A 56,562-nucleotide genomic window follows, 5' to 3' on the forward strand; every position below is an offset into this window, starting at 1 on the left:
CCCAAAGCCCAAACCCCAAACATTTGGTTTTTACATGAAATACATGGTTTATTATACTAGAGATATCTATTATACTATAAAATCTTTTTGGGTTTTTGTATTTTTGAAAACATATAAAATGCAGAAAATCTAACATGCATGCATGAATATTATTACACTAACAAGTGAAGAAATAAAAAGTGCGAAATGTAAAGTATGTAAACAACTGTCTATACATACACATGAATTGTGTGTGTGTGGTGTTTTTTTAAGAATAATTGTTTTTCTTAATCTAAAGGTATCTCTAACCATATATAGGTTTCGACAAGAAGATAAAATTATACGTGGATCCGGTATCATTTTAGTTACTCCGGGGCATATAATTTTCATTTTTATATCCTCTAGTTTTGAAAACTATGTAGAGATGTTTTAAGAAACTTGTACTCAAAATGCCGTGATTCTTAATGCTAAATTTTTAAAGCAAACCATAACAAGTAATCTAAGGTAAATTTCATGTCGACTCTTTATTGAACCAAATCCAGTTAGATTGTGGCTTCAGTTATGTGTGTTGGAGGTTTACTATGCAAGACATAATGGAAGGGTTTAGCTGATTGGACACTAGTGTGTGGTGGTACTAAGTCTCTTTGGTGGATTTTGGTAGTTATGGTTAAAATGGGATGGAAACCAATGCTCTATTCTGATTGTTGTAGGTACTTTGTCCTTGTTTGAATGTATTTGATGGTTGACATGATGATATGTTGGTGAGCAAGGGACAATTGGTATCTATATGGTTTAAGCTGAGACAGAAAGTGCATGGTGATATGGGCAACCCTTAGTAATATATAACTTATCTTCAAACCGCCTTTAGAAGAATGGAGATTGCGTACTTCTAAGGGTTGGTATATGTGGAATCCATTGCCCGTGTTTTTGGTTTTAGAAAAATCACATAACTCTTGGTGGTTCGAGAACCTTGCATTATGAGAACGGAGAAAAACAACTATTTTGAAAAAGAACTGTAAAATAAAGAAATGAAAAATTGTATACTCGCTCAATAGGATCACACTTACTCAAACGATGAGTAAAAAGTGTTTTACAAAGAAAATACGTGGACTAAGGTTCCAGCACTTACAACCACACACTCCAAGTGGAGTGGTCCGATTACCTTAATGATACACTCCCATGGAATACATCAAGAACATATAACATGAATCTTTTATAGTCAAGACTATATGTGGGGTCGTTTTAAGTCAGATTCCCCAAGACTATATGCATAAGATGGATGATATGTTATTAGCTATATACTAATAATCTAACTAGTTGGGGATCTTTATAGAAAAACATGTAAAAGCATACACCCCCAAACAAAATAAAATGATGCATTTGGAGTGTAAGATGCAGAATGATAAGAGGAAGTTTATGCAACCCATCATGGAACTTATGCAATAAACCGTTATAGTTGAATTGTCTAAAAGAGTGAGAGGTTGGTGGGAGATGTCTTTCATGAAGCTCAGATGGTGGGGAATAGGACATACCAGGTTTCTCAACTACTGAAATGATGGACTCTTGTGTTTGTATATTGGGCAAAGTCTCTTTACTGGGAAGGTTTAGATAATTATTAATGTTCTCAAAGGCAATTTGGCTTAAGTGTGAATTTGAGGTTTCTTTGAAATGGTTTAATGGTGTAGTCCTAAGAAATGGGTGGATTTTCTTATGAATGGAGGTTGGATTTCAAGAGGTGTTAAATTGGGATGGTGATGGTTGGGTGGTGGTTCTTCACATGATCTCGAGGACTCAGAGAATTCTTCATTTAGTTTTGGCATTTCCACAAGATTGTGGTTCATATCTGCAATAGTAAGGATGCACAAATTTGTTATATCGATAAATTTTTAACAACCAAACTAAATTGTAATCCACTTTCCACCATAGATTGTATTCCATATTTTCCAAGCACTTCATTTTCTTTGTCCTCTCTACCTAGATTTCATAAAATTTCTCAATGCCATTTTCCAAGTCTGTCGAGTCCAATACATGCTCTTGAGTTTCTTCTGCCGGAGTTTTCTCATTTATGGGTAATGATGCATTAAGACATGTGAAAAAAACTGTGACTTTAGGCAAATAGTCATCATCATAAGATCTTGAATTCACACAATAGTCAGGTGGATGGTGATGGGATTTTAATTGGTCATTAATATCAGGATGGGCTTTAGCAATGGGCGTTGTTATGGTAACACCTTGTTTCTCTTGTTGGATGGGTTATGGACTGGGTGGAAGAATATTAGTCTCAAATGTGGACTCTTTTGAACTAGATTGGAGAAAACATAAGGTAGTTGTTATTTGTTGAGTTAGTATTGTTTGTTTGGCCATTTCTAGTAGAGTTGGTTTGTGATGGATGGCTGTAGTGGAATATGAATTTAATATGGATGGTGATGTGAATGGTAATGGGTTTTGGGTGAAACCATACTCTGACGGACCATATGGATATTGCAATGGTGGTTGACTATTTGTGGTGGAACTCCATGAATTGTCAGCATGATTAGAAGACTCTTGAGTGTATGGGGTTACTAGGGAAGTTTGAAAATTGAAGTTCGTATTCGTAAGGATTTCCCGTAGTAGACTCGAATTCGGTATATGATGGACAATGGGATAACTAGTGATAAGGACTACTGCAAAAAGAACAAGGTTCTAGGTTTGCATTGTATGTAATTCCATGATGGTTGTGATGCATCTTGATAAGACATGAATGTTTAATCAATGATGATGCACAAACAGTAGAAATTCATTTTTTTGGATTTTTTTGAAAATATTTAGTTTGGTCTATAATTTACTATGCCCTGTTCAGAGGAACAGTTGGGCGCAAGACTAGAATGGCTCTACTACACATCTTAGAAAAGTAGGCAGTCACTTCACCAAGTGGTGTGGTACCAAGAATCTCACTCACGATGAATCTGGGGGAGGGGAGTGAGGAAAGTAGTTGGTCCATCAGAATCTGATAACTGATTACTCTAAATTCTCGTGGCTATATTTTTGTCATTTTTTGGAGGAGCATGACTACTTGGGCTCTAGTTGATTGATTTTAATTAATTTTTTTTGTCTAGGGATTTCAAGAATCAAGCAACGTCCAATTTACTTACATTGGGCAATGACTTCCCAATGGTTGTTATGGCTCGGGTTCAGCCTTATGTGCAAATGTAAATTACAGTGTGGAAGGTAAATTTCAAACAATCACATAAGCATGCTTGAACACACAAGTATCCTCTTACTTGGGCTACGAGGAGGTTTAGAATTTACCTCTCAAGTTGTGCTTTCACGCTGCTTGAGGAGTAGACGATGTCGGTTGGCGCTTGATCTGAGAATCAGACCCAACCTTTCGAGCTTTATCCTGTTTTAAGTTACAATAAAGACCCACTTAAAAAGCCCACAAGTTGAGTTTTTGACAATTTATATAACTTTGCCTTCAAGGGCTCAAACTTAGAACTAAATGAAGATTATACTAATCTAGTTACCTAGTTTTAGATTAATCACCTAGATTAACTAGAGTCAAATGGACTTAGAGTGTTGATTACCAAGTTGATCCATAGTGTGTGAGCTATGATCCACAACTTGCCTTACACACTTGAACTTCCCAAGGCAATTAAAACTCTAATCCCTTTGGTAAGTATTAAACTTAAACCAAGTTTAACTCCTGTTCATCATAAGAAATCAATCAAAAACCAAGTTTTCCTTCTTCTTTTTTTCGTTTTAATTTTTATCACTAACTATTACAAACAAGTTCCACTATTTTCTTCTACTCTATTACAAAATCTGGGCTCGGAGTACAACTACTCCTCACAAATGAACTGAACTACAAAAAAATCACACGCACTTCTGTTGAGGTGGCTGGGTGGTCACCCTTGCCCCGCCTGCACGGTCGCCCGCCGGCACCGATAAATGGTGGTCATCTTTTGCCTGTTTGATCAGCTCCTCTCCACCTTTGTTGTCCCGTAACCTGATTTGTAAAATAGTATTTCAGTACAGAGAAACAATACAAATAAAATGATGAAAATTTGAAAAAAAAATAGAAATAGAGAGATGAGAATGATGCTCCCTTCTTAGATTCTCAACCAATCACTTTCACTCCTTCAATCCCTGATGGTGGTGACATTTGAAGCTTTAATATTGTAGTGAGTATACTTCAAAAGTGTTTAGATTAAGAGTTGAGGTTCATCCTAAATTGTTTAGAGTTTGAGTGAGGGAGATATGAAGAAGAAAGGTAGACTCTTGAATATTAGAATGGTTATAAGTTAATAAACTTGAAAGCTTTGATTGTTTGATTGAAATGACTTGAAAACATAAAAGAAAGATTGATTAAAACATTGAAATGAAAACAACAAACAAGATTGAATATTAAAACAAAGAACAAATAACAAGTTTGATTGAAATAAAGAAAAAGAAATAACAAGTTGATTGAAATAAAATAAAACAACAAGAAATTAAAGACATGAATTGAAAAACAAGATAAGAAAATAAACAAACCAAATGGTTTGGATCCTAAGATAATGGATGAGTTCTCTCTCCCTTGTTTTTTGTTTATATACCCCTACTTTTGCCATTTACATATTTGCCCTCATTCATTATAAACTAGACACCTCACCCCTTTCACTTTTGCTTTTGCTTTTGCTTTTTGGTGCCTTCTTGACCAAGATAGGTTTAGGGATAAGTTTTCATAATTTGAAATAAGGGCCTCCATTTTTGGTCTTCTGAATTGAGGACTTTGACTATTTGACTGTTGACTTTGACCGGTTGACTTTGACTTTTTCATCACTTTTCCATAGCAGCTACTGATCTTCATAATAAGCGTGATTAATACTCCTTTTGGTGTTAAGATGTAGCTTTTATGATAAATGGTCTGAAATACTCCTTAACCTGAAAAATACAATAAAAGTTATGAGTTGTCTTTTCGTTAAGCGTAAGAGGAACTGTAATGCAGCAATATACGGGTAATAAATCACACATTTAGGAGCTGATCAGTTGCCAGTATGTTTGAGGTTAAACAAGATCCTGAACTTAGAACTTTAATTGAATCCCTCACTCAAAAGGTTGATGCCCTCTCTGTGCATAAACAAGAAGTGATACCAACTCCTGTCATGAACATTAACTCTACCCCATGTAATGTCTATTTTAATCCTAACCATACCAATTACTTTAGTTCCTTACTCTACGGTTCACCGCCACCACAACCCATAGATAATTACTTTTTCACCAACCCTAACATACAATGGAGGCAAAACACTAATTATAATCAACAATAACAACCTACACCTCCAGGTATTAATTATCAAAATGTTAGGCCCACTACAAACTTCCACCAATTTAACCAACATCTAGGACAAAGAGATTTAGGTGACCAGAATAGAAGTTTAGTGCCCGTGACCCAAAACGATCAACCTCCAAGCATGAACGCTCAACACGCCTTAATTCCAGTCAATCCTCCTATGACTACTCCACCAGTCAAACTATTTACAAACAAAGTAGTAGTGACCTTGCTAGAAAAACAAAATCAAATTATGCAACAAAACTCTAACTTAATGAAAGATCAGCATGATCAAAACTCTAACATGCTACAACAAACTATGCAAACGATGTAGTCTTTGTGCTAAAAGGTCATTGACATGTCTCCTAACCACAATAATAACCAACAAGGCATGTTTCCAGGTCAAACAGTGCCTAATCCTAAGTCAACAAACACTGCCTTCAAAGTAAATAGTATTCAGTGTAATGGTAATATAAACCAAGGGGACCTACAGGCAGCCACCACCTTTGTTCAGGGAGAGTAATTGATAACAAAGTGTTATGCCTGAAGATTGCCTGCAAACAGAAGCTGAAAAAGAAACCAAACCTAATACTTGCATTGAAACTTAATACCCTACAACTGTAGAAGTTCTAGTCCAACCACAACCTAAAGGTAAAACCTTACAAGACCCAATAATAGAAATTGATGATCTTACACCTGTAGAGGTTCCAATATGGAAACCTAGTTGGAAAACAACAAAAGATAAAAACAAGGTTAATACTATTGTTGACTCTTTATGCTAAGTATAGAGAAAACTCACCATTTCCCCAGAGACTAGTTGTGTCTAAAAAAGATAAGAATTTTGATGAGATTAGAGAAGTGTTTAAAAATCTGACTATAAACCTACCTTTTCTAGATGCTATAAAAATTCTACCTAGACACGCTAAATTTCTAAAAGAGTTGTGCACCACGAAGAGGAAAACTAACATACCCAACAAAACCTTCTTAACTGAACAATATCCTTCCTTATCTGAACATAACGGAATTGTTAAGTACAAGGACCCTGGTCATCCTACTATATAATGCACCTTAGGTGATAACTTCATAACAATTACACTATTAGACCTCGGGGCGAGTGTTAACTTACTCCCTTTTTATTTATATAAACAGATAGGTCTACACGAACTTAAACAGGTCAAAATGACTTTGTAGTTAACTGATCGTTCTATTAAGTATCCCAAGGGTGTAGTTCAAAATATTCTAGTTAAAGTTCAGGATTTTTACTATCCAGCCGACTTCGTTATTCTTGACACAAAAGTTGCTCATGATTCTATTCCTATCATCTTAGGGCGTCCTTTCTTAGCAACCGCCAATGCCCAAGTTAATTGTCAGGATGGCTCAATGATTCTTTTCTTTGGGAATCTTTCTGTGGAAGTTAACATATTTAGACTCAAGCAGGGATGACTAGGTTTGCCTGTAGAAGGTGAAGTAAAGTACATTGAGAGTTTTGTATCTCGCTTTAATCCCCACACTAATAGATACCCCTTTTAGGAAGAAGACAAAGATTATAATTTTGACTCCCTGAACATAATTGAAATAGAGGAGGAATTTTCCACCCTACCTTTCGACCCTATAGGAGATGGAGTCAATATCATAATGGACAAGATAGATGAATTTCTCAAAGATGTAGATGAATACCACAATTATATGGATGTGAACAACCTAGATGAGGAATTCAATGAGTTTCTAAGAGCCTGTAATGATCCACGTTCTCAAGAACTACCTAGAGTACCACCCGACCACCATCTACCTGAGTTAATCCCTAATAAATACCAATCATTTACCACCACCTCAATTCCCCTCCCTCCACCTTTTCAAAGGCACCTTCAGTTTGCACTAAACCTTCTTGTTTCTCCTGTGCTTCATGACTTTCTAAACCCATCTGGTGAAGAAGTAATATCCAAGGACAAGCCACCTGACACTTTCTCATTTTTTGCACCCCTTCCTTTTAACACTTATCCATATTCCAGGTATCTTCCACATTTATCCATTTTCTCATGATCATTCACTAAGACACCCTTTCGTTGGAGGAAAAATAAGAAATTACATACTCGATTAGGTTCTAGGTTCATCAAACTTTGCTCTCATTCATTGGAAATCTTCATGCTTAATTCTATTTAGGGGTGCATTCCGTGTTAATTATTTATGGAAAAACCCACAACTTTTTTGGTTGTTGATATATGGTAAATTGTATGTTAATATATATTAGATAAAGTCTCGAGTATTTGACTATAAAAGACTCATTTTATTATATGTACTCTATTCCAATCTTATATTATGGGAGTGCACCATTAAGGTAACCGGACCCTCTTTTTGGAGTGAGTGGTTGCAAGTGCCAGATCCTAGTCCACATTTCATATGACTCATGCATTCATCTCTTGCATTTTTTCTCGTTATTTGAGTAGTGTTTCTCTATGGAGTGAGTTTCATTTTTATTTCTTCCTCGTAATTTTGTTTTTCCAAAAATCAAACATATAAAAAAAAAAAAATAATAAAAGCATAAACATATATTCGTAAGTCTAGGGAATTTGACTTTAAAACACCCAAGTTTTTTTGTACAATACCACCTTAATGAAGTATAGGCCAAACAAAAAATTTTCAAACTCAAAAAGTGTTTTCAAATTTTGTTTGGGGGTGACATATTTTGGTCTTTCATTTCAAAACTTTTTGCCACCCTTTGCCTGTCATGTTTACTCCAGTAGAGTCTAGGTTAGTTAGTTACGTAATTTAATTGTGCCATTGAATTATTTCATGAAGAACCCCATTCTCCCAAATTGTTTGGGGGTGGTATATTTAATTTTAGCACATTGTACGTTCACATATTAAAAAATGCATGTATAAATATCGAAATATAGAACCCATGGGCCTTGTTGATTTAATAATGTAATTAGGTACCTTAATTTCATAAAATTTCACTATTTCACGGAATTTCGAAAGCTAATCCTATAGGAGCCACGATATGCGCATGCTTGAATTGTGAACATATGATATTATTTTATTTATGTTAGAGTCTGCTTATGTTCCAAGTGCTAATTATTTTATGTTATTCCCATAATGGGAGGAACTCATATAGGAGTTGTGTATGTTTTTATTTCTTTATATTAGTATATATTAACCTTCTTTTTCAGGTGCTCCCATTTACAAGCACGTTTCTATGGTACTCTCTATCCTTTATTTTCATTCCATACTTTGGGGACAAAGCATAATTCTATTTGGGGGTGGTATAGAAACATGTTATAAATATTTAAGCACATATTAGGTTGTATATTACACACTTTTTTTATAAAAAATGTTAAAATCATAAATATAGTTTATACTATGCACTTAGTGATAATGGTATTGTTCCCTTCTCCATGATGATATTTGTTTAAAAATCTCACGTAGTACTTGAATTAGGATTTAATTTTTGAAATTTAGATTAATATGTAGGTAATAGTCATTGCATCTTTTCATGAACATCTTGCATGAGCATCTATGATTGTACTTGGCAGTATTTTTCTGAGACCTAGGTTAGAATACTTAATACATATCTTGTGAGCATTTAGCCTAAAAGCCTCATAATAGTGAAATATCTGAGTGATGACATAAGGGAGAAGTAAATTCCAAGTAGAGAAATCACACATCCACTTGCTTGATCACCATACCATATCCTAAGCGAGAATTTAGGCTCTCTTTGGATCAATATAGCCAGAAATTATGACCTAAGTATATTTTCCACTAGTCGCCCCACTGAGCCTTTTCATTAGCCTTTTCACAAACCACAAATCCTTTACCCAATAAAGCAAAATAAAAAATAAAATCAGCCTACCTATCTAGATAAATTTGAGAAATTGGGTGAGTGCAGAAAAGAGAAGAGAAAAACCTGTGTAAACAAAAAATTAGTTAGTTGCTTCATAAGAAAAATAAAAGAAAGTTTCCATCCAAAGAAATGAAAAAAAAAAAAAAAGTTAGAACTTCAAAAATAGAATCGAAGGAGTCAAAAGACAAAACAAAAGGGCTAAGGATGGAAACAAAGTATAGAAGCAAAGTAAGAACAAGATTTTCTCTAGTTACATATTTTGAAGACCTTATTAGCTCAGACTTGTTTATTTGAATATCCATTTCCTTTCTTCTTTAACCAACACCTACGCCCCGTAGCACCTAATAAAGACCTCTAGCTCAATTAGGAATATGTTAGTGTGATAGTAAGTGGTAGATGTGTTTGATCACCTCGACTTCTTTGGATTGTCATTGAGATTGGGAGGAAATGTGTGCCCACTGCACACTGGAGTTAGCAAACTTGAGTGGAAAAATCAGAGTGTTATGTGTCTTGACACATTTCTTGTGAGAACCTACTTATACACGCTACCCAAAAGTTTTAGAAAAAGACATGTCATTGCATTTCATAGCATAGTTCATTGTATAGTTGTTTATCTTAAGATGATTTGATTATTATGCATGTATTAATTTAGGAGTTAGATTGATGATCCTTGTTTAAATGCTAGTGAGATGTATGGATTCTGAGATAAAATTAGAGGACAATTACTTTTATTATTTAGTCATTGTAGTATAAATGAAGTTTGTGACTATCTTCTCGGGAAAACTCTAACGAACGAGGCTATAACTCGTCCACTAGGGAATTTCTAGTAGTTTAGAGCCTTATTGCATATGGTCAATGCAATCGTACTCTGCGAAACGAGATTAGTTAGGACCACATTTTTGGCCACTTATCTGTTTTTATTTCTCAACATTGCTTGAGGACAAACAAAATGTTGTTTGGGAGTGGTGTGGTAAGCACCCAAAAGTGTAGTTTAAACCCCTTAATAATATTACATTTAGGCCAATTATGTTTATAATAAATAAGAGTTAGTACTGTTTACGTATTTTTGTGTATTTCAAGTCTTGAAGCTGATTATGTGCTTAAAGATGCCATTTTGTGTGGAAAATGAGTCAAGATGATTTCTAGAAGAGTTCTATGTTTAAAGCCCAAGAATCTAGAAGAAAAACCCTTTTCAAGCCCAGTCAAAGTCAATTCGGTTAGAAAAAGAACAAAAAAGTCAACAAAACTTCAAATGGGCGTATATTTGAACTCGGCCTCAGAATTGGGACTACGTTATGTCAAAATGACCGGATCGGAATAGGAATTCTAATGGATCAGATCTTGCTCCAATCAGAGCTATAAAAGTGGACAAATAGAGTATTAAAGTAATTTCCAGCAGCTGTGGCCTCTTTAGACTTAACCTAATGGACTTTGGGCTCACATTATAGGCCCAAAGTCACCCTTTATGGCCCATGCATGAAAATATAACCTTAACCTTCTCCTATATAAAGAAGGTTAAGGTTAAACAAAACTTGATTACTCCCTCATTAGTTTAGTTGTAATTAGGGTTCTCTCTCTCTCTCTCTCTTTAGTTTAGTTAGTTAATTATTTTGTAGTGTAGCCTCCATTAAACCCTATTCAATAAAAACCTTTAGTTAATTTCAATTATTGTCTTTACTTTATTATGTCTTATTATTATTATTTAGTTAGTATGATTCCGATGACACAAGACTAAACCTCCATTAGAGTGGGTTTATGAAGCCACGTGAGGATGATTAGTAATTAGTTGTTATTGTTTTTGCAATAGAGTTTCAAGTCCTTTGTAGTGAGTTTCTAGAGATAAAACTCATAACAAAGGGCTAGAGATTAGAAACCCCATCAAAGAGATTTGTGGAGGTGCTAATCTCTCATGCTAGTTTAACAATGACTATATATAGAGATATAGGTTGTTAACTAGGGATCAAGAAAATCGATTTGATGACTAAACTAATAGCCAATCGAATCATGTAGAGGATTAACCTTCTCTAACATCTTTATCATTCATTAAATCACTGTTTTCACATCTTTAGTTTACTATTTTCATAGCCTAAGAATACTCTTATTAATGAATAGTTTGTTTAGTCTAGATTCATTTTAAGTACGTGCAAGCAAGAATGGATTGAAAATGACTACTTCTCCAATATAACAACTATTTTAGATAGTATATTATAAATTGATTAACAGGTTTTAGTATTGTAGAAACCATATTTTTACTCTATTAAAACCTAGTTATCAGAAACATTGGACAAGAGTGGATTTTTCTAGTTTATGGTGATTACATGAATGAAGTAGGTTAGAGAATCTATCCCATGTTTCAGAGAATGTCTCACTCGAACTTTGTTTGAAGAATTGTATCTTCTTATCTCTTCTGTTTTCTTCAGTAGAAAATACTTTTTCTTGAAGGAAAACACAATCTTTTCCCATGTATCGAAAGAATCGGGCTTCTGAGATAGAAGCCATGTGTGACTATTACCATCTAGAGTGAAAGGAAATACTCATAGCTTCACTTGCTCAGCGGTGACGCTCGAATGGTGGAAAATATTGTATACTTCATGTATCTAGTGTAGATGTTCGTATGGTAACGCGTGTTCAAACCCCGTGGAATATGGGTAAGAGATTGAACACGTTCAGTGGATTGCGAAAATCACTCGTGAGCGGTGAAGTTGTAGTTGTAGGAGTCTTCAAAAGATATTGAATGAGGTTAACCATAAATTGCTTAGAGCTTGAATACATGGGAGTATTAGAAGGAAGGAAGGTAGATTCTTTTAGTTTAGCATTTGAATAGTTTAAATCTATTATATTGAAGAAGTTTGAAGAGACTAAGTTGTTTAAATGATTGGAAACATAACTTGAAAGAAACGAATGATTGATTGAAAGAAGAACAACAAAGAAAATAAATGATTGATTGATTGAAGAACAAAAAGTAAATGACTTGAATAAAAATAAAGAACAAAAAGTAAATGACTTGAATGAAAATAACTAGCTAGAAAATAAATCCTACATGACACTAGAATAAGTTTAGGTGCATTCTTTCTCCCTAACTTTTAGTTATTATACCCCTACTTTATGGAAATGACTAATTTGCCCTTCTCCATTATATTTGAGACACCTCACTCTTTGCTTTTTGCTTTTGCTTTTCGATTTCTCCTTGATCAATATAGGTTTTACAGAAAACCTTCTTTTGTGTTAAGGACATCTATCTCTGGTCTTTTGAGTTGAGGACTTGACTTTCAACTATTTGGTTCTGAGTCCTTAACCTCTGACCTTTGACTTTGACTTTTTTAGCACTTTTCATAGCAGCTTCGAGTCTTCATAATAAGTGTAATTAAGGCTCTTTTTTATGCTAAGACGCAGTTTTTATAATAAGTGGTCTGAATTTCTCTGTAACCTGAAAAAGATAATAAAAGCTATGAGTTGTCTTTTCATTATGCGTAAGAAAGGTTGTAATGCAGTAATGTAAGGGTAATAAAATACACATTTATGAGCTAATCACCACCCCCAAATAGCATCTTGCTTGTCCTCAAGCAAGGATGAGAGAAAAACTACGATGACAAATGAGTGATTTATTATAAGTTATACTAATCTCGTTTCGCAGAGTGCGATTGCATTGACCATATGCAACAAGGCCTTAAACCACTTGGAATTCTATAGTGGACGAGCTTTAAGCCTCGTGAGAGTTTTCAGTGAAGGTACTCAAAAATTTCTTCTTTCTACTACAAAAGGTTTTGTTTTCTTATTTATTCTCAGAAGTCTATACATCTTATTAGTGGGGAATAATAACAAGCTCCTTTGAACTTAGAATAATATATGTACAATAATTTAATCACCTAAAGATAAATGCGCAAAACATGAGCAATGAAATACAAAAGCAGAGTCATTTCTGAGACTTTTGGAGAGCGTCCTTAAGGTGGGTTCTTACAGGGGCGTGTTGCAATCACAACTCTCTGATAGATTCACTCAAGTTTCCTTATCTCCAGTGCAGTGGGCACTTATATTCCTCATATACTCAAATGACGTCCAAAGAAACCGAGGTTGATTGATCACGCTTGCCACTTACTATCACACCATCTTATTCCTAATTGAGCTAGAGGTCTTTTATTAGAAGTTATGGAGCTAGGGTTATGGTTTAGAAAGAAAAAGGAAGGGAAAAACAAAAATATGATAAGTTGAGAAACTAGGCTTCCAAGATACTTGTAACCAGAGAAGAACCTCATTTTATTCTTTGCTTCCAAATTGTGATTCATTCTTTTAGTCTCCTTTTGATTCTAAACTTTTGGGAGATTCAATTTTTGACTCCTTTGATTTTTTTTGGAGTTTTGGTTTTTGATGGGTCTTTCTTTTCTTTCCTTTATTTTCTTTTCGAAGCAACTAACTGATATGTTTTTGTACAAGGTCTTCTCTTCTCTTTTTCTGATATCTATCCAATGCTCAACTTATCAGTTGGGTAAGCTTTTTATTGTGTGTTGTAACGGTTCAGAAATTTATGGCTAAGAATAAAAAGGCTTTTAGAAAATAGTGAAGGCTCAAGAGGGGTAACTAGAGGAAAACTATCTTTTTTGGGTTTTAATGTTTATTTGGCTATATCGATCCAAAAATGGCCTAAATTATCTCCTAGGATATGGTGTGGTGATCAAGCAAGTGGACGTGTGGTTTTTCTATCCGGACATCCTCTGTGTCATCACTCAATAATCATTCAGATGAGGCTTTTGGGGAGATTCTCACAGAATATGAAACTTAATTGTTCTAACCTTGGTCTCGGAAACAAATGCTGATGCATGCCATTTATGAAAATATGCATAAACTATTATATGTATATTAGTCTAAGTTTGAAAAACAAATCTTTATTCTATTGCTATAATAAGACTTCTAAACTTTTTATTCATCCTAGAAAAAGGAAACAAAACTTTTAATACTAAACAGAAAAATATTTTTGGTGTTTTTCAAATATATATATATTTTTTAGAAATAAAGAAATATACTATTATATCTACTTAGAAAATGCCTAGTTTTTGCAAAATATTACTATACCACCCCTAAATAGAAATATGCTTTGTCCTCAAAGTATGAAGAGATAAGGAAATAGATTACCATAGAAACATGATTAAAAACGACGATATACCTGTATTCTGTTCTTCATGATGAAAATACGCCACCCCCAAATAAGTTTGGGGCGTGGGTTGTTTGATAGAGAATGAGAAATACATGGTTTATTGTACTAGGTTAATTATTCTACTATGATTTTTTTTTTTTTTTTTTTTATTTTTGAAAACATATGAAATGCATAAAAGAAAAAAAGGAAAATTTTGGCATGATGTATTTGTATTACCTTATACTCATATACCAAATTCCACAAGAAAACAAATAAAACAAGCAGACAATATTAAAATTACACTACTCACTACTAAAAAAAAAGGGTTAATGTGTCGGTTTCAAAAAATAGGCTGTGTTGGGTATATAGAAAACCGACACAACAAATTTTTTTATGTCGGTCTGTATTTGGAATGGATTTCTTGTGTCAGTTCACTGAAAAGCGACGCTTTTGGTTTTTCAATTGTGTCAGTTTTATTAAAACTGACCATAGTACAAAATATCCCGATATATCGCGATATTTGGGGATATCTATCTAGATTTCATAAAAAGATATATAAATATCACGATATGTTAAGAGATATATACGACTGCAAATATCGGTGATATTTTGACGATATTTGCAATATTTGTGATATTTTGCGATATTTAACGATATTTTGTGTATATAACAATTTTATTTAATATTTACCATTATATTTTAAATAAATATAAATAATGTATATATATCAAGAAATATCCACAATATCCACGATATTTGTCGATATTTTGGATATATCAACGATATTTGTATGTGAAACAATGTCAAATATCCCCAAAGAGAAGGATATATCCACGATACATATCCAGAAATTGTGTATCGATAAATACCCATAACTTGATATTTTGTACTATGAAACTGACAATACAAATCAGGTTGTTGTGTCGCTTCTCAGAAAAATTAAAGTTGTGTTTGTACTGCTTCACAAGATCAACTCATCAAGTTTTGCAGTGAAATATTTCTAGTATATCCGCTCCAAAAACCCTAACTTCCAGAATATAGAGATTCAGATAGAAATATTTCAAAGTCTTAATCTATTTCGTCTCTTCGCTAAAAAAAGAAGAAGAAAGGGAATAGCTTTTTCGCACTATTCCAAATTCAAACCTTTCTCCTCTGTTCTTTCCATCTCCCTAACTCTTCTCACTGCGGCCATCTTCCTCCACCGACGGTTTCTTTATTCTTTCGCAAAAGAAAATGGTAAGCCCAAATTGTGTTATAATTTGGTAATGATTTGTTGTACATTGCCCTTTGCAACAAGGGTTTCCTTTGTTGTTTGCTCTCCAATTCATGATATTTTGATTGTTAAATTGATTGAAATTCTTTGAAACTTACCAATGATGATTTGTTGATTGATCATTATAACATTGTGAATATTTTGATCCTTATCACATGAGAAAAGACTACAAGACAAAACAACCAACCTTTACTCTTTCTTCTTATCATCACCAGTAGCTATGCTAATCCAAGAAACATCAAGTTTCTTTGCTTTATCACCAATTTATCTAAGAAGAGTTCAACCAATTAAAGGGTGAGTTGGAATTCATTTTAATTAGAGGATAATCTATTGACTTTGTGTATGAAGCTTTTTGGAGTTGGGCAGAAAATATCCACCAACAATTTTGGGGAATCTACCATAAATTGGCGAGTAATTTAGAGATCTCTCAACTTAAGTTGTTATTTGCATTGATAAACACCCAATAAACACTTAAAGTCCTTATAGTTTTTTGCTTAGTTTTGATCAAATAAGTAGGAACATTTGAACTTCCCACCGAAAGAATTTTCTGACATGTTGAGATGGGTTTAATGAATTTATCCCAATCTGCCGCTGGTTAGAATTGAAGTAAATTGTAGTAGAACAAGCCTTCTACTCCTTTATTTTAGTGAATGGTTGTTTTAGTAGTTTGTATATGATGGTAGGCCAATATTGCGGCTATTCTATATGGTTCAGCAAGTGTTTGGGTGCTATTTGATTTTGTCAGGCCATGTAGAAACTAATTAGTTACGGTACAATCACTAAGTAATTAAAGAAATGTTTCAAAGAGAACCATGATGTTTGCTACTTGGTTGGTTTGAAGTTAGTGCCATAAAATCATGAAGAAAAGAATTTTATATGATTGCTTGATATGTCAAACCGATAGTGGCCTGGGGCGGCCTGGGGATAGCCTATAACAGCCTAGGATTTAAATTTTGTTAAATTTGAGAGAAGAACACTAATTAGAATAGTGATAGCACAAAAAAATTGACATTCGATAATCGAATACTAGCACTCCACATACCCTATACCATGGAATGTAATATAAATTTCTTTTAGACTATCTCTCGATATAGGAGTTCACCTAGACTTACATTTATTATATTTATACGAGTTCACCTAGACTTGCATGTTTTAAATGGTTTTGCTATAAGTAGGCTATTGATTCGCTATGTACGTTTTTACTGGGCATCGTTGTTTGCTCATTCCTATATTAACACCTTTCATATGAACCTGTTATGGAGGAGATAATCACTACTAGTGATGATGATTATGAGTGAAGAAGTCAGCACTTGACATCATTTTTAAGAGTTTATAGGTTAGATTTAATGTAGTAAGTACCATGGTGTTGAAGTAAGGCCTTGAGATACGTCCATGTCCTCGAGATATGAGTTGGATATTGGAGGCGTTATAGTGACCTGTTATATAGGTGTGTGCCACAAAGTTGAATGACATGTTAAGGCATGTTTTAGTATATGGATATTTGATATAGTAGTTGCATTGCATTTTTTCCATGATTATAATTTTTTTTCTTTTGTTCTTCTCATAACTTCTTACTTACCATTGCATATATACTCTATTTGTGGTTCCATGTAGGTTGCCTCACACTAATATAGTGGTTGAACATAGTTGTTCTAATAGTATATGGTGAAGAATGGAAGTGCATAGGCCATAGAGTGTGGATGAGGCACTAGTAGCTCTACATGAGGTATGAAATTGTGTATCTAACTTTAGCTTATATTCTTTATTTAAGATTGAGATGGATTAGTTGCGTCCATTTGTTGCATCCTATTTGTCGACCCATTAGTATTGCCCTTGTTCCATCCTATTTATGGTGGCATGCAGGTTGCCTAATTGGGTTGTTGCTTGTGTTAGGCCACTTAAACAACTATCAACGAGGTATGAGTTTCGGTTTTTGGTTTAGTGATTTGATTTTTTTAAATATTGTTTAGTTTGCATTTGATTTATTATATATTTTTTTAATTGTACACTTGACTTAATCAATTTTCAAAAGCCCCTTATTCAGAGAAGTATTGATCTTCTCTGTTGAGCAGGTTTTAGTATTGGTTTCACCAAAACCAAAGGAAGCTCATATGATAACCGACAAATTAGTACTTACCTCTTAGGATATGTCTGGCTATGTCTAATGAACTTATGGCGATCAGGTAAGATACTTAAATGGCATCCCATTTAGTAATAGGTAACTGTGTTATTGCTCTAATATGAGTGGTTTTGCCACAATTTAATTGTGCCAAGGAACCTTGACGTGTTAGATGTCACAAAGTATTATTATATCTATTTTGGCTTGTATGGAATTAGTTAAGACTTGAGACTAAGCTTACAAAAATTGCATTAGGAAGATATTCACAAGGTCGCTCTTAAAATATTATTTTGATCAATCATATATGTGCTATGGATGTTTCTAATCATAAATTTGTGTTTCTTGTTACATCTATTAAATTTTGTGGTTTTAGTATGCTAACTACATATTTTTTGTTGTTATTTTAAAGTTGGACCTAAACGTGGTTGCGATGATAGATTAGAAAAGTAGCTGGCAACCTATTTGTCAAATTCAACGAGGCTCAAGATGATTGGTATTCGCATAGGTCTGTTATGTACGTTGAGCTTTTGTTTAAATTGAAGTTGTCTTAGGGGAAATCAAAATTGTAACAAGTCTAGTTAATCATTTTGTGGATAAAGTGAGGCTGTTTTGGTAATCCAAATCTGACACAAGAAAGTCACTTGATGTGTCGGTTTTTGTTAAACCTATTGTGTCAGTGGTACTTGTGTCGGTTTCAAATTTATTCCAAAACTAACACAATTGACTTGTTGTGTCACTTTTAAAATGACACAACAAACCTTTTTTTTAGTAGTGAGTAGTTATAATACTACATAAGTGCGGAAAGAAAATAAACATCAGATTAAAGAATAAACATAAACTATAAACTTTAGAATTTTGAACAAAGTATGAAAATGGGGACCTTTGTTGGGCGACAGGGGGTTACTTAGCATATCCTAATTCCTGTATCTAGTGCTCCAAAGATTACTGCTTATAGAAAACTTTAGTTAGGTGAGAATTCTTATCGCGATCTTCTCTCCACTTTTTCCGAAACAGGTAAGAAACTCATCTATTTGTTTCTCTCTTATCCGAACAAAGCTCAAGTATCCAATATCACCAGTTTAGTTAAATCTTTAGTAGCGTCCCTCTCCTGTCCGAACAAAGCAAAAGTTTTCTCTGGTAAAATCGCACTTCTCTTATCCAAAACGTTCTTCTCTTTCTCTTCTTTCTACTTAAGGTAAAATCCTCCGCTGTGTACAGCGAGAGTTCTTGGGTGAAAGTAATATCTTGCCGTTATTAGTATCTTGACGGAGTAAGAGGTTTGTCTATTTAGCTCGAAGAGAAAAAAAAAAAACAAAAACAAAAACAACCTTTCCTACAAATGGCGTCTGGTAGTAGCTCTGTGGAACAACAAGCTTCTCAAAACAATCAGGAGGGTTTTCAGGATGGATCGTGGAGCTCTCTCTTTGGGCGCTCAGGCGTTCAGGAAGGAGCTGTAGCGTTTACTCCTTTCGCACCCATTATAGTGGATGGGGTAGCACAAGTTCCCGACCATCTGGTGGAACAAGGGATTAAACAGTGGGACGAGTATTTGGTGGGCTATTTCTTCGACACTCGACTGCCTTTTCCCACAGTAAAGTCTTTCCTTGAGAGGAAATGGAAGTTGAAAGGAGCTTTTGATATCACAACAGACAAGGATGTGTTTTATATGAGCTTCATATGTCCAAAGGATCGAGAGATGGTACTTGATGAAGGTCTAGTGTTTATCGCTGGAAGAGTTTTTGTTATCAAGCCATGGTCAGTACAGGTGGCGAACTTCAGAAACAAGGAGACAACAGTCCCACTCTGGGTAAAACTGCTAGACGTCCCAAAAGAGATGTGGACTCTAGATGGGTTGTCGTACTTAGCAAGTTTAGTTGGTGGAAACCCAAAGTTCATGGATGAAGCTACATCAAAGTGAAAAAGGCTATCTTTTGCTCGATTCTGTATTGAATTTCCAGTAAATTTTGAGTATAAAGAAACCATCAAAATTAAAGTGGGTGAAAGAGAGATGGTTATCCCTCTTGAATATCCTTGGAAACCACTTTCTTGTGAGAAGTGTAAGAGATTTGGGCATAGTACGCAGCAGTGTGGGGTAAGGATGAACAGAGTATGGACTCGCAGAAATGAAAGAGCCAATGGTGGGGAAACAATCATAGTAGAACAAAGCCAGAGGGGCACAACGACACAAAACCAGAGAGGATCAGAGAGCAACACAGGTGTGCAACGCAGCAACACAGTTGAGCAACAAAGCATGGGAAACCAAAATGACAATACGGTCCTAGAGAACGCTTTGACACTAGCAATAGTCACTCCAAACCAGGGGGGTGTCAGAGAAGAAAATTCTGGTCCAATTAGTGGTCAGATGGAGTTGAACATAAATGGAAGAGAAGAAATACAAAGAAGTGTTGAAGGCCAAGTCCATGAGGAAGGGACCCATCCAGTGAGTTCTCGAAGAATTATAGTGTCTCCTGGAAGAGTTGAATGCTCATATTCAGAACAGGAACAGATAATGGATGAACAAGCAATGGTGGTCTATGAATCTGGCCAACTGGAGAGACCTGAGCACCCAGAAGCAGGCCTGTTTAGGGCGGATAGAAATGTATTTGAGGAATTAGTAGAACTAGAGGAGGATGATTTGTCAGATGCTAAACCAGAATTGTTTGGGGATGCTTGTGCTACCCCTCTTACTCCGATTCCTCAATCAGTGAATATGGTGAACTCTCCAGTCCAAACGAGAGCTCAAAAGAATAACAATATAGAAAACCAAAATGCATCGGCGAAGAGAGGGAGGGGCAGACCCAAAGGGCAGGGTAGGAGGAGAGGACACTGATTGCTTAAATGTCAATGTTAAAAATATGTAGTTGGAATATAAGGGGATTAAATGACCCCATGAAGGCTAGAAGTATGCAGAGGTTTGTGGCTGAGAATAAGATCAGTTGTATGAGTTTTTTAGAAACAAAGATTAGAATGGATAAGTTTAGTAGTACTACAGGCATGACATGCCCTTCATGGGGGGCAATTCACAACTACTCAAGTGATGAGTATGGTAGGGTCTGGATCACATGGGATACAGGTATTTTGGACATACAGAAGGAAGTGGAAGGAGCTCAATTTATCCACTGCAAGGTCAATAGTTTGCAGCATGACTTCTCCTTCCATTTATCTGTTGTGTATGCTAGTAATAAGAGCCATGAGAGGCTTACTCTGTGGGATGAGTTAAAGGCTATAAATGTAGGAGTCCACGGAGCATGGTGTGTCATGGGTGATTTTAATAACGTATTGTACTCACATGAAAGGGTTGGGGATAGAGATGTACACCCTAGAGAAACAATTCTGTTTGCTAGTTGCTTAAACGTAGCAGGGATGTTTGATCATACAACCACTGGGTGTTTCTATACATGGAATAGCGGAGGAGACAATATCAGGAAGTGGTCTAAAATTGATAGGTGTCTCGTAAATGCTACCTGGTCCTCAATGAACTTCACAACAAGGGTTGAATTCCTAAACCAGGGGTTGTCTGATCATAACCCTGTTGTTTTGATCTTCATGAACTCAGTCAGAAAGCACCCTCCCTTCAAATTCTGTAATAGCTGGGTGTTGAATCAAGATTTTGTTCCCTCTCTTCGCGAGTGTTGGGATATTGCAGATCATGGGAGTCCGCCTTACATGTTTACTAGTAAACTTAAAACCCTAAAAGGGGTGTTGAAAGGATGGGCAAGACACTTCTGCAATGATATCCAGAGAATTGTTGAGGCCGCAAAACTTGAACTGCAGGACATTCAAGAGAAGCTCTAGAGAGATCCATTGGACCAGTCACTAAGTGCACATGAGTATGTAACAAGGGGGAAACTCTGTAAGTTACTTAAGCTAGAGGAAGCAAAGTTATATCACAAGACTGACATAGACTGGATGTGCTTTGGTGATAAATGCAGTAAGTATTTCTTCAATTCTTTAAAGGAGAAGAAGACTAGAAACCAAGTGTGGAGTATAATAGATGCACAAGGGGTAGTGAGAGAAAGACAAGAACAAGTAGCTGCTGCTTTCCTAAATTACTACTCTGAGATCATAAGAGTGGAATCAAATGCTAGATGTGAACCCGAGTTCCTTAATGGTCTTCAGGTAATAGAGCTAACCCTACAAGCTAGTCAGTTAATAGTAGCGCCTATCAGTGACATGGAGATTAAAGAAGCATTGTTCGCTATGGATGATAATAAGGCACCAGGACCTGATGGGTTTAATGCCTTTTTCTATAAGTCTAGCTGGGATATTATTGGAGTTGATCTCATAAAAGTCATCAAGTACATCTTTAACCATAAGCAGATCCCAGGAGGTATTAACTCTACATTTCTTTGTCTTATTCCTAAGATGAAAAATGCTTCTCATGTTGCCTCTTTTAGACCTATATTATGTTGCAATATTCTGTATAAGTGTGTATCCAAAGTTCTAACAAACAGGATGAAAACTTGCATCTCATCACTGATATCGGGTGCTCAATCTGCTTTTGTACTTGGGAGGGCAATTCAAGACAACCTTCTGCTGGCCCATGAACTCCTCAGGGGGTACTCTAGAAAGACAGGTCAAAAAAGATGTGCCATCAAACTTGATATCCAGAAGGCATATGATTCTGTTTCATGGCAAGCTCTGGAAGCCATACTCCACAAGTTCAAATTCCCTATTCTATTCATTGATTGGTTAAAGATGTGTTATTCTTCTCCTCACTTCTCTGTGATGATAAATGGGACAACTGAAGGCTATTTCAAAGGGAAACGAGGCCTCAGACAGGGTGATCCAGTGTCCCCATATCTCTTCGTTCTTGTTATGGAAGTGTTGAGTGCTCTACTCCTACAGGGCATTAAATCCAAAAGGATCTCTGCTCACTCTAAATGTAAAAAGCTGGCCATCTCACATATATGTTTTGCGGATGATGTCCTTTCTTCTGTAAAGGTAACATGGAGTTTATAATGGCAATCAAGGATATTCTGGAATCCTTCGCCCAGGCTACAGGGTTGCACTTGAGTAATGACAAAACTACTCTTCTCACGGGGAGTATGACTATAGAAGAAGGACAAGAACTAGCAGAAGCCATGAGTATTTCCCTGGTCACCCCCCCAGTCACTTATCTGGGATTGCCACTCACTGCAAGCAGACTAGGTATCAGAGAATGCTTACCACTCATTGAAAAGATTACAGGGAGAATTTCAAACTGGAAGAATAAGGACTTGAATAGAGCAGGGAGAGTGCAACTTGTCAACTCTGTACTCACATCTTTTCAGACTTATTGGGCTAAGACGTTTGTGCTTCCAAAAATAGTGCTAGATAAAGTATCAAAGATTTGCAACAAATTCATTTGGTATGGTCCCAAGATGGAGAAAAAAATGCATCATGCAAGTCATTCAACCCTGAGACTAGCCAAAGAGCATGGAGGACTAGGATTGGTGGACCCAAGGGTTTGGAACCAAGCTGCCTATTGTGGACTAGTGATGAAACTGGCCCAAAAAACTGATTGTTTATGGGTCAAATGGTCATGGGAGAATCATATCAAGAACAAACATTTTTGGACCATGAAGATGCCAAAAGATTGTTCATGGGTGTGGAGAAGGATACTAAAGCATAGAGAAACTGGCTTGGAAATATGTGAGATATAGTATAGCTGATGGACATAACACCAGTTTCTGGCATGACCCTTGGTGCTAAAGTCCTCTAAGTTTGAATGGCCAAGCAAAAGCAGTGCTAGCCCACGTGCCAGAGAATGCTTTAGTTGCTTCAGTGATTGTTAATGGAGGATGGGGCAGGAGCATTACTGATCTCCCTGATTGTGAAGCTAAACAGTGAATCATGGATACAGAGATTAATTCATACGTGCCAGAAGACAAAATAATTTGGACTCTCTCAAGTTCTGGTAAGTTCGATCTCTCCTCTGCATATGCTGCTCTAAAGAATGTGAGGAGCAAGGTTAAATGGTTCAAGATTGTTTGGGGAAAGCTCTCAGTACCCAAGCACTCTTTCACGATATGGCAGTTATTTGCTGGGTCACTTCCCACCCAAAATAGATTGATGACCAAGAAAGTGATAAGGGTTTCAAAGTGTTGTTTGTGTAATGTACAAGAAGAAAGTTCTGCTCACCTGTTTTTTTTATTGCCCTTACTCGAAAGTTGTCTGGCAAGAGTTCAAGAAAGCAATGGGGTTACCTGATAGAGTGAGATCCTCACATAATGAGTGGTATTACCTTTATGCGACTATGCAGGGGGAAGTCAGTGGCGTCTGAAGTTCTAGGGGATTTAACTTGTGCAGCTGTACAAGCTATATGGAATGAAAGGAACTGGGGCATCAAAAGGAAGAGATACTTATCGGCTGAATCTGTAAGTTTCAAGGCTTTGAACAGAATGAGAGTGTATATCGGGAAATCACTAGATAAAGTAAAGGAGGATGGGGCTACAAGAATGGTGTTGACAAGACTAGGCATTGGGGTTAGTTTCAAACAGAGAGAAAAGAAGTGGGTAAAGTGGGAGAAGCCTATCACTGACATGCCGACCTTAAATACAGATGGATTGCTACAAAATGGAAGAGATGGTTATGGATGGGCTTTGCGGAATTGGAATGGGGATGTGCAAATGGCGTTCACTGGAAGCTCGAAGAAATTATTAGTCTTACACCAAGAACTGTTGGGAGTACTTCAAGGGCTTAAAGGGGTGGCAACAATGAATATCATGAGATTGGAAGTGCAAGCTAACTCAATGCGAGTGGTGAAGATGCTGACAAAAAAAGAAGACCCACCATGGTACTGTTGCAACTTAGTAGCCCAAATACGGGTAGAGCTAAGGAAGTTTGAAGAAGTAAATTTCAAATATGTTATGAGGGAAGGTAACCAGGTGGCAGACTATATGTCAAAGCTACATACTATGGACCTAGATACCTTTAGTGAATGTAATGAAACTTTGTACTTTATGCCCCCCATGGATCACAAAATTAGTGAATTGATCAAAGGGGATAAAGAAGGAAAGTTGTACTTGAGAACTTAATATTAATATATAAAGGTTGGTGTACCTTAACCCCTAGTTGTTTAAAAAAAAAAAAAAAAAAATAAAAAATAAACTATAAACTATATATACGGACACTAGGGAGTTGCCTAGTTAGAATCTGTGTGTGACTCGTCACGACGTCGAGAGGATCCTTCTCCTTGATGACGTCAGGTCCTAACATGTCTATCACTACGCGGGAGCGCATCTCTAATGCTCTGCAGTGTTTGAGGAAGATGATGGACGGTTGGGCGGTCGCATGGGTTAAATAGATTTGATCGCACGTGCCTTTTAAGTGAAAATGAATTTTTGGCCCAAGCCCAAATAAAATCAGGTAATTTCGATCTTGTCTTTAGTGCCTTGCCAACTTCAAGAGCCAATCTGCGCTTTGTTACTCGTCCGATCTTGACCCGTAAGGTACCAAAACGATCAACATCGAAAATGCTACGCAACGGTATAGGGTATACTCACATCCAAAAGTGGATGAAAAATAGATGAGGGAAAGAAACGAAAAGGAACTGTAGGGAAATATGTACAAACAAAAGAAAGAAAATTTTAATTAATTTTTTTGGGGTTTGAATAAGTACTGAAATTTTAAAAAGGTGGGTTGTTTTAAGTTAGATTCCCAAGACTTAGAAGTTTTTGAAAACTTGAGTCAATCCCAACTAGATGGTTGGATTACTCTCCTCAGTTGTGCTCGATAAGCAGGTGGCTAGCACATGAAAATTTTGAAAACTAAATTTTCACTATGAGGTTGAAGACCGGGGCAAGTTGGTGTTTGACAGTTTGAGCACCAGTCTTCTCTCATATCTCATCTCTTACGTGCGTATGAACTTTTACCCAAACCAGGAATGATTTTCGGTATATGTGTCCATATCTTCAGCTGCAGTTCTCTAGGAAGTGCTTACACACGATCATTAAAACTTATCCATCTAGTCTTGTTAGGTAGAGGGTTTTTGGTCGTTATAGAAGACATTTTTGACAGTTTTTAGAAAGTTTTTAGAAAGAGGGAGATTGAGAAGGGGGAAATATTTAGAGAAGAAAGGAAGAATTTTTGAAAAATTTGTACAAATTTGAGTCTTTTAACGTCAGATTCTCGAGACAATTAGAGAGGTGGAGGCAAAAGATAGAATTAAACAGAGAATAATATCACTTTGGGTTACTCTATTTGTTTAATTCTCGTTGGAGACGCCTCGTTTTTTGTTTTTTTAGTTGGTTTTCTCAAGCAAAAGTTATCTCTAACCATATAAAAGTTTTGACAAGAAGATAAATTATACGTAATTCCGGTATCATTTTGCTTACTCCGAGGCGTATAATTTTCATTTTTATATCCTACAGTTTAGAAAACTATAGAGAGATATTTTAAGAAACTCATACTCAAAAGCTGTGATTCTAGATGCTAATACTTTTTCTAGAAAACAAACCATAACAGGAAATCTCAGGCAACTTTAGTGTCGGTTATGGGGAAAACCCTATCTAGACAGACAGAGCTTCAACTACGCGAGTTGATGGATTTACTGCACAAGACATGGAATGTCCTGACCTGGACAAATAGCTTGGTGATATAGGCGACCCTTAGTAAGCAAAACTAATCTCAAACCGCCCCTATATTGCGTTGTTCTAGAACATGAATATAGAGAATCTTGCATTAATAGAATAGAGAAAACAACTATTTTGAGGAAGAATTGTAAAATAAAGAAAGGAAAAATTGTATACTCGCTCCACAGGTTCACACTTTCTCAAACGACGAGTAAAAAATGTTTTACAAAAAATATGCGAGATATACGTGGATTAAGGCTCCGGCACTTACAACCACACACTCCAAGTGGAGTGGTCCGGTTACCTTATTGATTTATTCCCTTTAAAGCAAAAGATGGAATGGAGTGGGGAAGGAATACATTGAGGAAAAGAGGATTTAATCCTTGTAGATAGGATCTTGGAGAAGGATTTCTTCGACATTCGTAGACCTTAACTCATGAAAATGCTTGAGACGCTGACCATTTACTTGAATTGTGATGTTGTCCTTAAAGTAATAGCCCTATAAGGGGTGACTTCAGTTATTTTAAAAAAACCAGTACATCGAGTATTCAGTTTTCCTGGGAAAAGATGCAATCTTGAGCTATAAAGCAAAACTTTTTGACCAACTTCAAAATGTTTTCATAAAATATGTTTGTCATGAATTCTTTTCATGTTGGTTTTGTAATCTTTTGAAAGGTCATAAGCATCATTTCAAATCTCTTCGAGCTCATTTATTTGTAGTTTACGCTTTTCACCTGCTGCATTGAGATTATAATTAAGGGTTTTTATTGCCCACAGGGCACGATGCTCTAGTTCAACTGGCAGATGACAAGGTTTTCCAAAGACAAGCCTATAGGGTGACATCCCTATAGGTGTTTTAAAAGCGGTTTTGTATGCCTATAACGCATCGTTTGGACGGAGCAACCAATCTTTCCTATTTGGATTAACTATTTTCTCCAAGATACGCTTAATCTCTCAATTGGAGACTTCTACTTGGCCACTTGTTTGAGGATGCTACGGAGTTGCAATCTTGTGGGTTACTCCATATTTTTTCATGATATGTTCAAAAACTCGATTGCCCAAAAATGTGATCTGCCATCACTGATGATGGCTTTTGCAACACCGAATCTTGAAAAAATGATTTCTTTTATGAAAAAGACAACCGTTTTGTTATCATTGTTACGACATGGTATGACCTCAATCCATTTAGATACATAGTCTACAACTACTAGGATATAAATGAAACCATTAGAAGTTGGGAAAGGTCCCATGAAATCGATGCCCCAGAAGTCGAAAATCTCCACTATGAGAATGGGATTTAAAGGCATCATGTCACATGCAAAATATGACCAAGATGTTGGCAATGAACGCATGCTTTGCAATAAAGAAATGCATCTCGAAAGAGTGTTAACTAGCAGAATCAGCATTGTAACACTTTAGCAGCAATTTTATTTGCACTAAAATGTCCTCCACAAGACTACTCGTGATAGAAGGAAAGGACTGCAGACTGTTCCCATTCTGGAATGCAATGTCGGATGATCTGATCCGGGCAGTATTTGAAAATATATGGGTCATCCCAATGATAGTACTTTACTTGAGCTAGGAACTTCATCCTCTGATTTCTATTCCATAAGGGCGGAGTCTCTTCAGTCACCAGATAGTTCACAATATCAGCATACCAATGTGCAGAAAGGATCGCGTAAATGTGTTATTCATCAGGAAAAGAATCTAAAATGGGATCGGAATAATTGTCACTATCATTGGTTAACCTAGATAAGTAGTCAGCCACTACGATTTCAACTCCTTTTTTATCTTTTATCTCCAAAGTGAATTCTTCCAGGAAGAGAATCCATCGGATCAACCTCTGGTTAACATCCTTCTTCGCGAGAAGGTAACTTAGTGCTGCATGATCGATGTAGATTAAGGTTTTTGAACCTATCAAATAAGAATGAAATTTGTCTAAAGCATAGACAATGGCTAAGAATTCCTTTTCAGTGGTCGTATAATTCCATTGAGCCTCATTTAGTACTTTACTTGCATAGTAAATAACTGTAGGTCCCTTATCATGTTTTTGACCTAAAACACTACAACATAAATGGCATTTTCCATCACTTAAAAAGTGATGTGAAAAGTATAAGACATCACTTTTGAAAGTGATGTGAATGGTGGCGACGTGAAAAGTCAGGGTTTTCCACATCACTTTTTAAACGATGTCCACAAGTGATGTTACTTCACATCACTTTTTAATTGATGTCCACAAGTGATGTTATATCTTTGCATCACTTTTTAATTGATGTCCACAAGTGATGTTATAACGTTTAACATCACCTTTTAAGTGAAATCAATAAGGCCGATTAACATCCCTTTGGAAGTGACGTTTCATTCAGATTCCAAATTTCTTGGAAAGTGATGTGAAATAACTCTATAAATCACTTTAAAAGTGATGTCCAATTTATCAAAAAAATAATAAAATATAATAAAAAAAAAAAAGTGTCAATATCATCCTAATATAATACCATTTTCCTGGTCATTTATGATCAAATAAAAATGAAATGTATCTTAAAATCACATTCATCACACAAATATCATCTCCAATTACAAATATTACACCATATACAAAAAAGTGTAACGAGCCAACATATACCAACAAAATCTAATCTGCAGTACCGAAATGAGCCAAAGAGAACCACAATCACCCAACCAAGAACCTATCACAGCCTGGCTTGATACAATCAATTTAATCCAAGAACCTATCATAGCCTAGCAAATCACTATGTTTTCTTTTTTTGCAGTATGAAACATTGTACTAGAAAATCAATGCAAATTTTATAAAAGGAAAATAAACAGACGGAACATCCGCATAATATAGTACCTGAATGACAAAGGAAGTTCTACAGAAGACAGTTACTTGTGTTCAAGATCAGGTCCAACCCTGTGCCAAAAGCTGGTAGGAGGTTAAGTTAAAATAAAAACGTTGTCAAGTTCCATCTCAATGAGCTTTCCTATTTCCTTCCTTGATTCATTTCAACCATATACGGATAGACATATATTGACAAACATAACAAGCAAAGTCAAATTCCATGGTCTAGCCTTTTAACATTCCTCCGTACTATCTTCAAATAGAGAATGATTTGTTCAAGTATCAATTTGATAATAAATCCATAACAATACAACAAATCCATGTAATAGCTTGGCAATCGTTTGTCATTTTCTTACATTTCCGAAGTATATATGCCACGGTAAGTAACAAGTTATGAGAAGAACAAAAGAAAAAAAATATATAAACATGGAAAAAATGCTAGCTACTGTATCAAATATCCATATTATAAAACTCACATTACCATGAACTAGACCTTACTTAGTTTCTCTCCTTCTCTATATGTACATGTCTGTTTCCCGTGATTTTGGAAGTGCAAGAATAATACAAGGTATAGGCAGCAAGAATAATACAAGGCATGAACCAAGGCACTAATCAACTGTTTAAAATCTAACAATATAAATCTATGTGACAACCTCATCTTGTCCAGCTAGAAATAAACCCCAAAACCCAGCTGGGTTCTCTGGATTTTACAACACACATCAAATACCATCAGAAAAAAAATAAAAATAAAAAAATAAAAAAAATAAACCTAATTTGTTCATGATATCAGCACCACACAAGGTTACACTCAAACATTTATTTATAGAGGTATCTAAAATGTCATTTAGTAGATATAGTAGGAGCCTAAGGAAAGAAACATAGAAAGCCAATGATAAAGAAAAGAGGATTTAATGTATAACTAGACACTGAATGTGAGTCCATCTTGTAATTTCACATGTAACAAGAAAATGTAAACAATAGAGCATATCATAACTAATTATTTGACTGCATAACTAGACACTTTGATAGCATGACCTATTTCATCTACTAAACTTAATAGTATATGATCCTTCTCCCTATTAAAGGTAAACAAAAGGAGGAGGCAAATCAACTTGTGTAGCTCTTACCAGCTTGTGTGTTAGCCAAACTTGTCTCAACCCGAAAAAAAGACCTAATATAGAGAAACAGACATCCAATGGTGTGCATTAGGTGGAATGAGCACTAGCAATATAAAAAATTGTCATCTAGAAATTGAAGAGAAAAACATGTAGGCCATTTACTTGGAATCCTTTTTTAAGCAGAAAAATAAACATCATGAAAATGGGTTCAGAACCCTTTCTCTCATTTTATTTGGCTTGCATGACATCTAGCATTAGAAATCAAACATTCTAGTGCAATTCACACTTAGTATTCAGTATTGCCAATAAAGTCAGCATTCCCCCTCACCAGATTATGAACTTAAAACACAAATAATTAACTTTAGGAACTATGAGCCATATGAGTGATAAAATATCACAAAAAATAGTCAACTTACTTGATCTTGTAGAGAAGCAAATACAGCTGCAGCAGGTAGGGGTCTGGACTAATATAAGCCTAAACCTTGTTACAAAAAACAAAAACATATTAAGTATTTTAACTATGGCTTGAGTATTGGGTTAGCGTCTGTTTGTTTTGTCAGAGTCTTATACAATCATTCTCATATCGTAAGGAATCGGAGAAATGGGAGAGTTTACATTACCATTGATGCGGTGTTTACAACACTATTCAAGTGCAAGTCAATCAAACAATGGAGCTCTTATAGAAGACTTTCCACAATTTCAAAACAGATATATCAATGTGGGTCTTTAGTCTTTTTAGCTAAGCTTTTGAGGTCATTAGATGAATAGAATTCTTTAACATCATGGGCAATAGAATCTTCTTCACTTTCCGAAGAAGAACTCTCTGATAAATTACTACTTCTCTTCCTTTTTTCTCTCCTTTCCTCCATTTTCTTCTCTTTTCTCTTACTCCCATCACCTATACCACTTCTAGACAATGAGGAAGAAGAACTATCATCGTCATCATTAGATGAGTACCATTTTTTCCTACTAGAAATTTTCTTTATTTTCTCTTCATCAGAACTATCATACTTCAAATCCTTCTTTTTTCTTCTACTTTCTTTTATCTTTTCTATTATTCCTTTCTTTCGGCATAGGATCCAAATGCTTGAAAACCATAATAACATCAAACATTCAATAAAACTAAGCAACGTAATTCAAAATTTGATGAAGTATTATGCATATATAAAACAATAAAGAACTTTAAGTGGTAAGTTGTTCCCTAGGAATGAACTTCACTCCATAAAGCATTGCTTTAATATTTCCAACAACAACTTTTTAGAATAGACTAGTGGTAGCATATTTGGAGAACGTGTAATCGGGGATAACACAAAGCTCCAAGAACTTACATCGAAAACCACCTACGGTATAAATTGTTATTACCTCAATATTTAGAAAGTGCATTCAATATCACTGTGGGTAGTTATAGCTTGGAGTTGCAAGATCCAACTTGATGATTCCAATATCTCCAAGTTCAAAAAACTACAGACCGAAAACCCAAAAAAAAAAACATACACGAAATCAAAAGATACCTACTTTAAGAATCTGCAATGCCCAAATTTTATAACCCAAAAAAGAAAAAGAAATTAGAACTTTTATGATGAGAGAAATCAGTTCATGAGGGAGAGTAATCTGTTCACAATAGAGAGAAATCAATGGTGTGAGTTTACCTCGTCTTCCTCGCCTACTTCTTCAAGTTTTCCTCTTTGACCTAGCTTTGGAAATGAGAAGAATTTAGGGTTTAGTCGAGATGAGGGAAACCACAAAGAAGGACTATTAAGTGTTAGGCAATTTTTTTTTTTTTAGGGGGACTATGAAATTAGAATGGTCAATTAGATTACAAGTTTAATTTTCTTTTATGTCTTTTTTTTTTTTTTTTTTTTTTTTTTTTTTAACGGATAAAAATGTAAGAAATGGGCAAGATAACCGTGACCCAATTATCTAATTATTATTTTGAATATTTGGTAAGAGTTGTTTCCATGTGTAATGGATATATCATTTACTTCATTAGTAACGGATATATGTTACTAACCTAAAATTGTCTACATTACAAAATGGTTGTTCTCGTGTAGTGCACCGACAAACATCAAATTTTAATAAACAAACAAATACCCCATGAAGATAAGATGCAACAATAGAATGTAATAAATCAAATGGTAAAATACCCAACATCGATAATCGGAGGGATAGTAGCTAGCGAGACAAGACAATTAAACTTAAATTACAACCGATCCTGCAGTTTTAGCTTCGACACCGTGGCTACTTTTTAAGCTGAAGCTCTGTTCAAGGTAAGGGTTCCAAACCATCCTTAGAACCAACCTTAGACTGGACCCGGAAGCAACCATAAGAGAAAAGCCCCCAACTCAACTCCCCGAGACGATTATTGGCATCGAGGGCAGCGATGACCGGACCCCCGATCTTGTTCGAAACCACCCCTCCCTAAAAGCATTCCCCTCGTTTAAAGAAAATCCTCTCTGTGAGCTAGATAGCGAGTCAGCATCCGCCCTTCTATTCAACAGTGTTATTAGAGAAGCAACTTCGTTCCTTGCTCATTAGCATGGTATTGGTATTCACAATTCAATCAGAAAACAAAGTTTAAAATTGAAAAACCTTACTCGTTCGATCTAAAAACCTTTCAATGTTGTAATCGATTAATATCAAGCTCGTTTGCACGCGTCAATCAATCTTCGATTTCAGTTTAATGAAGGATTGTAGGGTTTTGGAAAATAAAATACTAAAGATTATCCCTAAAATCCCGGAAATTTATAAGTGAGGGCAAGATCCATTCTTAATTTTCTTCTTCGTATGTATTAGGTCTTATAAATTTATGGGCTGGACCTTGCTTATGGGGTTTAAGCCTTTTGGGTATTGGTCCCGGTTTTTTATTTTTTATTTTCTATTTTTATTTTCACCCTGTTTCATTTCTATTTAACCTAATTTTTTAGATGGTCTTTTTCTAACTAATTAACTTAATTAAGAGATATATTAATAATAATACTTCTGGAAGTCACATTATAAGTGATTTCGAAAACTTGGCAAATTCATTTTTAAAGTGATGTTGAATATATAGATATTACATCACTTTATAATTGACACGGTGAGTGACAACACCTTTAAGGTGATGTTGAATACATAGATATTACATCACTTTATAAGTGACACAGCGAGTGACGTAAAATAGTGTTATTACATCACTATCTCAACATCACTAATTAAAATGATGTTGTACAACTCTACTACATCAGCTTCTGAAATAAGTGATGTTAAAAAAAATTGTGATAATTATTACATCACATGCTAAGAAAAAGTGATGTCATAGTTTTCTTATGACATCACTTCGCTGAAAGTGATATAAAATTAGCGATGTCATATGTCATATTTGTTGTAGTGAAACAACGCCAATAGCGTAGTCGTTGGCGTCACACATAAGCTCAAACGGTTTTGACCAATCAAGAGGTTGAATTATAAGTGCAGTTATTAAGGCAGCTTTTAACTTTTCAAAAGCCATCATGCAGTCCGAGTTAAACTCAAAGGGTGCGTCTTTTATAAGAAGATTAGTTAAGTGTTTAGCAATTTTTGAGAAATCTAGGATTGAATCTTCGATAAAATCCAGCATGGCCTAGAAAAGCTCATATGTCACGGATGTTCCATGGAATAGGTAGAGTAGACATTTTGTCTATTTTAGCCTTATCGACCTCTATACCATTTTTAGACACAATGTGACCTAACACTATTCCCTTTTTTACCATGAAGTGACACTTTTCCCAATTAAGGACCAGATTCTTTTCCTGATAACGCGCCAATACTTTGGAAAGGTTAGATAGGCAGTCGTCGAAAAAATCTCCATAAAGGGAAAAATTATCCATAAAAATTTCCATGAATCTCTCCACCATATCACTGAAAATGTGTGACATGTAGTGTTGAAATGTGGCAGGTGCATTACAGAGACCGAAAGGCATACGTGCATAAGCATATGTTCCAAAAGGGCATGTGAAGGTAGCCTTTTCCTGATCTGACTCATCAATTAAGATTTGAAAGTAACCTGAATACCCGTCCGAGAAACAGTAATAAGCATGTCCTACTAAACGTTCAAGCATCTGATCAACAAATGGTAGGGTAAAATGATCTTTTTTTTTATCAAAGGGAAAATGATCTTTCCTTGTGACAACATATTCAACTTTCGATAATAAATACAAATCCTCCACATGATGGGAACTCATGCTGGAATTAGCTCCCTTTCCTCATTACATACCATTGTAATCTGATTGTTGGTTAGCGGGGTAACGGGGTGTGTTGTTCATCTTAGATCATTTGTTATGAGGAAACGGTTTGATGGTTGGAAAACCTCTTTCTAAACTTTCTAATCTTTCTTTAACTTGTTCTTGATGTTTAATGATGGAAAACACTAGTTCCTGTCTTGAATGGTTAAAACATAAATAAAACTATTGATTTACTAGAGAAAACATGTATGAAAATGGTTTAGTTGGGATAGCTTGCTCACAAAGTTATACTCATTTGAACATGCCAAATGAGTAAGATTAGTGTTTTGGGGTTTTGATACAAAATTAGAAGAAGTAATGAGGTAGAAGACAAGGTTGAAAACTTTGTATTGAAGATAATAAGAAGTTGATTTATCAACCAAAGCTTGAAGAACATGAAAATGAAAAACACTTAATTAAAAAGCAATAAAAACAAATAAAGACAATAATAAAAACTAATTATATTAAAACTAAAGGCGATAGATGTTTGCTTACCTTGGAGAGATGTGTGCTCGAGGGCTTTACGGAGGTTGAAGTGGAATCAGATTCCATGAGAGCTATTAATGCAATCAACAAGATAGAGAAACCTCCCTGGTATTGTAGAGATGTGGTGGCTACAATTGAAAGGAAAAAGGTTAATTTTGGGTACATAACCTTTTCACATGTCTTTAGCGAAGTGAATAAGGTAGCTGATTACCTTGCTGGATTAGTCTATAATCATGAGCTGAATATTGTACACTTTGCTAATCCTTTAGATTTTGCTTTACATAACATTGTAATTAAGGATGCAAGTAGAAAAATCTATGTAAGGAAAAATTGATCTAATACAGGTGGGGGTCTGCCTAACCTTAGCTTATTTGGGGAAAAAAAAAAAACTTAGCAGTAAATCTTTTGGTGAAATGAGTTAAAGCCAGTGCCAAGGCTAAGTTATTTCCCATGCCAAATGTTAAATAACAACCTCAATTACACTTGAGCAAATAAGTACTAATAGAAGGAGATGTGATACTTTGTTTTTCTGTATTCTATGACAAAAATTAATCCAAAAAACTATACATAACATCTCAACTACTATAGTAAACTAAATTGGGTGCGAAGAGAACATTACTTATGCAGAGCGATAGACTCAAGTAGCACTCAACACTCGCAACAATGAACAGAATAATCTCTATTCTTATTATAATTCAAAATTCATAAAAAGACCCATTTCTCAAAAACCTACCTAGCTTTTATATAAGTAACCCAACAAACGTGTGAAATAACAACTACTGGACTACTCTAGACTATTGCTCTGTGGTGTGTACAAAGCCCAAACATACTGAAAGAAACTAGCAATGATTTGACTAAGACCTTGGGACGGCCGCTATTAGTGTAGAGAATGAGGGTGCACACCCTGTAAGCCTTCACACTTAACTCTGACATAACTCAGCACACATAACTCTGACAAAACTTAAACTGCATCATTCCCCCCTACTTGGGAGAAATTTGACCTTGAATTTGGCTTGTCTTCATCTGAAGAAGTATCATAATAAGGACGAAGGTGCTTCACGTTAAAAACATCCTAAGTACGGATATGATCAGGTAACTACAATCGATATTCATTGGAATTGATCTTGGCAATTACCTCCAGAGGACCAATCTTGCGAGGACCCAATTTATTGTACCTACCAGCTGGAATCCGATCTTTAGTAAGAACATCCCAAACAAAATCTCCCATTTCAAAGCTCACATCTCGACAGTGGCGATCAATAGCTAACTTATACTCTGAGTTAGAGTTGAGCAAATGTTTTTGAGTAACTTCGTGAACAGCGTGAATTTCCTTAATGAAGCCACCAACAGTACCATGCATACGAGATAAATCCAGAACAGGAGCCAAATCAATAGGAGAGCGGGGATTAAAGCCATAAACAATCTGGAAAGGATTGTAACTCGTATTCCTGTTCATTGAACGATTAAAAGCAAACTGATAAGAGCCCAAAACTGTAGTTTTAATCCCTTAATAACATTACATATAGACCAATTATGTTTATAATAAATAAGAGTTAGTACTGTTTACGTATTTTTTTGTATTTCAGGTCTTGGAGTCAAACATGTGAAGAAATATATTACTTTTGCAAGAGAAAGGAGCAAAGGTTGGTTGCTAAGAAGTTCTATGGTTAAAGCCCAAGTTTCAAGGAGAAAAAGCCTTTTTAAATCCCAGTCAAAGTTGAAAAGTCAAAATCAACGCGGGCAGAAATAGAGCATAAAAGTCAATAGAACTTCCGCAGGCCTTATCTTTGGACTCAGACCTCGGAATTAGGCCTATTATATGTCAAAACAACCAACTCGGAAGGAGCTTTCTAATGGTCTAGGCCTTGATCCAATAAAAGGAGTAAAAGTAGATGAAAAGGCTATTTCAGTAATTTCCAATAGAGAAACTCTTTTTGGACTTAAGTAATTAGGTTTTGAGCTTAATTTAGTGGCCCAAAACATAGCTCCAAAGCCCATGCACGAAATTGTAAACCTAGTCCTCTCCTATATAAAGAAGACTAAGGCAAAACTCTAACTCTCTCTCCAATTTGTTAATTAATCTCTTGTCTCTAGTTTTTCTCTTTTAGTAAACCTAGTTTATGGTTATTTAGCCTAGCCACCATTAATTCAATTCAAGTTATCTTTAATAAAGTAGTTCTTCATTATGTCTTCTTCTTTCTATTATTTATTCCATGATAGTCCCATGATTCATAGCTAAATCTCCATTAGAGGGGTTTGATTGAAGCTTTGATAAAAACTTGATATGTTAGTATAGAATCATTATATTTAAGAGTTTCAATTCTAGATGGTAGTTCATTCACCATGAGAATGGGTTTAAACTTTTCTCATGCTAATTATTAGTTGGTTAGAGATGCCATGAATAATTAAGGATGAAAAGACCTAACCTTTATGTTGAACCTTGTGTGAAAACCTAATGATTAGGGTTGCAATAAAAGTCTATACTAGCATGTTAGAGATTAATCAATATGGATATCAAATCTCCCTAATTCCTTCTCAAATTCAATTTTATTATTAAATTTTCATAGTTTAAATTACAATATATTCAATCATAGTTTTTGTCACATTAGTTATATTAGAATTATTACTCTCATCAAGTTTGTGGAATTCACTAGTAGAATTATTTACGTTCTAAGCAATTAGGAGTGGAACGAATTTTGACTCCAGTTTATTATATGATAATCGAGAGTAGAAATTTGATCTAATTGTAGAATAATTTAGTTTTCTTATTCCTAGCAAAATCACTATTTGTTAGGATAGAAACGTGTTATTTTAGTATTATCAAATGGCGCCACTGCCATCTTAATTGTGTTTAGAATAGTTTCCCTTCGTGTTTTTAATTCTACCAATATCCCACTTCACCCACCCACCCGATTGTTTGTGTTCTCACTGTGTTTACTTTTTTCAGAAAAACAGAAAATTGCTCCTGGAAGTCTATTGGAAATTTTTGCAATTGTACTCAGAAGCGCGCCCGAGCCCTATCTACGTTGTTTCTGAGCGCGCCCACGCCTGTCTTCCAGTAAGTTTATTTCCTATTTTATTTCAAATTTAAAGGCCCAGCCTATTAAGGAACCACGTGAAAGCCTGGTGCTAAAAAAATCACAGAGCATGCACGCGCCCTTGTGGCCTTATATTTAAGCGCGTCCGCGCCCATACTAAAGAAAGCCCGATTCACAGGTTAGTTACATACTCTCTTTTCGTTCAAGTTAGTTTTTATTCAGTGTTCCAAACCTCTTATGTACACCGAGATTGCGTATAAAAGACGTTATTCATACGCGTAGCAAGGAGGCATTTAGGTACTCTTTCTTTCACTCCTCGTCTCTTCTGTTAGAGGAGTTTTAATTCTAGTATATCAGGGTTGTTTGATTGATGTTAGTGTTTCTTTCATATTGGACTTAGCCTTGCATGAGATTAGGGTTTGGTAAGAGAAAACCATCTAACGTTATCTATCGTAAACGTCAACGCACACGCCTATCTAGAATATCACACACTACACGTGCATCAATGGCTGAAGAAGCAGAGACTCCTCTCTCTGATTTTTACAAAGCCCTAAATGATGGCCCTAAATCTTGCATCATTCTTGCAGACCCAGTGGGGGCTTTTCGAATTCCCTCGAATATTTTTAATTTGTTACCTGTTTTTCATAGTTTAGACCACGAAAAGCCTTATCAGCATATGCGTAGGCTAGAACAAGTTCTCACTACATTCCATCATCCTAGTATAGGTTCTGAACAAATTAAACTGAGGGTGTTTCCTTTCACCCTAGCTGAAAAGGCGACGTCTTGGTTAACTACCCAAACGCCTAATTCTGTGGACTCTTGGGCCAAACTTGTTCAATTGTTTATGGAACAGTTTTACCCACCACTGAAGATAGATGAAATGATTCAAAAGATTCATTTCTTCCGCCATAACCCTCATGAATCCTTTTAAGAGGCCTGGAACCGGTATACCGATCTTCTTATAGAGTGTCCACATTATAACCTTGCGAAAGACACGCTTGTTCGTGCCTTTTTCAAGAGACTTTCACATCATCATAAGGAGGTTCTTGATATAATGAATGGGGGCAGTTTCCTTAGTAAAGGAGCCTCATAGGGTTATAGGTTTCTAGAAGATCAATCTAAATGTAATAATAACTGGGTAACGACATCCCCCGCTCCGCTAATTCTTCTTCCACAGCCAAGGCTGCCAGTATGTTTGAGGATAAAACTTATCCCGAGCTTAGAACTCTAATCGAATCTATCATAAAAAAGGTAGAAGCCATTTCTATTCAACATAAACCTACTCCTGTCATGAACGTCAACTCTATTCCATGTAATTTCTGTTTGAGTCATGAGCATCCCAACTCCTGTTGTCCTCTTGTCTATGAACAACCACCCACACAGCCGGATAATGTTTGTTCCATAAATAGCCAACCTAACGCACATTGGAGACAAAACCCCAACTTTGGTTAGCAAAATAATCAACTAGTTACACCTCCGGGGTTTAATAATCAAAATGTTAGGCCAGCAAACAATTACAACCAGGCTCCACCAAGACAAGGACAAGGACCACGTAATTATAATAATTATAATAATAATAATAAAGATATCGTTCCGGTTAATAACAACTATCACAACCCACCCGTTAATAATCAACGTGAGATAGTTCCTATCACACCACCTGTGGCCACTACACCTTCACAACCGGATCATTTCGATGCCTACATGCAAGCTCAACAACAAATTCTACAATAGATTCAACAATCCATATAACAGTTAACCCAAGAGAAAGCCCAACAAAAAGGTGTGTTTCCAAGTCAAGTTATACCTAATCCTAAAATGTCAAACACAGCCTTTGAAGTAACCGGTAATACTAGTAACGCAAATTTAAACGTAGGTGAGTTAAATGCCATCATCACTCTCCGTTCTGGCAGAGTGGTTGATAACACCGTAACTATGCCCATTGATACACCACCAGTGGTCATTGAAAATAAAAATTTACTAGATACCGATATAGAAACTGAAGATCCTACTTTTGTAGAGGTACCAATTAAACCACAACCCAAGAAAAAAATGACCAAGGTTAAAACTCATATTGACCCATATACTAAATATAGAGAGAAACCACCGTTTCCCCAGAGACTAGCCATGTTAAACAAAGATACAAATTTTGATAAGATTAGGAAAGTTTTTAAAAATCTAACGATAAACCTACCTTTTCTTGAAACTATTAAAAAATTACCACAACATGATAAGTTTCTAAAAGAGTTGCGCACTACTAGGCGGAAAACAAACATTCCAAAAGACACATTTTTAACTGAACAGTTTCCCACTCTATCCGAACATAATGGAATCGTTAAGTTCAAGGACCCTGATCGTCCTACTATACAATGCACCTTAGGGGATACCCACACGACAACTGCTCTATTAGACCTGGGGGTGAGTGTTAACTTACTCCCTTATTATCTATATAAACAAATAAGTCTAAAAGAGATACAACCAATGATAAACACCCAAAACTGTAATATTAAACCCCATTGAGACATATAAATTTGGTTAATTATGTGTTTAATAATCATGAAATAAGTATGTTTTCGTACTTTTGCAGGTCTTCGCAGTAAACATGAAAATATTGGTTAAACCTGTGTTAAAGCATAGGGAACGATGTATATATGAATTCTTCCAAATCAGCCATGTGAAGCTAAACAAAGACGGATCAAAGCCGGGGACTCAAACATGATAGAATTGAGTCAGAATGGGACTATGTAAAGGAAAGCATAAACTTTTAGAGCTCATATCTCGTTAACCTGGACTCCAATTTTGGCAAGTAAATTGCCCAAATGATCAGCACGACTAGCTCTACCTTAGGCCAGAAATTGCAAAAATCGTCGTCCAGACCCACCAATGGACATAGCATATGGACCCACCTTTCAGGCCCACAAGAAGAGATGAGTCATCAATCATGGAGCATGTCAAGACAAAAGTGCCAAATTATTGGTACAAAGTTGACACCTTGCATGTAATTAATTAGATTAGGTGTTAATAGTGAAAAAAAAGCAAGGTGTCACTTTGTTTTAATGTGGTGGATAAAAATGAAATAAATGTGGTTTGGTGTTTCACGTGGGATAAGGGGGAAGAATTGAAAAAGGAAGGAAGAAAACAAACAAGGGGGGAGACACTCCATTTACTCCCTTGACTTCTTTTCCTTTACCATGCATTATTTTAGTTCCTTAGTCTTAGTTTTTGTTTTTGAACAAAAAGCTTGTAATAGTTGTAATGGAGGAAACTTGGTGTTCCTCTTGAAAATAAATCTAAATTTCTTAATGCAAGTGAGTTCATATATATATATAATTTCTTTTTTCTTTTTGTTCTCTCTCTCTCATTTTACATTTATATTCTACACTTGTCATTTTTTTATCCCAAGGATCATGAACTAAACCTTCACCTTGTGGGGAGATAATGATGCTCATGTGAGGGATAACCTTTGTTATTTGATTTTAGTAAGTTGTTTAGGAAGAACAACTAGATCTACATCCTATCCCAAAATGGTAGTTGGTGTAGAGTCTAGTTAGGAATCAAAGTGATGAGCTTAGAGATAAGTCATTGCTTTGGTTCTACATGCTAGCATGTATGATCTTAGAGATGAGTCATAGTGTTAGGGATCAAGTTAATTTTTATTAGGACTTGTCTAAGAGTTCTAGGAAGATTAAGATGCACTTACTAAAAAATCAAATAATAGGAGTTATCTTCACATGAGGATAATTAACTCTCCACTTTTGTCTTAGTCAATTTTTATCTTGTCTTAGTTGCATGTTTACGTAACTTAAGGTTTTCATTTTTTTTGTGTATTAAAAGAAACCAAGTAGTTAGTATTAATATAATCATAGCTAAACTTACTCACTAGTTTCCTAAAAGAGCAAAACCAAGTTGTAAGTGGTCATAGAATTTAGGTTGGTTCGAATCCCTACTCAAAAACTATATGAACATGAAGATCGTGAGTAAGGAAAATACTTTGTTTTCACTTTGGCCAAGGAAGAGATACAAATCTCTTAGATACGCAAAAGGTGAATATCAACCAACTAAAATGACGTTGCAATTAGCTGACCATTCTACTAAGTATCCTAAAGGTGTCGTTGAAAACGTGCTTGTTAAAGTTCAAGATTTTTACTACCCAGCTGATTTTGTTATCCTCAACACAGAAATCGCGAACGACTCTGTTCCTATCATTTTAGGACGTCCCTTCTTGGCAACTGCCAACGCACTCATAAACTGCCGCGATGGTTTGATGTCCATGTCATTTGGACACTTTTCTGTTGAGGTGAATGTTTTCAAAATGATGCAACAGTTACCCGATACGACTATCGATGGAGAAGTTAACATGATCGATAGCTTAGCTCAAGATTATTTCAACAACACGTTTCCAGAGAATCAGATGCATAAATTTCTTTCCTTTTGAAGTTCCGACTTCGACGATGACTCCTACATAGAGGAAGTCAGCGCCCTTTTCGAATCTACTCCTATCTTAGATCCTTCTGTCACTCCATCTTCTGAGTTTGAAGACCTCTTACCTAAACAGGTCTTTACTACTCAAGAGGAAGACCCTTCGGAAGCCATTATACCCATTCCTCCAACCCCTGTGCTTAAACCTCTTCTTGCTGAGTTGAAATATATCCAGCTTGATCCGGATGGTAGTCATCCGGTGATCATATCTTCTCAGTTGTCTACTGATGAAGAGGCACGTTTAATTAGAGTGATTAGGGAACATCGTTCTGCGATCGGTTGGTACCTAGATGACATTAAGGAGATTGATCTTAGTGTATGCACACATCGTATACATTTGGAGGATAATGCGGAGACTTCATGCGAACCTCAGTATCGCCTGAACCCTACCATGAAAGAGGTAGTCAGGGAAGAAGTCTTATGGTTGCTCGATGCGGGGATCACATATCCTATCTTTGATAGCGAATGGGTAAGCCCCATTCACATAGTTCCTAAGAAATGGGGTTTCCATTGTGCGTAATACTGCTGGTGAATATGTTTCCACACGAGTTCCTACGAAATGGAGGATCTGTATTGACTACCAACGTTTAAACGGCATGACACGAAATGATCACTTTCCTTTACCTTTTATAGATCAGATGCTCGAACGTCTAGCTGGTCATGCTTATTACTATTTTTTAGATGACTACTCTGGCTATTTTCAGATCAATATCGATCCTGATGACCAAGACAAGACTACCTTCACATGCCCTTTTGGAACATACGCCTATAAACGAATGCCTTTCGGCCTTTGTAATGCTCCTGGTACCTTCCAGCGGTGATTGCTTCATATATTTAGTGACATAGTGGAGCACTTCATGGAAGTTTTTATGGATGATTTTTCTATTTATGGAGACTCTTTCAGTGACTGCCTGTCTAACCTTTCCAAGGTGTTGACATGATGTGAGGAAAAGAATCTGGTTTTAAATTGGGAAAAATGTCATTTTATGGTTAAAAGGGGAATAGTGCTAGGTCATATTATATCTAGTGACGACATTGAAGTAGATAAAGCCAAATTAGATAAAATAGCGTCTCTACCTATACCACAGACTATCCGTGACATTAGAGCCTTTTTAGGCCATGTGGGTTTCTATAGGTGTTTTATCAAAGATTTTTCAAAATTAGCTAGGCCTTTAACTATTATGCTTTTAAAAGATGTCATATTTGATTTTAATTATGACTGCAAATAGGCTTTTGAAACATTAAAAGCCACTTTAACATCTGCACCGATTATATAGCCTCCCGATTGGTCTAAACCTTTCGAACTTATGTGTGACGCTAACGATTATGTTGTTGGCGCTATGTTAGGCCAGAAACTAGTTGATAAGTCCATTGTTATTTATTATGCTAGTAAGACTTTAAATGATGCTCAAAGAAATTATACTACTACAGAAAAGGAATTTTTAGCTGTGGTTTATGCTTTAGATAAGTTTCGTCCTTATTTGGTTGGTTCAAAGACCTTAGTATACACTGACCATGCAGCTCTTAGGTACCTTCTCGCCAAGAAGGATGCTAAACAGAGATTGATCCTATAGGGTAAATTTTGAGTATCCCCTGATCTTCCTCTGTGCCTTGTGATCTGGGATCCTTTGCTGAATAGAGAAGGATTGAGACGATGGTGAGTTCAGGGTTGAACCGTTTGACGGCTGCCTACGTATCTCCTTTGTTCTATTGGAGAATCAAACCCTATTTTGCATAGTTCCTAAGAGCAAATCCCTATGGTTTATATAGGAAGGGCGACGAGAGTCCTAGGGTTAGGGTTGTCCTCCCCGCTTGTGAGTTCCCTTCCATCTTTGGACTCTGCCTTCCTATTAGAATTCCTCTTCTTATGGAAATTTGAATCTAGACCATATCTTATAAGAGGTAAGTTTCCTTGTTGATCATAATGTCCCATCGTGTATGGGAAGATTATATCTAAAAGGTAACTTCTAAGATATGTTATCACGATTCCTTCCTTATCATCAAAGATCGCCATCTTTAGTTTCCTTCTGTTCAGGAACTGTCTATATCAGCTCCTAACGACTAGGGTAACTATTATGTTTGAAGGCGGTCAGTCATGTGCGTAGCACATGTCCACTAAACACTCGCGCTAAGCACGAGATCACTTATTCACAGAACTAATCCAATGGTCCTCATCTCATTCTGGACATCTATAGTCTTAGGTTATTTCCCATACACGTGTCATCTGTTCAGTGACGGGAGATCCCTCCTATAGATCTGATAGATCCTTCTCCTGTAAGAGTTTACCTTAGAAATTAAGGATAAACAAGGGGTAGAAAATGTAGTTGTTGATCACTTATCTAGACTAACAAATGACAGTGATAGTGATTCTAAGTCCATACCTAATTCTTTTCCTGATGAACATCTTTATTCTATTTTTTTTGCACCTTGGTATGCCGACATTGTGAATTTTTTAGCTTCTGATATTATTCCTGATGTTTGGTCAAAAAACGAACATAAGAAATTTTTGGCTAGAGTTAAGCTATACTACTGGGATGAGCCCTACCTTTTTAAGTATTGTGCGGATCAGATTATTCATCATTGTATTCCCTAGTGGGAATATAATGAGGTTCTATCCTTCTGCCATGACAAAGAGTGTGGTGGCCATTTTAGTGGTATGAAAACGGCAGCTAAAGTTCTACAATGTGGTTTTTATTAGTTTAAAGATGCCCAAGTTCATTGCAAGATGTGTGTTCGTTGCCAACAACTTGGGCGTATCACTAAAGGTAATATGATGCCTTTAAATCCCATTATGGTAGTAGAAATTTTTGATGTATGGGGCATTGATTTCATGGGCCCTTTTCCTGTTTCCCACGGTTTTATTTATATTCTTATTGTCATGGACTACGTTTCCAAATGGATAGAGGCCATGGCTTGCCGTAGCAATGACCATAAGACAGTTGTGTTTTTTGTTAAGGAATACATTTTCTATTGTTTTGGCATCACTAAAGCCATCATCAGTGATGGCGGAACATATTTTTGCAATAGAGTTGTTGCTTCTTTAGTTAAGAAGTACGGAGTTATCTATAAGGTGGAAACTCCTTATCATCCACAAACTAGTGGCCAAGTAGAAGTCTCTAATAGGGAAATAAAAAAAATATTAGAAACGACAATCAATCCTGATCGGAAAGATTGGTCTAAAGGCTCCTAACAGATGCCTTATGGGCGATTGACAGACTTTAAAACTCCTATAGAAATGTCTCCCTTTAGACTTGTGTTTGGAAAACCTTGTCACTTGCCTTGAATTGAGCACCGTGCTATGTGGGCTATAAAAAGCCTAAACTTCAATATTGATGAGGCGGGTGTCAAAGCATTTAAAATTGCAATTAAATGAGCTTGAAGAAATCCGTAGCGATTCTTATGATCTCGCGAAGGATTACAAAGTTAACATGGAACGTGTTCATGATAAACATATTTTGCGTAAAGAGTTTGTAGTTGGTCAAAAGGTTTTGCTTTACAACTCACGTTTGCATATTTTCCCAGGAAAATTAAAAACCAGTTGGTCTGGTCCTTTTCTGGTTATTGAAGTCACCCCTTACGGGGCAATTACCTTGGTAAATCCCAAGGATAATAATACCATTCAAGTCAATGGCCAACGGTTAAAACATTTTCACGAGTTAATGTCCCCAGATGTGGAGAATGTCCTTTTACAGGACCTTGTCTATGAGGACCGACCTTTGATGTTTGGTGTACTTCCTTTTATTTCCATATATTGGTAAGTGCACCATTAAAGTAATCCGGGCCCTCCCTTTGGAGTGTGTGGCTGTAAGTACCGGATCCTAAGTCCACGTTTAACAAAATTCACACTTTCCACTCTTGCATGTTTTCTCATTTTTGAGTCATGTTTCTCTATAGAGTGATTTACGTCCTTATTGCTTTATTGTTTTCTTTTATTTTAAACCTTATGCATAAAAAGTTAAAAAAATATTAAAACCGTATAAACAGTAATCTAGTAAGTCTCGAGAATCTGACTTTAAAAAAGACCCACGTTTTTAAACAAATTTTCTAAACCCTGTTTTCAAAAAATTGTTTGGGGTGGGGTGTTTGGTCTTTCCATTCTTGATCGCTCAACTTCCTAGTCTTGTTGTTTATGCCGTTTAGTCGTACTTTGATTGAGGTTGACACTATCTATGAATTTAGACTTCTTTTGATCACATAACTTATGCCATGCACGCGTTCTGAGGTATTTTCCATTTTCTTATATGTCAACCACGGTTAGATTTGAGTTTTTTTTTATAGATCATTGGATTGCATTTTCTTTGTTGATCATTTTCATAGATCATTCGCCAAAATCGGACAGTTAACGAATCGGGAATTTTAGTTTTAAGTTATATGAGGTATAGGACAAGATGGGTATTACAGATTTGTTTTGGGCTTGGGCCCAAAATTTTTAAACCCCGCACGTGATTCCCTTTTAAAAACCCCATGCGGTTTTTCTTCTTTTCTTCTTCGCCTCCATACTCAAGAACATCGCCTGAACCCAGAAAACCTTGAGCGCGCTCGCTCCCTAACCTCCACACAACCCCAATTCCAATTTCAACCGAGTTAGTTTGTACTCTTCCACACCTTAATTTTCACCACAAATTTCAAATCCAGATCTCAATGGCTCTTAGAAACCCTAAAATTCTTCCTAAGCAAGTTTTTACTGCTCAACAGTTTGAACCCTTCTACTATACAGAAATGTGCATTAGGAAGTGGGAAGGGTTGTGGTATGCCACGGATGATTTTTATTACCTGGATTTGGTGTTCTCTTTTTACAAGAAGAGGGTGGTTAATGGTCGTAGGATTTTTGTGGAGGTGAATGGTAGTCGGAAGGAATTGACTACAGCAGTGTTAGCGAAGGTTACTGGCATTGAGTAAAGAGATATCGTGATCACCACACAAGAATCTCAGCTTGGTGGAATCGGTATGTTTATGACGGAGACAGTGTTGGAAGGATGTTAAAATCCTGGCTCGCATTGTGTTCGTCAGACGTCTCTGAGAAGAAACCAGCTGGCTGTGGCTCAGTAGATTGGTAAGAATGTGATTGCCACCACGAAAGCCAATGACATCAATGCAAGTTGTTTGCACATTCTCTAGATCCTTCAGAATAGGTTGTATGAGTTTTGCATTCTTGAGTTTATGATACATGAGATTATAGCAGTTGGGCAAACTACAACAGCTTTCCCTACATTGATTACAAAGATTATGTTGTTTTAGAAATGTGTTCCGGAGTCGAGTAAGGTTAAGTCGAAGGTGTATGAGAATGCACATATTTATAGGGAGTGTATTCAGAAGGAGTAGAATTTGGCTGAGGTTTTGGCTGCTGAGATGGAATCGAATGAGGAAGAGGACGATGATACAGCCTTTTTTGATATAGGAGCTTTGGAAAGGGCTGCTATGGATGTAGCCCGTGTCTCCTTACTTCATCGTGGCCTGCGAACTCTCCATAACCAGTATGAGACGATTCATACAGGCCAACATTCTCTTAATGACCTCTGTGAGGCTATTCAGACTAAGCAAAGTCATCTTCAACGTAACCAAGAGAAGCTTCAGAACAATATCAGTTGCTAGGTGATAGTCACCAGGATCTGTAGTCTAACATGGAGACTCTTGCTCAGACTCATCAAGAGCGTTGGGAAGCCATGGATACCTTCATGGAGCAGCAGAGCGCGTTTCAAGAAGAAGTCCTACGACGCCTACTACCTCATGGTGGTTCTTCTTCTGCTGACTTACGAAGGCGTGAGCGTCGTCGACAGCGGAGACGGATGGCTCTGGCCCTTCCTCATCTCGTGGCTAGTTCGTTAGTTGTATTATGTTTAGGAATATTTTCCTGTTTTAGAAGAATTTTTATTCCGAGTTGTTTAGTTAAGTAGTTAATATTGGATTAGTAGAAACTTTCAAACATGAAGAAAGAAATAATATGGGATAATTTGAGATACCCCCCTATTTTCAAATTCATTTGATATACCCCCCTACTGATGACACATTTATCCGATACAGTGACGTGGCAGATGATACATGTCTTGTATCATCGTGATATATGTCATGTATCATTGTGTAAGAGGATAATACATATCATATATCATCATGATACATGACATGTATCATCATGATATATGACATGTATCATCCACCATGTAAATTTATTGTGTCAGTAAGGGGGTATCTCAAAAAAAAATGCAAAACAGGGGGGTATCTCAAATTATGCCAAATAATATTCAAGAACAACCACCCTAACAATGAAGGCCTAGATGCCTTTATATAATAAACCATGTTTCTAATTCTAATTAGAAACCAAAATAGAAACCTTACTAAATAACCTAGATCTAAAACAAATAGGAAACTCTTCTAACTTAATAAGATTACTAATAATAAAATTAGAAGCTTCCATGCCATGCATCATATAGTATTCGATTGCCAATTCTATGAGCAGGATTGTCACAATCGAATACTCGACTTCTGGAACCTCACGCGTATTCAATACCAGTATCCTTTATGAATCATCAGACTAACACATAAATATTTTCGACAGTGCAAATTAAAGTTATATGATCTGTATTTAAAAAGAGCCTATATTTAATGTATGTTAACAAGAGTCTATGAGCAAGATTTCAAAAGGAGCTAAGGGGCTTCTACAAAAAAGAATGGGTCTCCAAGAAAACAATAATATGCAACTAAAACTCTAATGGCTTATTCCCGTATCTTGCTTCCAAAGTATTATTCAAGCAAGGATAAATGCAAAATGTTCTAAAGGCGATCTCTATTTTCCAAACAGTCATTGTGACAATAAACCAGATTTACCTTGAATTTCTCCCATTTTGTTAGGTTCATCTTTGATTTTTCAATCAGGGATCCAAAGTTGGAACAGATTCTTGTAAATCCACGAAGTCCTTTAAAGGATGCTGTCGGATCAGCAAATTCACAGCCTTCTTCATAAGCATCAAGTGTTAAATTTCCTGAAATTGCAAGAAAATGCCTAAAGCCAAATCAATAGAGCTAATACTTAGGATCTTTTTTCTTCAATTTTATACGCGAATAATGAACATTTCAAATAGGTAAGAGAAGACATTAAACTATGATCAGATTCGTCATTGGTCTGCTTTGCTCATAGTGCATGCAGTTGTCCAAGTTAACTGTTACAGTGTCACTGTGTCACAAACAAAGCCTAATTATGTACATATATACTGTGAAACTAATATTACTTGTAAATTAATAAACTGTAAGACAAACTTATGGACACAATTGAGAGCTATCAAATCTGTAGTGAAATAAGACTATTCAAAGTCCTCCTTAAAGTTTTCCATGACTTGGGCACAATCAGCAATGTAAGACCTATCTCCATCCAGCTCAAGCACTCTATCCTGGGCTTTAACATTTGAGGTGGGTAACCTGAAAAAAGAAGCCGTAATTCCAAGAAGTTCATAACTGTACCATGCTGAAGTAATCAACACATTCTTGTTCGATTCAGAGTCTTCAATAGTTGATGAACTACTTGTTTACTTCTTCCCACTACACTGGATTGTATAAAATTTGAGGTGAGGTGATAAAAAAGTAACAAAACAGTATGCTGAGAAATGGTGGGAAATATTAACAAAAGCTTCCGCACATGGATGATTCATGCAATTGCCAAGCCAGATTACATCACTTTATATTTTCACAATGTTACTATGTTATGTTACTATGTTACTTTTTTTTTTTTTTTTTTTTGATAATACCATATATATTACTAATACCATCAAACCAGAACAGGGATTAACTTGTCTTGCAGGATACAAAGAGGAAGCTGGTCCATTTGCTGCTTTTGGAAAGCCCATTGTGCAAGCAAATGTGCCTCTCCATTAAACCTCCTAGTGATCCACTTAAACTTACAGAAAGCAAAATTAGAGCTTAACTTTACTACATAGTCTCTCAAGCTCTCAGACTTCCAAGAACATGTCTGGCCATTAAGAGCCTTAGTGACCTCTAAGCAGTCCCCTTCTATGTACACAGCAGTCCACCCATGAAGTATCACAAGTCCTAGTGCCACCTCAGCAGCCACCATCTCTGCTTCCCTTCCTCTGCAGACTTAGCTTAGAACCTTCTAGTACCTGCCCCTACTACTTTGCCTTCTGAGTCCCAAATATAGTACCAGTAAAGAGTCCCTTCCCCATAAACCCGAAAAGGCAACATCATATCTAATATTAATACACTCATTTGGAATAACAGGGAACAAAGAATCTAACTCAAAATTATTTTGATTCAAGTAATTTTCAGAGGGGGTAGAGTTCTCATTCTGCATTTTGGTAGTGGAAAAACCCTTGTAGCAGTTGCAGGCCTCCATCTCACTCCTTCTGAGAATTCTTTCCCTATTAGGGAGCCTCTGTTCAAACTTGGCTTCATTCCTAGTTTTCCGGATGTTGTATAGGAGATAACAAGCCCTAACTCCTCACCGAGCTATATGTTGGCTCTTATTATTGCTCCAACTTATGAATTTGGAGATCCAATCCTTAGTGTTGTTCTCTTATTCTCCATTATTAACCCCAAGCTTGAAGTGAACCACAAATTTATGAATTTGGTTTTATGAGATCCCCCTCCATCTTGTTGTCTCCCCATTCATATAGGCTCCATTCTGAACCCCATTTTGGCTTGACTATCTTTGGCTAGGTACTGAACCACAAATTGAAAGAAGCCTTGTAGCTCCTCATCCCATCCAGGTTCTATCCTCCGGTCTAAAACTGAGGTGGAGTTACCACCTTTGTGGATTATCCCTCCACTTATTCCCGTGAAATCCCCTATCCAGTTTTAATATATACTAGCAAGAGTTTTTGTCCAAACAGATTCAAGGATGGTTTTTTTGATATCCCTCATTACCAACAAATTTTTGCCATTACATCCATATAGGTAGACATAGCATAGAGAGGAGTAGCTTGTACCAATTGGATCCTGTGGAAAGCCCAGACCACTTTAAAAATCTTCCAACCTTTTATTTTCTTATGGATCTTATCAACTAAAAAAGTTCCTCTTTTTTTTTATAGCATGATAGGTATACCCAAGTATTTGTCTTTTGGGTCAAAAAGCCTTATTTTCCAAAACTTCTTTAGCTTTATTTTATTGTGAAACTTGATATTTATGCTGAAAAACATGCTAGATTTATCAAAATTTATCAGCTGACCAGAAGCAGCACAATAGTCTTGGAGGATATCTTTAAGATGACCCCCATCCTCAAGATTTCCTCTTGTGAACAGGATCAGGTCATCTGCATACAGAAGATGGGAGATGGGAGGAGAAGCCCTCCGGATCTTAATCCCATGGACTTTCTCCTCAGCCTCAGCTTTTGCAATCATCCTAGAAAGGGCCTCAGACATGATGATAAAGAGGTATGGTGATAGGGGATCACCCTGTCTGAGGCCTCTTTCAGGGATTATCTTATTAAGAGGACTCCCATTAAGAAGCACTTGAAAGGACACAGTGGATATACACTGCTTAATCAGACTCCTCCACTTCTGGCTAAAACCCAATCTATCAAAGATGTTGTCCACCAGGGACCACTCAACTCTATCGTAGACTTTTGCCATATCCATCTTCAAAGCTACCCAACCATGGTTCTTATCTTTCATGTTTTTCATGTGATGAAAGAGCTCACAAGCTAACCCAGTGTTATCTCCTATGTTTCTACCTTTGATGAACGCCCCTTGGAAGGGAGATATGATTTTATTCAGGTGCTGCTTGAGCCTATTGGCAAGGATTTTAGAGATGACTTTATAACAAAAATTGCAGAGAATAATAGGCCTAAATTGTGCCACAGTCTCCGGATTATTTATCTTAGGAATGAGAGCAATATAGGTTTCATTAAAAACAGGGTTCAGCTCCCCCTTATGGAAAAAATCCTTCACAAAAGCAACAATACTGCTCCCCACAATCTCCCAAGTGTTTTGATAGAAACACCCTTGGAACCCATCAGGCCCAGGAGCCTTCAGGCTTCCCATCTTATTACCAACTCTCCAAATATCCTCAGAAGATGGGATGGCAGTAAGCATCTCATTTTCCTTATCCGTGATACAAGGAGTGAACAGATTGAGAATGCTATCATTTTGATGGGGTTGATCAGATTTGAAAAGAGCTTGAAAATAGGAGTTGATGTTATCTCCCAATTCAGCTCTTCCCTTGCTCCATCCCCTGCAGACCTCTCAATCTTTTTTCTTATTCTAAAAATGGTGGAGAGATGGAAAAACCTAGTGTTTTTTCCCCCATCCTTCAACCAGTGAATAGTGGATTTCTGTTTCCAGAAACTTTCCTCCTTAACCAACCATTCAAGCAACTCAGATTTTAGTCCTTTTGCTCTCTCATAGTTGGCTAGGGAGAAAGGTTTAGTCAGGACAGCTTCCAGCTCCTTGTTAACTTTTTTCAGATTTGTAAAAATGTTGCCAAACACCTTCTTATTCCATATAGTTAGATGTTGTTGAGTCAAATTGTGTTTTAGGATCACATTAAGGTCAGGCAAAGCATGAAAAATAGAGTTCCAGGCAGTTTCTATAACAGGCATGCATGCATTATCAGAGAGCCACATATTGTAAAACTGAAAGGGTTTTTCATGCGTGGTTCTATTCTCCTCCTTATCTTTAAGATTTATCATAATAGAAAGATGATCCGAACTAGCATTTACAACATTATACACATGCATGTTAGGAAAGAGGACAACCCAGGCATCAGTAGCCAGAGCTCTATCAAGTCTCTCTAGGATATGACTGTTGGGGGCTTTGTTATTACTCCAAGTATACATAGGTCCTTTAAATCCTAGGTCAATCAACCCAAGGTCATTTATTAACCCATTAAACTCAACCATACTGTTATCAAACATACTTCTTCCCCCTATTTTTTCATTAAGCGAGGTAATGACATTGAAATCCCCAAACAGACACCAAGGTCCTGGGATCAGGGTAGCCACATCCCTGAGCTCAGCCCAGACCCGATGTCTATTGCAAGCAACAGGTTCACCATACACAAAGGAGAAAAACCAGGTTTCAGTGCAAAAATAATTATTTAGTTTACCTGTCACTTGATTCCTAGTAGCTCCCAAGATTTCCAGGTCCACCCCTTCTTTCCAAAGAACTGCTAACCCCCCACTCCGGCCAACTGCTGGAACACAAAAACAACCCCTATACTTGACCATTCTACTGATACCTTTCATCCTATCTACGCCAACCTTAGTTTCAGACAGACATATAATATCAGGATCGAACTTCCCTATTAAGTCCTTTAGATTTTGAATTGCCGCGGAGGAACCTATTCCTCGGCAATTCCAGGCTTGTATCATGGTTGACGAGGCGGCTGTTGTGGGACAACTGCCGCGAACCCCGGAGGAGAGAACAGACTCCCACTATTTCCAGACTCAGCACTACCACTACTATATCCACCACCAATGCTACAACCTCCCTCCTTTCCATTTGGCTGCCTTGAACTTTCCCCTTTATACTGTTGTTTAATTTTAACAGATCTCTTGTGCACCACTGAGGAGTCATCAACCGCTATAGGCTTTGGTTGTGGAAGCATTGCCTTCGAGATGCTCTCCTCTGATACATACCCATCTCCTTCCAAACTGCCTTGAGCAAGATCCCCAGGCACATTTCCAATAGACACTTCCTCTGGCCTCTCCTCATGCTGAAATCCCATATCATTTCCAACCTCTATATCTTGATAGTCTTCCCCCCATTCTGTAAACACGTATGAAGGAATCTGATCTTCTGGAAATGAGTGTCCCGAGAAATCAGATGGGTTGGTAGAATCCAGAGATCTACCCGAGTTAGATGGCTCAGACCATAGAATCACTTGAGATGCTAATCACTGGAGCTTCTTCTGGGATGAGCAAATGTCCTAGACCTCTGGCCCTTAGAGCATCTGCCTCTCTTTTGGCTCGTTTTGATTCTCTTGCTACCTTCCTCAGACAATACTCTGTCCATTCTTCATCATCCATGGTTTCTGCCTTACTTCCAGATCTTGAGATACTCTTTCTTTTTTTACCCACTTCAGCCCCTCTTACTAACCCTACTCTTTGTTTGGCTGACCCTTGACGCCTTCCTCAAGACACCACCGTCTTAAAACCCCTTCCACGTGTAGGTAAACCAGAGAATCTGAAAAAAGGTGGTGCTTTTCCAGCTGTTGGAGTGGATTGATAGAACTCATCTCTGTTGGTCTTCTCAATATATGGTATGATTGTGTTGGAGACTGGTAAGAGAGATAGCGGCAAAGTCTGCTCATCTCCAGCTCTATTCCCTGTTTCCAAGGAGTCCTCTCTCAGAGCTAGAGTATCTAGGTCTCTCGTAGAAAACTCCAAGTATGCCAAACCAGCCCCTTGGGCCTTATCCAATCCATCCTCCTTAGGCCTCTTCATATTATCCAGGTCCATCTCCATAGAGGCCAGTCCCCAGACAATTAAGGCTTGTTCCTTATGCTCCACTTACCGATCCATCCTGGCCGCTTTCTTGGGCTTCTATCATATCGAACTTTTGGGCTTGGGCCGATTCTCCCATAATCTGGTTTTTTTAGCTTCCTGTTGGCCTGCCATGTCTGCATCCCCAACGGCTACTGACTCTGCATTCCCCATTCCTGATCCATCCGTTCTGACTTCTGTCAAATCAGACCGTTGCTCCTCTGCCTCCTTGGTCCTAGTCAGCACCCCAGCCCCCTCCTTAGCTTGCGCTTGGCGGTGTAGCCAAGATCCCCGCCCTTTGCCATGAGCGTCTACCCAGCGAGCCCCTGTCCTTAGCTGGTATCTGATCAACTCTAGGCTTTTTTGGCGTCCCCGAAATGGTAATAATTGTCGGAGAAGAGGCAGCCAAGCCATTAAAGAACACATTGGCCCTTTGGAGGAAGGAGAAATTATTTTTGATATCCCTAGGGGATCCACCCAAACTCCTCATCTCTACACAGAGTTTCTCTTAAATTACAATAGTACAAATCATGCCCAATACATCCGCAGAAATAACAAAAAATGTCCAATTTTTCATACTTGAAAGTCATTGGAATAATTTCCCCCAGCTCCGTGCATAAATCTAATCCCTTAAGTAAGCGTTCCTTGATATCCATACGCACTCTTACCCTGGCCACTGGATTTTTAAACTTAGGTGAACAGCCAGTACCTACTCCCTTCACTTTGACTAGATTCATCCCAATGGTGTTGATATTCTCCTCGTTTATCCGATCTCTTGGAAGTCCATATATCTGGATCCAGAAGTCCACTTTGTCAAACTTCCGATCATCTTCCAGGAGGTCTACATATTTTCCTTTTTTGATGGAGAGAATGAAACCTTGTATCAACCAAGGCCCATTATGTCTAACATAGTTGTATTCATCTCCATTTTCAAACACCATCTTGTACATACCTTTTGCAATCATCTCTATACTCGTTTGACCTTTTGTTTGCCAATTTCTATGTACCTCATCCACAAACACTTGCAAAGGAATATGTTTACCCCCAAACAACTTCCCTACTAGGGTTGTGTGCTCTTTTGGGTCTACCTCTAAGTTCTTGCATCCTATCACAACCAGTTTTTTTTTTTTTTTGAGCAGAACAGGTTTTTCATATCAACTTGGAGTTTTTCTATTTTTTGTCTTGTTTTTTCTTGATTTTCTTCTTCGTTCTCCTCCAGCCCACCTCCATGTATTACTTCCATCTCCTACCAAACCCAGACTCCCAGACAACCCAGAGATGTGTGAGTGATAGAGGATGCAGTATACGAGAAGGTGAAGGAAAGAGTAGGAAAAGATTGAAATAAAAGAAAGATAGTACGAAAGAGATTCACCAAGGGAAACAAAAATACTAAATGTTGGATTTTCTACCTAGCCACTTTGTTGTATCATTCAAAATTCAAAAAAGAAAAGAGGGGGAAAAGAGAACAAATCAGTCAGAGAGAGAGAGAGGAAACTGCTTTCAGCCGTAGGAGAGCTCGTAGAGTGTTTACAATGACTTCAATTGTTTAGATTCAATTGTTTCGATTCACTCCTGCAATAATTAGTTTCTACACCTGCAAAACAAAGGCAAGAATATTTACATACAAAGACGTCAACTTCCAATTGAACTTTTTGCCCAATTTTGCACACACAACTGAAGAATCAAATCCAGAATCACGTTTGCACACTAAGGTTTGTAAGACATCCATTATAAGATCTCCGTGTCATTTATAGG

General features: G+C 36.6%; 2 protein-coding genes and 1 long non-coding RNA gene across 3 annotated transcripts; all 3 read right to left on the reverse strand.

The window, feature by feature from the left end:
* Positions 1 to 28,724: 28,724 nt before the first annotated feature.
* LOC147498877 (uncharacterized) lies at positions 28,725 to 31,591 on the reverse strand. The gene is made up of 3 exons (XR_015194379.1): positions 31,502 to 31,591; positions 30,556 to 30,620; positions 28,725 to 29,105 (listed from the first exon to the last, which is right to left on the reverse strand). It is a non-coding gene; the product is annotated as an uncharacterized LOC147498877 (long non-coding RNA).
* A 4,233-nt stretch (positions 31,592 to 35,824) lies between these two features.
* On the reverse strand, positions 35,825 to 36,319 carry LOC147498878 (uncharacterized). Its single transcript, XM_086563361.1, has 2 exons — positions 35,999 to 36,319; positions 35,825 to 35,917 (listed from the first exon to the last, which is right to left on the reverse strand). The coding sequence occupies exons 1-2, from the start codon at positions 36,317 to 36,319 to the stop codon at positions 35,825 to 35,827; spliced, it is 414 nt and encodes a 137-aa protein (XP_086419487.1).
* Positions 36,320 to 55,271: 18,952 nt separating this feature from the next.
* Positions 55,272 to 55,748, reverse strand: LOC147498879 (uncharacterized protein At4g02000-like). The gene has a single exon (XM_086563362.1). It carries the CDS (start codon positions 55,746 to 55,748, stop codon positions 55,272 to 55,274), a length of 477 nt encoding a protein of 158 aa, XP_086419488.1.
* Between the last annotated feature and the right edge of the window lie 814 nt (positions 55,749 to 56,562).

The sequence above is a fragment of the Coptis chinensis genome, chromosome 5 (assembly GCF_015680905.1).
Source record: "Coptis chinensis isolate HL-2020 chromosome 5, ASM1568090v1, whole genome shotgun sequence".
NCBI classification, from domain to species: Eukaryota; Viridiplantae; Streptophyta; class Magnoliopsida; order Ranunculales; family Ranunculaceae; genus Coptis; species Coptis chinensis.

Coding starts and splice junctions, on each gene's coding strand:
- LOC147498878 (XM_086563361.1), bottom strand. CDS start 36,319: ATGAACAGGAATACGAGTTACAATCCTTTCCAGATTGTTTATGGCTTT. Junction 35,918..35,998: donor GCAAGATTGGTCCTCTGGAG/GTAATTGCCAAG, acceptor TTTAACGTGAAG/CACCTTCGTCCTTATTATGA.
- LOC147498879 (XM_086563362.1), bottom strand. CDS start 55,748: ATGGTGTTTGAAAATGGAGATGAATACAACTATGTTAGACATAATGGG.